This window comes from Triticum urartu, chromosome 2A (genome assembly GCF_056163025.1).
Source record: "Triticum urartu cultivar PI428250 chromosome 2A, HENAU_Tu73, whole genome shotgun sequence".
NCBI lineage: Eukaryota > Viridiplantae > Streptophyta > Magnoliopsida > Poales > Poaceae > Triticum > Triticum urartu.
In genome coordinates, this window is record NC_141874.1 from 411,483,461 (window position 1) to 411,555,549 (window position 72,089).

General features: G+C 44.1%; 3 protein-coding genes across 3 annotated transcripts; all 3 read right to left on the reverse strand.

The window, feature by feature from the left end:
* Positions 1-14,694: 14,694 nt before the first annotated feature.
* Positions 14,695-15,485, reverse strand: LOC147985293 (dirigent protein 22-like). Its single transcript, XM_087539866.1, has one exon. The coding sequence runs from the start codon at positions 15,309-15,311 to the stop codon at positions 14,817-14,819; it is 495 nt and encodes a 164-aa protein (XP_087395992.1). The 5' UTR covers positions 15,312-15,485; the 3' UTR covers positions 14,695-14,816.
* Positions 15,486-15,639: 154 nt separating this feature from the next.
* LOC125541589 (dirigent protein 1-like) lies at positions 15,640-16,546 on the reverse strand. Its single transcript, XM_087539864.1, has one exon. The coding sequence runs from the start codon at positions 16,341-16,343 to the stop codon at positions 15,768-15,770; it is 576 nt and encodes a 191-aa protein (XP_087395990.1). The 5' UTR covers positions 16,344-16,546; the 3' UTR covers positions 15,640-15,767.
* A 2,274-nt stretch (positions 16,547-18,820) lies between these two features.
* Positions 18,821-24,856, reverse strand: LOC125537567 (U3 small nucleolar RNA-associated-like protein). The gene is made up of 6 exons (XM_048700885.2): positions 24,269-24,856; positions 21,182-21,838; positions 20,265-20,747; positions 19,780-19,952; positions 19,223-19,406; positions 18,821-19,128 (listed from the first exon to the last, which is right to left on the reverse strand). The coding sequence occupies exons 1-6, from the start codon at positions 24,725-24,727 to the stop codon at positions 19,039-19,041; spliced, it is 2,046 nt and encodes a 681-aa protein (XP_048556842.2). The 5' UTR covers positions 24,728-24,856; the 3' UTR covers positions 18,821-19,038.
* Positions 24,857-72,089: the final 47,233 nt, after the last annotated feature.

A 72,089-nucleotide genomic window follows, 5' to 3' on the forward strand; every position in this document is an offset into this window, starting at 1 on the left:
TCCTCCTTTGTAACCGACCTTGTGTAACCCTAGCCTCCTATGGTGTCTATATAAACTGGAGGGTTTTAGTCCGTAGGACAACATACAATCATACCATAGGCTAGCTTCTAGGGTTTAGCCTCTCTGATCTCGTGGTAGATCAACTCTTGTACTACTCATATTATCAAGAATAAATCAAGCAGGACATAGGGTTTTACCTCCATCAAGAGGGCCCGAACCTGGGTAAAACATTGTGTCCCCTGCCTCCTGTTACCATCCGCCTTAGACGCACAGTTCGGGACCCCCTACCCGAGATCCGCCGGTTTTGACACCGACATTGGTGCTTTCATTGAGAGTTCCTCTGTGTCATCACCGTTAGGCTTGATGGCTCCTTCGATCATCGATAGCGATGTAGTCCAGGGTGAGACTTTTCTCCCCGGACAGATCTTTGTATTCGGCGGCTTCGCACTGTAGGCCAACTCGCTTGGCCATCTAGAGTAGATCGAGAGTTACGCCCCTGGCCACCAGGTCAGGTTTGGAAGCTTAAACTACACGGCCGACATCCGCGGAGACTTGATCTTCGACGGATTCGAGCCCCTGCCAAGTGCACCGCACGGTCACGATGAGCATGATTTAGCTCTACCATCGGACAGTGTTCAGGAGACCGCACCGGCAACCGCTCCGACCCTCAATTCGGAGCCAATTGCGCCATCCATGGACGGGTGGATAGACCCCGCCACGGAGGTCGTATTCTCAGCAGCGATCGAGCCGAGTGTCGACCTTACCCTTCACGGGAGCCGTGACGCCGAACTGCCGGAATCTTCCCCGGCCACGGACTCCGAACCGCCTGTGCCCGCGCCTATCGAATCCGATTGGGCGCCGATCATGGAGTTCACCTCTGCGGATATCTTTCAGCACTCACCCTTCGGCGACATACTGAACTCATTAAGGTCCCTCTCCCTGTCAGGAGAGTCCTGGCCGAACTATGTTCGGCAGGATTGGGATGCGGATGACGAAGAAATTCGCCGCCCACCCACCACCCACTTAGTAGCCACTGTCGACAATTTGACCGACATGCTCGACTTCGACTCCAAAGACATCGACGGTATGGACGACGATGCGGGAGACGAAGAGGAACCACTGCCCACAGGGCACTGGACAGCCACCTCATCGTATGATATATACATGGTGGACACACCCAAAGAAGGCAATGGCGACGAGACAGCGGAGGATGACCCCTCCAAGAAGCAACCCAAGCGCCGACGTCAGCGGCGCCGCTCTAAGTCTCTCCAAGGCAAAAGCGGTGATACCGGCACAGGAGATAATAGCACTCCGGATAGTGCCGAAGATGACAACAATCCCCTCCAGCAAGATTTAGAACAGGAGGATGGAGAAGCCAGCCCTCCCGAGAGAGCGGCAGATGGAGAGGCGGAGGATGATAATTACATGCCTCCCTCCGAAGACGAGGCAAGCCTAGACGACGACGAATTCGTCGTGCCTGAGGATCCCGTCAAACAAGAGCGCTTCAAGCGCCGGCTTATAGCCACGGCAAATAGCCTTAAGAAAAAGCAACAACAGCTTCAAGCTGATCAAGCTTTGCTAGCTGACAGATGGACTGAAGTCCTTGCGGCCGAGGAATATAAACTCGAACGCCCCTCCAAGAGTTACCCAAAGCGCAGGTTGCGACCCCGACTGGAGGAGGAAGCACCAAAACATACATCTCCAGCGTATGACGCGGCTGATCGGCCACCTCGTGGCCGCGACAAAGAGGCATTTCAGCCAAAAGCTCAGCCCGCACCCCGACGCCACTCAAATAAAAATGTCAAGGCATGGGGAAATATGCCAGACCTGCGAGACGTATTGGAGGACAAAGCAAAACACGCAAGATCGATCTACGGATCACGAGGGCGTGCCACTATGCGAGACGATAACCGTCACGCCGGATATAGTAAAAGTAAATCCGGCCGGGTCGAACACAGCGGACAAGACTCATTTGAGCTGCGTCGCGATATAGCCCGGTACAGAGGCGCTGCACACCCCCTATGCTTCACAGACGAAGTAATGGATCACCAAATCCCAGAGGGTTTCAAACCCGTAAATATCGAATCATACGACGGCACAACAGATCCTGCGGTATGGATCGAGGACTTCCTCCTGCACATCCACATGGCCCGCGGTGACGATCTACACACCATCAAATACCACCCACTCAAACTCAAAGGACCATCTCGGTATTGGCTCAACAGCCTGCCAGCAGAATCCATTGGCTGTTGGGAAGATCTGGAAGCCGCATTCCTCGACAACTTCCACGGCACTTATGTGCGACCACCAGATGTCGATGACTTGAGCCACATAATTCAGCAGCCAGAGGAATCGGCCAGGAAATTCTGGACATGGTTCCTGACAAAGAAAAATCAAATCGTCGACTGTCCGGATGCAGAGGCCCTAGCAGCTTTTAAGCACAACATCCGCGATGAGTGGCTCGCCCGGCACATTGGCCAGGAAAAGCCAAAATCTATGGCAGCCCTCACGACACTCATGACCCGCTTTTGCGCGGGAGAAGACAGTTGGCTGGCTCGCAGCAATAACATATCAAAGAACCACGGTACTTCAGGTACCAAGGACAGCAATGGCAGGTCACGTCGCAACAAACATAAGCGCCGCGTCAATAGCGACAATACCGAGGATACGGCAGTCAATGCCGGACTCAGAGGCTCTAAACCCGGTCAGTGGAAAAAGCCATTCAAAAGAAGCACTCTGGGCCCATCCAGTTTGGACCGAATACTCGATCGCTCGTGCCAAATACATGGCACCCCCGACAAGCCAGCCAACCACACCAACAGGGAATGTTGGGTGTTCAAGCAGGCAGGCAAGTTAAATGCCGAAAACAAAAATAAGGGGTCACATAGCGATGACGAGGAGGAGCCCCGGCAGCCGAACACCAGAGGACAGAAGAGGTTCCCCCCACAAGTGAGGACGGTGAACATGATATACGCAACCCACATCCCCAAGGAGCGGAAGCGTGCGTTAAGGGATGTATATGCGTTGGAGCTAGTCGCCCCAAAGTTCAACCCATGGTCCTCCTGCCCGATCACCTTCGATCGCAGGGACCATCCCACTAGTATCCGTCATGGCGGATTCGCCGCACTGGTCCTAGACCCAATCATCGACGGATTTCACCTCACTCGAGTCCTTATGGACAGAGGCAGCAGCCTGAACCTGCTTTATTAGGACACAGTGCGCAAAATGGGTATAGACCCCTCAAGGATCAAACCCACAAAAACGTCCTTCAAAGGCGTCATACCAGGTGTAGAGGCCCATTGCACAGGCTCAGTCACACTGGAAGTGGTCTTCGGATCCCCGGATAACTTCTGAAGCGAGGAGTTAATCTTCGATATAGTCCCGTTCCGCAGTGGCTATCATGCACTGCTCGGGCGAACCGCATTTGCGAGATTCAACACAGTACCACACTATGGATATCTCAAGCTCAAGATGCCAGGACCTCGGGGGGTCATCACAGTCAATGGAAACACAGAGCGCTCTCTCCGCACGGAGGAGCACACTGCGGCCCTCGCAGCAGAAGCGCAAAGTAGCCTCTTAAGGCAATCCACCAGTTCGGCGATTAAAGACTCGGACACCTTCAAGCGCGCCCAGAGTAATCGGCAACAAGACCGCCTGGCACGTTCCGAGCTCGCATAGCAATGCGGCCCCCACTCCAGTCCCAGCCAAACGGCAAAATCCATGCCATGCGTACATAATTACGCATTGAAAATACCATGGGCACAGGGTGGAGGGGGGCATGACTACGGCACGCCCCAAGACGCCGCTCAACCGCACTACGGGCTTCCCGCTTTGTTATTTTTCTCTCTTTCAGGACTTTAATCTCTGGAAACCCTGTCCGGCAGTATAATTGCCGGACACACGATGCAACAACCAAGGAGGCAGAAAGCTACGTCGCACCACGGAACTCCCAGGTGGCTTCTGATAACAAGTGAAATACCTGCTTTAAATACCATTCCTCAGCTTGCCCTTGGAGGGGACATGTCAAATAGTCCTACTTTTTGCTTATCGCACTACTTGTATCATTCTGCTTCGACGCACCTTTTTGAAAAAACAATGCATAGCACTAGACTATTACCGCATTCTCTATTCTTTATTTATATATATATATATGTTCATTCATGACATTCAGCACCTGTACACTCTGGTACGGCCAATACGCCAGGGGCTTAAGCGTACCCCATAATACGGCGTGAGAAGTCCGAACACTTTCAACGATGCGGCACCCCGAACTTATAGCATTATATGCATCAGCTCCGAATCATGTCTTGGGTCAATAGTTGGGTTTTCCCGGCTCCCATGTTTTGGTACCTTACGTACCGCTATATCGGCTAAGGTAGCACTGGGAGAACTACTGCGATTGTGCCCCGGTTCATCTGGGCTAAGCACCTCAGTAGAGAAAGCTAAAACTGACTGTCATGATAAGGCGAGAGCTAGTCACTTTTCGAGAGGTCTCAAGTCCCTAAAGACTTATGCCGCTTAGAGCAAGGAGTCGGCTTTGTCTGGCTTAAGGCGTGTATAGCGCCCCGAATTCGGCCTTCCGAATACTAGGGGCTTCGCCAAAATTTAAAATTGTAGACTTCTATGGCTAAGTGAGAGTAATAAAGCATTATAGTCTGATTGCCTTGTTCGTTGCGCTGATCACCTCCCTCGAAGGACCCAACAATGGGAACAAGAGTGCTCAGATTCATCCCGAACACCCCAGCACTCGTGGCATGGGGGCAGAAGCCGACGACTAGCCATCTCTCAGATTTAATAAACAGTCGCACAGAAGGTAATATTTTAAATTCAAACCAGCGTTGCATAGCGCATATGAACAAGTTTTCATAATACAGGATCACACGAGCGAGTTCATTCAAATATTACATCCTTCGCACACTCGTCTGCCACAAGAGGGGCACCCTTCAGGACACCCTCATAATACATTTCGGGGTGGCGATCCTCCTTGCCCTGCGGAGGCCCCTCCTTCACCAGCTTCTCGGCGTCCATCTTGGCCCAGTGCACCTTTGCACAGGCAAAAGCCCGGTGGGCACCTTCGATACAGACGGACCGCTTGATGACTTCCAGCCGTGGGCAGGCATCCACAAGCCGCCTCACCAGGCCGAAGTAGCTGTTGGGAAGGGAGTCGCCAGGCCACAGCTGGACTATAAGGCCCCTCATGGCCTGTTCGGCCGCCTTGTGCAGCTCGACCAGTTGCTTCAGCTGGTTGCTCATAGGCATCGGGTGTTCGGTCCCAGTATACTGAGACCAGAACAACTTCTCCGTCGAGCTTCCCTCCTCGGACTGGTAATACTTCACGGCATCTGACACGCTGCGGGGCAAATCTGCGAATGCTCCTGGAGAGCTCCGGACTCGGGTAAGTAACAAGTAATTTACTTTCACATGCTTGCTTTGCATATTGAATGCCTTACCCGCCGCTATCTTCCTCATCGCCTCAATTTCCTGGAGGGCCTTTTGGGCTTCAGTCTTGGCATGCTTTGTGCTCTCGAGGGTCGCGGCAAGCTCAGACTCTCGCGTCTTCGAGTCAAGCTCCAAAGTCTCGTGTCTCTTCACGAGAGCCTGGAGCTCTTGCTGCACCTTGCCCACCCGTGCCTCTTGTTTCTCCCGCTCGGTGCCCTCCTTGGCCGCTTTGTTTTCGGCCTCGGACAACGATTGCTTCAGGGTCGCCACTTGCCCACTTCGGTCATGGCACCTGGCACATTCATGATGATCCTGTCAGTTCGCTACCACATTTTCTTTTTTTATATAGACAAGGTATTACTTACCTTTGTTCTCCTCGAGCTGCCTATTGGCAAGGCCGAGCTCTTTCTCGGACCGCTCGAGGTCCTAATTCAGTGCGGCGACCTCTGCAGTTAGTGCGGCAGAGGTCAGCAGCGAAGCCTGCATACGCATATAGACATACTTATATTAGACTCCTGCAGATATTATCGATCCTCTATTCGGCTTTTCTTTGTGAACACCAAACAGAGCATCAGGGGCTACTGTCTATGTGGTACTATTTTTCCTATATTTTAAATACTTACCTCAAAGCCTGTTAGAAGGCTGACACAGGCTTCAGTCAGTCCGCTCTTGGCGGAATGAACCTTCTTGATCACCGCACTCATAATAGTGCGGTGCTCTTCGTTGATGGAAGCGCCGCGAAGCGCTCCCAGCAGGTCATCCGGTGCCTCTGGTTGGACAGAGGTCACCGGCACGGACGGCTTGCCCTTCTTGGAAGGGGGCCGCCTGCCCGAGTCCAGAACCATTGGAGGTTCCGGCGCAGTGTTCGACTGAGGGCCGAACTTGGAGCCCCTGTGAGCCTTACTCCCTTTGCTCCTGGAGTCCGGAAGGTCGCCTTGAGGTGCCTCCGGGACTGTCTCCCCCCATCTCGGTGCCCCTTGAGACAATACCTCGGCATTGTACGTAGGGCAAGCGGTTGGAAGTGTATCACTATCCATGTCCGATGAGTCCAAGGAACCGTCTGACGAGGATACATCGATACGGGCTTGGGGTGGACTGCATAATCATGTTCGACGTTAGGGGAAGCAGTGCAACAAAAGTATGCTATGAGTTACTCTGGTATCCGAATACTTACGACTTTGCCAGGGGCTTGACCCTGAGTAACCACTCGTCTTCGCCGTCGGTGGCGGTGGTGGAACAGTCCGGAAGGAGAGTCCTTCCCTTCTTGGACCCTTCGGCCTCCCCGGTTGGGGCAGCCTTCCTTTTCTTGTCTCCCCCGGTTGGAGGGAGAGAGTCTTCATCTTCCTCCTCCTCGTTTTCACAGGAGGAGTGCGTCTTGGAGTTATCGGACGATGAGTCCGATACCACCTGGCGCCGGGAACTCTTTCGGGTTCCCTTGGCCTTCTTCTTGGTCTTCTCCGGCACCTCATAAGGAGCCGGAGTCCGCATCTCCGTCAGGAGAGCGTCTGCGGGGTCTTCGGGTAGAGGGGCCGGGCAGTTAATCTGCTCCAATGTCTCCACCCAGTCATGTCAAAGGCATGGGAACTTAGACCCCGCACATGGTTAAGCTATGGGAAATAAGTACCCTACGCACAGAGCTTACCGGATTCGCAGGGCGCTTCGTGCTTAGCCCGTGGTCCTTGGTAAGAGAAGGGGGGACCTCGGCGCCCTTGAATAGCACCTTCCAGACGTCCTTATGCATCGTGTCGAAGAGCTCGCGCAGAGTCTGGTGCTGGGCCGGGTCGAACTCCCACAAGTTAAAAGCCCGTTGTTGGCACGGGAGGATCCGGCGGAAGAGCATGACCTGGACTATGTTGACAAGCTTAAGCTTCTTGCTTATCATGTTCTGGATACACTTCTGGAGTCCGTCCAGCTCCACCGATGAGCCCCAAGATAGGCCCTTCTCCTTCCAGGAAGTGAGCCGCGTGGGGATTCCGGATCGAAACTCGGGGGGCCGCCACCCAATTGGCGTCGCGCGGCTCGGTGATGTAGAACCACCCAGATTGCCACCCCTTTATGGTCTCCATGAAGGAGCCCTCGAGACATGTAATGTTGGGCATTTTGCCCACCATGTCTCCGCCGCATTCCGCTTGTTGGCCGCCTACTACCTTCGGCTTGATATTGAAGGTCTTTAGCCATAGGCCGAAGTGGGGCCGGATGCGGAGGAAAGCCTCGCACACGACGATGAACGCCGAGATGTTGAGGATGAAATTCGGGGCCAGATCATGAAAGTCCAGCCCATAATAGAACATAAGGCCGCGGACGAATGGATGGAGGGGAAACCCCAGTCCGCGGACGAAGTGGGGAAGGAAAACCACCCTTTCGTGAGGTTCCGGGGTAGGGACGACCTGCCCCGCGGCTGGCAGCCGGTGCGCGATATCCGCGGCTAAGTATCCGACTCCACGTAGCTTTTTGATGTGTCCCTCCATGACGGAGGAGGCCATCCACTTGCCTCCCGCTCCGGACATGTTTGGAGAGAGTTGAGGAGAAGGATGTGGACTTGGGCGTTGGAGCTCGAGTGCGCGAGAATGGATGAGCAAGGAGGAAGAAGGCGTGGGTAGAAAAAGGTGAAAGCTTATCCCTTTATAAGGGCGGACGAAACTATGCGCCCCCCACCAGCCTGGTAAAACTCGCTTATCCCCCAAGCGCCGTAATTGGTGGCGCGGTTGGGTTACCCATGCCCGTATTGATGGGAATCCCGTAATAAGGGGAACACGATCTCTGCTTTGACAAGACGTGTCAAGAAACCGCCTCGCGTTATGTGCGGGGCTGGTTAAAGAAAAACGGTTCGAATAATTACCGTGCCATGGCGTGATGTCATGCTGCCAAAACGTGTCAGCAGATTAGATTTGTGGAAATATTATTTTCTCTACGGTGGTATGTGGAACTTATTTTGCAGGGTCGGACACTATCCTTATATTCAAACTCTTCTATGGTGTATTCAGAGGAGGAACCCGCCTTGCAATGCTGAAGACAACACTGCGCACCGGACTCATCGTCATTGAAGCCTGGTTCAGGGGCTACTGAGGGAGTCCTGGATTAGGGGGTCTCCGGACAGTCGGACTATATCCTTTGGCCGGACTGTTGGACTATGAAGATACGAGATTGAAGACTTCGTCCCGTGTCCGGATGGGACTCTACTTGGTGTGGAAGGCAAGCTAGGAAATACGGATATGCATATCTCCTCCTTTGTAACCGACCTTGTGTAACCCTAGCCTCCTCCGATGTCTATATAAATGTGACGCCCCAAGACCGGAGCTTCAGATACCTTCCTTGGGTTCCGAGTTTCGTTGGTGTTTTGTTTGGTTCGTTGCATTCGTCATTGCATCATGTGCATTGCATCATGTCATCATGCAACCCGTTTTAAAAACTCAACTAAATAAATGGCATGGATCTTTGATCCACTTAAATCGAGGGAATTCACATGGTGATTCTCTTTAAAACATCCTCTTGATATTTAGAGAGCTATAGTAAATATTCCATTTATTTTGAATTAACCATAACACACTTGCAAATATCCCATGCCTTTTTCCTTCTCAACTCTTGGTCTCTAAATTTGTCATATATCTTTTCTTCATTTTCCGGAGCTCCACCTAATTTCTCAACATTTTTGGGCACTTAGAAAAACCTCGTCCTAGTTCAAACCCATTTGAATTAAATTCAAATGAGTTTGAATTCTTATCGTTCGATCTGGCCTTTTCTAATTTTCACGGACCAAGCTTATTTTTGTGAGTCCAATAAATTTACCCTCATGTTCAAATTCGTTCCCTAAACCCCTCTTCTTTTTTTCCTTTCTCTCTTTTGTTTTCTGTCAAATTAGTTTTATGAGAGAGAGAGAAGAGGCCCAGCAGCCATCCAGCCAGCAGGCCTCCTGGCCTTTTTCCTCTCCCCACCTCCCAAGGCCTAGGCGCATCCCCCTTCTCTACTGGGCCGGCCTCCCAAGGCCCAGCTCTAACCCTAGCGCCACCTAGCCCGATCCCCACGTGCACCTCCCCTCGTTCGCTCGTCCTCCCTCCGCCGCCACACACGCCCCGCACCCGATCCCCATCTCTCTTCCAATCCCAGCGCACTCCTCTCGTCCTCTCCCTTGCACCGTCACCCAGAGAGGGAGAAAGAGGAGCGAGAACCCCATGTCGCCGAGCGCTCGAGGAGAGGAGCTCCTCGAGCACCGACCGCCCTCAGCAACCTCCTCCCCTCTCCTCCCCGCGCCTTCCCGAGCGCCATGGCCGCCGCCCGCTCCATGCAGCCGTTGTTGTCCCGCCGGCGTGCCGAGTCCTGCCTCCTTTCTCCCTCTACATCGCGCCCTCCTCCTCGAAGCTGGCCCCGCCGCCACCGCCCGGGCGAGCGCCGCCCCTGAGCTCCTCGCCAAGGCCAGCGTCGCCAGCACCGTCCTCCACTGCCTCCTCGCCAGGGTCCCTCGCAGGCTCCTCCTCGTTGCCTTGCCTCGTCGCTGGTCCCTGCTCCGGCACCGCGCCACTGCGGCCAGGAGCTCCTCGGCCCAACATGCCCCTGACCCGGCTTCTCCTCGGCTGCCATGGCCTGGACTCCTCTGTGTCCATGGTCCCTCCAGAAGCTCCGGCCCCGACCTCCACCTGTGACAGTTGCTGCTCCTGTGACTTGAGATGCTGCTCCGTGCTTCACCACTACCGTCGACCTCCGAAGAACAGGGTTTTGCCAAGTACCCCTTCGTTTTGACGAGACCAGCAAGTCCGAAGAATGCCAAGTTTGACGACGCTCTCTGCCCGAACGACTACCGCTGACGCGACCTCTCCGTCGTCGTGGGTTTCGTCAAGTTCAACGGTGTACCCCGAAGCCCTCGGATTCGTCAAGTCCGAAGGTGCAAGTACCACTCCGAACCATGTATGACGACCGTCGCCGAAGACCCGTGTAACGCGAACGTCAGGTTCGACTACCGTCGCGTGAACCGCTACTTCCACTATGAACGTGAATGACTACCGTCGCGGAACAACTACTTCCTCTACTTCCCTCGACGAACTCGAACCGTCCCGTTTGCACGCTTTGAAGGTATAACCGCCGAGAACGAACGTCCGAGAATGAATGCTTGTGTCGTATGGGGTGCACCCTTTGTCTGCACCATGTCCGAATTTTCACTCGTTTTCCATGCCACTAACCCATGGGAACCCGATAGTCGGGATCACCCACCATCTTTTGCATGCTCCCGTCACTTTTCCTTTTGCACCAGTATCTCCGTGAGCTATCGGAACCGGAATGTTGCCATGGCACCATTTCCGTTGTCATTGTCGTGGCACCCCTTTCGTTTCCGCCACGATGACAAATGCCTCATATCTTTTCATGTCAACATTTTCTTAAAATTGCATAAACTTGTTCATGTCATCCGCATCATGATAACAACAATTAAAATGTTTAAATTGTTGTTGCACCAAATTGATAAATGCATATGGGGATTTACCGGATTCGTTATTTGTTATGTCCGACCCCATTTAAATTGTTTAGATGGTGTAGTTTTGTTATGCTTCACCTCTTACCATGTTTAACAACATTTAATATTGTTGGGTACATAAATGGGATCGAACTAAATAATTGATGTGGTGTTCCGTCAATATGCAACTCGTTGCATATTGAGCTCCACTTAATTTGTAGGATTGTTTGTGCACTTTGCCATGCCATGCATATTTAAACCGGACATGCATCATACTCGATTGTGCATCATGCCATGATTATGTGATAGTTGTTTACCATGTTGTTTGCTTCTTTCCGGTGTGCTTCTTCGATTGGTTCCGATAACGTTACGTTTGTGAGGATCTGTTCGGCTACGTTCGTTTATCTTCCTCATGGACTCGTTCTTCTTCCTTGCGGGATTTCAGGCAAGATGACCATACCCTCGAAATCACTTCTATATTTGCTTGCTAGTTGCTCGCTCATTTGCTATGCCTATGCTGCGATACCTACCACTTGTTTATCATGTCTCCCATATTGTTGAACCAAGCCTCTAACCCACCTTGTCCTAGCAAACCGTTGTTTGGCTATGTTACCGCTTTGCTCAGCCCCTCTTATAGCGTTGTTAGTTGCAGGTGAAGATTGAAGTTTGTTCCTTGTTGGAACTTGGAGATGTTGTTCCTTGTTGGAACATGTTTACTTGTTGGGATATCACAATATATCTTATTTAATTAATGCATCTATATACTGGGTAAAGGGTGGAAGGCTCGGCCTTATGCCTGGTGTTTTGTTCCACTCTTGCCGCCCTAGTTTCCGTCATATCGGTGTTATGTTCCCGGATTTTGCGTTCCTTACGCGGTTGGGTAATAATGTGAACCCCTTGACAGTTCGCCTTGAATAAAACTCCTCCAGCAATGCCCAACCTTGGTTTTACCATTTGCCACCTAGCCTTTTATTTCCCTTGGGTTCTGCAGACTCAAGGGTCATCATTATTTTAACCCCCCCGGGCCAGTGCTCCTCTGAGTGTTGGTCCAACCTGTCAGCTGCCGGTGGCCACCAGGGGCAACTCTGGGCTGGCCTACCCGTATTGGACAAACTGAGTGTGCCCTGAGAAAGAGATATGTGCAGCTCCTATCGGGGTTTGTCGGCACATTCGGGCGGTGTTGCTGGTTTAGTTTTACCTTGTCGAAATGTCTTGTAACCGGGATTCCGACTCTGATCGGGTCTTCCCGCTAGAAGGAATATCCTTCATTGACCGTGAGAGCTTGTCATGGGCTAAGTTGGGACACCGCTGCAGGGATTTGAACTTTCGAAAGCCGTGCCCGCGGTTATGGGCAGATGGGAATTTGTTAACGTCCGGTTGTAGAAAACCTGAAGTTGACCTTAATTAAAATACATCAACCGCGTGTGTAACCGTGATGGTCTCTTTCCGGCGGAGTCCGGGAAGTGAATACGGTGTTGGAGTTATGCTTGACGTAGATTGTTCTAGGATCACTTCTTGATCATACTTTTATCGACCGTGCTTTGCCTTCTCTTCTCGCTCTTATTTGCGTATGTTAGCCACCATATATGCTAGTCGCTTGCTGCAGCTCCACCTCATACCTTTACCTTACCCATAAGCTTAAATAGTCTTGATCGCGAGGGTGCGAGATTGCTGAGTCCCCGTGACTCACAGATACTTCCAAAACCAGCCTGCAGGTGCCGATGAGTCCGTGCCGATGACGCAACCAAGCTCAGGAGGAGCTCGATGAAGATCTTGTCCTTTGTGTTGTTTCGGTCTAGTTGATCAATAGTGGAGCCCAGTTGGGGTCGATCGGGGGCTTTGTCGCTTTTGGGGTTCTTCTTTTATTTTGGTTCCGTAGTCGGACCTTGATTGTATTTGGATGATGTAATGCTTTATTCATGTAATTGTGTGAAGTGGCGATTGTAAGCCAACTATGTATCTCTTTCCATTATGTATTACATGGGTTGTGTGAAGATTACCTCACTTGCGACATTGCTTTCAATGCGGTTATGCTCTAAGTCGTGCTTCCACACGTGGGAGATATAGCCGCATCGAGGGCGTTACAATAAACCGGAGGGTTTTAGTCCATAGGACAACATACAATCATACCATAGGCTAGCTTCTAGGGTTTAGCCTCTCTGATCTCGTCATAGATCAACTCTTGTACTGCTCATATTATCAAGAATAAATCAAGCAGGACGTAGGGTTTTACCTCCATCAAGAGGGCCCGAACCTGGGTAAAACATTGTGTCCCCTGCCTCATGTTACCATCCGCCTTAGACGCACAGTGCGGGACCCCCTACCCGAGATCCGCCAGTTTTGACACCGACAAAGATCTTTATCGGTCAAACCGCATAACAACATACGTTATTCCCTTTGTCATCGGTATGTTACTTGCCTGAGATTCGATCGTCGGTATTATCATACCTAGTTCAATCTCGTTACCGGCAAGCCTCTTTACTCGTTCCGTAATGCATCATCCCGCAACTAACTCATTAGTCATATTGCTTGCAAGGCTTATAGTTATGTGCATTACCGAGAGGGCCCAGAGATACCTCTTCGATACTCAGAGTGACAAATCCTAATCTCGATCTATGCCAACTCAACAAACACCTTCGGAGATACCTATAGAGCATCTTTATAATCACTCAGTTACGTTGTGACGTTTGATAGCACACAAGGTGTTCCTCCGGTATTAGGGTGTTGCATAATCTCATAGTCAGAGAAATATGTATAAGTCATGAAGAAAGCAATAGCAATAAAACTAAACGATCATTATGCTAAGCTAATGGATGGGTCTTGTCCATCACATCATTCTCTAATGATGTGATCCCGTTTATCAAATGACAACACATGTCTATGGTTAGGAAACTTAACCATCTTTAATTAACGAGCTAGTCAAGTAGAGACATAGTAGGGACACTTTGTTTTGTCTATGTATTCACACATGTACTAAGTTTCCGGTTAATACAATTCTAGCATGAATAATAAACATTTATCATGATATAAGGAAATATAAATAACAACTTTATTATTGCCTCTAGGGCATATTTCCTTCAGCACTCTCGATCCTGGGTGAGAGGGGATAAAGGTCCCCTCTCCGGCAGCTATGATTTGATGGTGGTGATGTGAGTTGGCGGTCCTGGCGAGATCCGGCTTGGTCCTGTGGCTCTGTTTCTCATATTTCCGGTGGTGATTCTTCTTGGGCTTTCCTTGTGGTGAGGTGGCCATGCTTGGTGTTGCACGTCATTGGTTGGGCCTCTTGTATCCTTCCGTACTCTCTCTGAGCTTCTCCACCTAACCGACGGTGCGATGCCCTCTGATCCAGGGTGAGAAGATAGTAATCTTCTTTGGTGGTGGAGGCGGATGGCATTTTGACACTGTCAATGGATGCGAACAATGGCTGGTACGTCCTCCAGCGGCTCCTTCACCTTTTCCTGCTATGGAGCGTTGATGGTCAAGACTTCAAAGATGTAGCTTTATGCTAGTTTTCTAGTTTGTTGCTCTCCTTCTGCTCCTTGTATCCGTTTGGGGTTGCATCCCATTCTTCTCTTTCTTTTTTCTATGTTGTTTGTTTGATATTGTTGGTTGTATATATTAATTCAAAGTCGGGTTAGGTTTAAGAATTTTTTAGGGCTGGGCCGATTCCTTTCCTCTAAAAAGAAAAAAAAAAGGGGGGGGGGGGGGGGGGGGGGGGGGGGGGGACGTCCAACAATTGTTTAATCCAATCCCAAAAGTAGGACCTCTCCATTCACTATAATTTGAGGCTTGAGCGATAAAATGGCCCTGCCTCTTTCATCATAAACCGAACATGCATGCATGATATCGCCGGTTCTCTCAAACTATTCGAGGAATTAATCCAAGCTAACGATTTCCATCAAGTATTACACGCGTCCATTAGTATTTTTAGCGTGGCTCAGAAACGAGGGATTCGTCGGCGTCGCCTCCCCGTATCAGGCTCTGGCTCGCTGTCATCGCCGGGGATGGTGGCGTTGACGTTGAGCTCGTAGACGGTGAACTTCTTCTCCTCCCTTGCCGTGGTGCAGTTGACGTAGCCGGACGCCAGCCGGAACTCCCCGGTGCCGCCGACCACCGCCAGCTCCCTCTCCTTCTTGGACGCGTCGTGCCGGCCCTCCACGACGATGGTGCTCCCGTCGTACTCCCCGCCAGTGAGCAGCATCACCATGTTCACCAGGTACACCGGGTGCCGCATGGACGCCAGCATGGCGGTGCCCTCCGCGCGGCCCACCTGCTTGGACGAGGAGCTCCGGTTCTGGGTGAGGGATTCGTCGAACGCGTACGTCTCGCCGAAGTAGTGCTCCGGCGGCAAGGACGGATTCATCGGGCCGGCACCCTTGACGATGAGCACCACCCTCTGGCCCGGCGGGCCGAAGACGTTGTGCATGTACATGCGTAGGAGAATCTAGCGCGCGTCGTCGGCGATGGATGCGGCGGCGAGGGCTAGAACGACGGCGGCGGCAAGGAGCAGGCGGTGCCTGGCCATTGGCGTGTGATTTGAGAGCAGCTAGGCTAGGAAGCTGAAATGACAAGTTGTGGTTAGGCTGCTCGCTGCTCATAGGTGGGAGTGCAGCACAAAGAAGTCCAAGAAGCTGAGATGGAAGTTTAATTCTACTACAGTAGTATGTTCAGGTTCTTGACGCGTAACAAAAAAGTACTACGTAGTAGCGAGTTAATCACGTACTACGCGAGGTGCGCAAGTTTTTAACCCAGCCTCGGCCTGAAAGCTACGCACCGCATCGTCTTCTCTCCCAAATCGATTGATCCTAAAACCGGCAAAACCAGTACAGTATTTATTTTTGTGGTAGAGATGTTGAGTTTTACAAGTGGCGACAATGGCAGACTTGTTCTAGGAATCAGCGGACAAACCGGCCGACATGTTCCTGATGCCCTCGGCGGCGGCCGGCCAGCCCCATCCATGACGACGACCAGCAGCAGCGCCGTTCGGTACCGTCGCGTGCACGTCCAGCTCCAGCACCATGTACACCGCTGACACGTCCTCGGCCGACCTCCACACCACGTGCCCGGTGGCCCGCCGGAGCTGCCCCGTCCCGCCGACCACCGCGAGCTCCCTCACCTCCTGGGAGATGTCGTCGCGGCCGGCGATGACAAGGGTGCTCCCGTTGTACGGCCCCTCGGTGATCACCACCGTCACGCTCACCGCCAGCACGGGGGCGTCCATGGCGGCCAGCACGTACGTGCCCTGTGCCCGGCCGACGGCCTTCGACGTCAGGCTAGGGCCCTCCGTCAGGAGGTCGTCGATCACCGCCGTGTCGCCGAAGTAGCTCCCCGGCATGGACGGGTGCGGCGGGCCCTGGCCCCTGACGACCCGCACCGCTGTCTGCCCCGGCCCGCCGATGATGTCGTGCATGTAGAAGTGTAGGTGCACGAGGCGGCAACGGGCGGCGGAGGACGGCACGGCCATGAGTTGAACGACGGCAACCTAGAGGAGTAGGAGCAGGCGGGGCCTTGCAGTGGAAGTAGCCATTGTTGTGATGGGTTGGAGAAAGCCGAGATCGCACGAAAAAGCGTTGCAGAGGCCGGTATTCAGGTCGCTCTGAATCCAACCCGTCCAACTAGCTCGAGGATGCGTGCCGTAAGATGTTTTGCGATTTACTGCCTCGCCTGAATGGCTGTATATCATCGTATTTAAAAGAAAGCCCATGTGTGGTGGGACATGTTGCAAAAGCAGTATTTAGTGCGAATATGGCTATGCTTAACCGATTGCGCGCACAACTCAAATCTGATCCATGCATCGTCATGCACATCACATCAGGGTAGTACACATGCTGTCACATATGCATCTCCAATCTCTCTCTTCTCTATTCTCTTTCTCAAACAAATCCATCACTTTTATTTCACCTTTTCTAACTTAAATTATTTATATCGTTTTAACCAATATTCCAATTTCAAAACAAATTATTTCTGTATAATCATGACGCAACGACCTTTAGAATAAGATTAATATTGAATATATTTCAACTACTTTGAATTTTTAAATGAGTGAAATCTGTAATCGAAACGAGTGAAATGAATGAAATTTGTAATTGAAACGAGTGAAATCAGTTATTGAAATTAGTGAATTAGTGAATCAATTTTTGAAATGAGTGAAATCTGTTATTTGAAACGAGTGAAATGAGTAAAATGAGATGAAATCAATTTTTTAAATGACTGAAATCTATTATTGAAACGAGTGAAATGTGTTACATATACTATTGAAACAAGTGAAATGAGTGAATAATGTTATCAAAACAAGTGAAATGAGTGAAATCTGCTTTTGAAAAGAGTGAAATATGTTATTGAAACGTGTGAAATGTGTTACTAAAAAATTTAAACTAGCAAAAATATATCCAAAAATGATCTTGGTCTAAAGGTCCTTTTGTCAGGAGTTCAAATATATAAAAAGTTTTGAAATCAAAATATTAGTTTAAAAGATGTAAATGATTTAAGTTAGGAAAGGTGAAATAAAAAGGATAGATTTGTTTGGGGGAGAGAGGAGAGAAGAGAGATGCACATGCCGATGTGACATCATGTGTACCAGCTGATGTGATGTGCATGGTGATGTATGGTGGAGACTTGGATTGTGCGTGCAATGAGTTAGACAAAGTCCAGGTCCGTCTGAAGGAGGCACCCGGTGCAACATCCCTTTTGGCAGTGCATCAATTTAGTAATTATTTTTTTAAAATAAGTACGTAATAAATTGCTACCAAATTTATGGTTACTTCAGGAAAATCAAAGAAATGTGCTGATGGTATAGATACATAACATGGCCCAGAAAAAAACCAAAGGTACCCGATGTAATACCCCCTTAGCATTGCGTCAGTTTGGAAACTTTTTGTTAAAAAGAGTACTCCCCTGTCCTATAATACGAGACATTCTTACATCCAAAATACTCACATGTTAAATGTAATAACGTTTTATATTATAAGATAGAGGGAGTAGTTAATTGCATACTACTAGCATGATTAGTTTGGGAAAATGAAAGAAACATGCAAATTGTAAGGCATTTGGACGACGAGATCTGTGGGAGGTTGCCTTTTTGGAAAACAATACATAAAAAAATCATGTTTTAAATTTTCAAAAGAATTCTCAAAAATCATACGCATTCGTATGGATGTATTCTACATGTGTAAAGTTTGACGACAAAATACAATATGATGAGAGCTACACAAAAAACACAAGTTCATGAACTCTTAATAAGGAACAATGAACTCTTAATAAGGAACAATGCGTATACGGTTCACTATTTTCAAAATTATGATTGTTTCTTTTTTGTGTATCTCTCACCATAATGTATATCATCTTTAAAAAAGCGTTGCAGAGGCCGGTATTCAGGTCGCTCGCTCGAGATCGCAGGCTTAATTGCGGAGTAGTTGTGGAGTCCTAGCTCGTAGGGTCAGAAGAATTGAATACGAACAGAACAAAGGATGAACCATCCCTGTCTGACGAAAAAAATGAATACGAACAGGACTAGCAGCTGCTTCAGTATCCAGCCTCTTTCAGAGTAAAATATGAGCACCAAAAATGCACACAAGAACAAAGCAATTTGTTTGTTCGATATATGCTTTCTCACCGAGACCAAGAGCGACCCATTGAGCCTGGCCGTCAGCGTCAGCTGAAAACTACTCCCTCCGTTCCAAAATAGATGACCCAACTTTATACTAACTTTAGTTAGATGACTCAACTTTGTACTTTGTACTAAAGTTAGTATAAAGTTGAGTCATCTATTTTGAAAGAGGGGCTAGTCTCTAATACCAGCAGCTTGGAGCACTGCAATTTAGCCGATGCTAATCCTCTGTTCTAGCTGAGACTAACAGCACAGATTCCTAGCGCTATAACAGAAACTGCCCTTATCACGCAAATGGAAGCCCTCGCAACAATTTGTAGTAGATAAACAGGTGGTGGATATGTATCTGCAGCCTCTGCTGCTGATAGATTGACTGTTTTCGCAAATACAAGCTATTCCAGTTTACTCGGAACATCCCACGAGCACATAAAATTCTTCGGACCGACAAAAAAAGAAAAGCCAAAACTTATGTCAAGTCTGACTTACATATGCCTATAGCAACAGACAAATCAATACAATCAAAAATGGTATTACATGGTACACATGAGGATTGCTAACTACGGGGAATGTCGAGCACGGTGGAGTCATTGAGCACCTTGCGGGCGCGCCAGTAGATAGCATTTGATGTTTCTGATGTTCCCGCCTGTTTACATAATACAAATGTCTCAACCAGTAAGCAATTGATTTTGATGCAGGTAAACGAGGAAAAGAGTCTAATTGCCAATATGTAACCATACCGTCAACTCCATATTGTAGTACTTCCTCCATAGTTCCCTTTCTTGTGGATAGAGGCTGATTGCTGAATCATAGAGCTTGCGCGCGTTTACAAGGCCATCATTGTTTCCGATTGATGCAAGGCTAGCTTCCAGCTCTATGCAGAACTGGAAGAACTTAAGACTGGGGCGCGGTAAAGCCAAAAATCTGCATGGACACGTGAGTGTCAGAAACATGCCCCCTCAATGTCACATACAACCCACTAACCGATCTTAGGTCTCCCAACAACGAAATATCGACTAAACTCGTCTCTGTTAGACCTTCAATGCATGAGTTCATTGTAATGAAAGGGGACAATGAAGACTGATAATATATCTGAACTAAGTACAAGAAATATTTCTGAAGGAACCTCTCTGCGCTTATGACTATATAAAACCGTTAATTCATAGCATGTTAGGCTCAATGTCAAAACACTGAGAAATTGCTAGAAATGCTCTGCTCATTTCACTCATGTAAATGAGCAAGGCAACTCAACATCAGCATTGCAAATGGTATCACTGAAGGACCATTAATTTCATACCTCTTATACATTTTCCTAGCTTGCTTAATACCATCTTTCTGCAAAACCCATCCGACAAAAGCTGAAGAGACGGAAGCTCCACAATCACTCCCACCAGCTGAACTTAATGATAGCGTTGCACATTTCACCAGCTTTTCGAAATATATCTTTTCATGAGAAAACAATTTCATCGCCTGCAATGCAATTACAAGCAATTTCATCACATTTACAGACAAGTAGTCTAATCAGTATAACAATATGTAAGATATTGACATAGAAAGTAAAACGCATATCAACGAGACAAATGAAATAGAAGACAAAGAGCATATGCCATACTAAAGTTGATATAAAAGTAATAAATCCATAACCATAATCACACATCCACACTAGAACAGAGGAGCAAAAGTTAATTTTTTTGGTAGGATAGGTCCAGAGACAACGGAATAAATTTCTGGAAACTAGAGAGCCATGATCATTAGGAAAGCACAAGATAAGGCTAGACATACCGTATGCCAGAGTCCCTCAGCCTTGGTTATGGATAACTTCGGAAGTACAATATTAAATAAATCAAACAGAGAACTTAGATTCTCCTCACTAAAGGAAGCACTGCCGGTAGCAGTAGCAAGTGACTTTATCTCTATAGAAGCTCTCAAGTTCCACAGATTTGCAGCCTGTGAAAGAGGACCACTGCAGAGCTTTTCTGCAAGATTCTTAGCTTCCTCCAATCTTTCAGGTGCTTCCTCTGATCTTCCAAGTTTCAAACAAAGTGAGACATACTGGCAGGCAAGATCCTCGGAGAGACATCCACACGATTCAGCATTTTCAAAAACTTTCAGTATAGCTGAAGTGAATTCTGAAGCATCAAAATCAGCATCATGGAATAATGAGATGGAGTCCTCTCTGTCGGAGAATACAACACCCAACCAGAAGTTTGCATACAGGGAGTACATTTTGGAAGTAGGCAACTTTCTGACAGCTTCATCATACACCTAGAATCAAAGACACGTATTAAGAACATTCAAAATATTGTGTTCAATGAGCAATCAGTGACACTGATATATTGGGAAAAAATACTGTGAGATGGTGTATCAAAATCAGCGCTGTTTGTGCTGAGTTTAAGGTGCTACCAGCTATAGGGTAAGCAATCTACTGTATGGACAAGTCCAGCTGAAATATCAAATTTTGAGCAACACTTTTTATGACAAGCATATAGTGATACTACTTACCATGAACATCAACTTAGCACTAATCAAGTCATGGGCAAAACTACCATCCAGAAAGCATTTCATTACAGGAACAGATGACCAAGGCACATTAATCAACAAGTATGTGCCTTTTTCATCCGAAGGAATTCAAAAAGATTTACTTGCATTGATAATTTGTGATGGAGAATAAGTAATAAAGTGACGGCACAATTTTTCACCTGAATTGATTTGTTAAGCTTATCCAATACAGCTTCCTTTCTATTCAAAGTACTGGAATTAGTGGAGTCACTAAGCTGAAGCCTAGCGAGCCAATCCCAGTAGTCCTCATTATGAGAGAAATCTTTCTTCAGGTCATCCATGACCTCTAACCTCAGCTCTTCAGAATGTGCCAGCTCAACACTATTTAATATATCCAAAATTTTCTTCCTCAAGGTTAAGCTTGACGGAAGAGCTTCCATAGCACCATGATAAATTGTTCGGATGATTAACACTCCTTGCTGCCAAAATAGATCTTCCTTGTCCTCCAAAGCAACATCCTCCAAGCCAGACTCCTTGGGACTGTCACCTTGTTCATCAAGTGACATGAACAATTCTTTGTTCTCCTCTTTCCATTGACCCGAATCATCACTACTTTTTTGCAGTGTCTTCACATCCTCCCCAAGAGCTACCTTTCGAGCCTTAAGCTTGTTAAGGTAGGTAAGCTCCATACGAAGATATTCAATCCACATATCTTCAGATTCTGGACAAGATCTGAGACCACTCTGCATAAGTGCACGTGCTGCAGCAACATTCAAGTTCTGATCAAATTCCCACGCTGCTGCATACATCCAAAGCCCAGGAACGTTGGGATGGTAACGAATGGCTTGCGCCATAACCTGCAAATAAAACAACAAACATGAGAATACTAACATTAATACTAAGTCAGTCCCGCATTTAACAGTTTTATATCTTGCGCTGGACAAATTCACTTATCTTATCAACAGTCACCAACCCAAAATGCAACTATAAGCAGGTACAAAAGAACAAGAAAATCTCCTAACCTTTATGGTTTTGATAGACTCTAACCTAAATCTTATTGTAGATTCCACACTCAACAAACGACTGGCATATAAAGAACATGAAAACCACAGCCTTTTGTCAATTAATGGCGCAAAATACACATCACATTTCTTAATCAAATACATACCCCTACATGGTGACCTCATAGCGCCACAAAACTTCTTATAAGATTACATGATAATCCGAAATGAAACACGCCACAATCATTTCCACTACAGCTTTCTTGTCTTATCCCTCCAGAAATCCTCAAACTGATGCGGCAATACCTAATAGGTGATTATTGACCAAATCTGGATCCATGAACAATTGCTGCACCTATCAATGTGAAGTATTCATCCCATTACTACCACATCTATCCCTGTATTCGCCCCAGCAACCACCGCCAAGATAGCTGCCAGCACTACCACTGCCCCATGGTCCACCTCCATAATCCATAGCTAGTGGTACAGGGGTTTAACTTTTGGCTCAAGATATCCCTACGCCTATTCTACGAAAACCTTCACCCAAATTCAACTTTCTCAAAAACTTCTTGAAAATATGCACATTACTGCTGAGATTCGGAACCCCAGATGGCACCCTTGTAACCCCACCTTGTTTGGGAGGCAAATCAGGGTACTCATCATTAACCAAGAAACAATTATTGGGCAGCAACAACTGTTTACCAGCTTGTAGAGGGCAAACTTTCAGCATATGCCACAGTTGAATTCCCAGTCTAATGTATAGCAATTGGACGCATAAGGCAATTTACCTGGCATAAATATTCACCCAAAATTGCAACCCGCATCCTACTTGGCACTAAATTTCTAAGCTCACCAATCCAGAGTGCTCAGAAGGCCATCTCAACTTTCCGAAGTTTCCAAGCATAAACAATGTTTGTGCCCTCCCAAAATCACATAGTTTCAAGCATGGAAAAAATAGCAGGCTGTAGCACCTGTATAGCATTTTAGACGAGCTCCCGCTACGGCGATGCGGTTTCTACTGCTACTGCAGCTGCGCCCACTGAAGCACCTCTAACCTCTGCTAAATACCATAGCAGTTAGAGGAGCTTAGCGCCGCTATTCCAAATTTGCCAGTCAGAGTGCTAGAGAAGAAGCCCGCGTCAGTTTCCATCATGCAGCAGCCCAAAACCCAGTCCATAAACCAGCACCAATGATTAGAAAGCCTAGACTAGCCATTCTCCTCTCTTCTCCACCCAAAAGACTGCAGAGTCTGAGGCGACTGCATACTGCGGCTGCTTCAGTGAACACCATATTTATGGGTTTACGAATTTACATCTCTATAAATATACTTAGCTCCCTGGTAGTCTGGTGCATCGTGGATGGATTAGACGAGTGGGTCCCAGTAAGAGTGTGTTTGTTGTTTTTAGCAGCTTAGATCAAGATATTGGGAAGGCTTTTGGTAGGCTGCATCCCTCAAACAGGTCCACGTGGTGCAAAAAAAACACGTTCGATACCATACACGGGGCCTGGCTCGCACGCTCACAAACGTTAAAGCAGCCCAGAACCTGGCTCGCTAGGAACGCTCGAATCAACCGTTTCCAGCGAGCTAGGCTGAGTCGAGCGCAAAAGGGGACACGGCATACATTGCGGTGCAGGGAGGAATAGGCGCGGAGCTGGCGGAAGACCAAAAGCTGCCGACGCGGGATGGCACGAAATCTAGCATCAACCCCTCCTCCCCCACACACATTTACTCGCTCACCTCTAGCGCTAGGGAAAACCCAACCTCAGTTCTTGGCACCAGCGGCAGCGGCGGCGAATCAGATCAGCGGAAGTGATGGCGAAGGCGGTGACTTCAATCTTCGGCAGCAGGACCTTCTTCTCCCTGTCGTCTTCGACTCCGTCTCGTCCTCCTCGTTTCATCTAAATGTGCTGAAATTCCTCATTTCCAGACCATATATGACATGTTTTTTCTACAATCCACTGGATAGTTTAGATTCCCCTAGCCTGCTATAGCTATTATAGCTTCAGGGGAAGGCCGCCGTTAAACTATTTAGCACGCTACTTAAAAACCTTGAACTTTTCAAGTCAAGAACAAGAGCAACTCAGCAGCGATGAAAATCAAGCATTACGAACCCCAATCATAACCCCTCACTGTATGTGCCCACGCTGCAGCCCTAAATATTACAATTTCCCACAGATTAGTTGCTGCACGAAGAGCTCTACATAGAAAAGCTGACAACTTTGATCCTCCTCGACACAACTACCATTTGATGCCGTATTGTGGACAGGTAAGTATTTGATGCCTACCTGCTTCATCCGGCCGTGGCCCTTCTGGCGGCAGAACTCGAGGTAGCGGAACCAGAGGTCGAGGTCGCCCTTGAACCTGACGGTGGCCATCCTGTAGACGTCCAGGACGCGGAGGACTCCGGAGAAGTCGGAGATGGACTTGGCCCACTTCTTCTTCCTCTTCTTCCTCTTTTTGCCATCCTCGTTCGTGTCGTTATCCTCGTCGGAGTGGGTAGGGTTAGGCGTGGCGCGTATGATGGCGCGCTTGCGCAGGTCCCGGAGCGCGTCGACGCGGAGCAGGTAGGCGATGTAGTCGAGGAAGTCGGCCTTGCGCGGGGAGTGACGGCGGAGGCGGAACTCGAAGTCGCGGCGGCGGCGCACGACCTCGGCGAGCTCGGCGCGGGTGAAGAGGCCCCGGCGCTCGAGGTCGTCGAGCTCATCGGACATCCGCTCGAGGCGGTACTGCACCGTGTCCGCCATCTCGGCGCCGGCGCGGTCGAGATGATGCTAGGGTTTAGGGTTTTGGTTGCGGCGTGGAGGAGGGGAGGGGAGGGGAGAGCTGCCACGGCAACGAGGAGAGGGTAGAGAAAAGAGTGAGGGGGTGGTCGCGCCGTCGCTGTGGGAGAGGGGGATGGTGTGCGTTGAGCGGGCTGCTGGGCTGACGCAACGCAAGTTGGGTCAAACTTCGGGCCCTTAGTGGGTTATTATATGCTATATCGGGCTGGCCACTTGAGGCCATTTCTTGTTCTAAAATTTGTCTCAAAAAAATCTTGTTCTTTTTTTAGGAAAAAATATCTTGTTCTAAAATAAATGGGCTGTAGGATTTTTTTTTTTGAAGGCTGTAGGATTTTTGCACTCGGCTGTCAGGCCATACATCTTCTATCTTTTATCGTTCCAGCCTATTGGTGTTAGCTTTTGATGATTGAATGAACCTCGAAAAGGGAGAAAAGGCCTCTGAAATTATCATTTTAGGTCGCTCACGCTTCACCTTCCCCGTTGAGTCTTTGTATTGCCGCTGATCTCTCTTCCGCTGCCACGTCCAATGCTCTCCCGGTCACAAGTGCACAGTGAACGACAACATTCATCATCAATAATTACATCGCCCTGCATTACCTACAATGCCCCTCATGCCTTGATGCTTCATTGCCCTCAACGCCTTCGTGTCAGGTTGAGTTTTTAAGGGTCAACAAATGCTTTGCATGTGCACAATTATTAGTCTATAAAGAACATCGAGTTGTGTTTGAGCATGGGAGCTATTGTCTCGCTTACGAGATGTAGCTCGGACATGTATGTATAGAGGTTAATGTGAGATGTAACTCCAGCTCGTCTACAACGTTGTGGCAGCTGGGTTGGCCTAAAAAGTATTGTTGCTTCATTCGCTTCCTTTAAATCCTCGTTTGCTTTGTCTAGAGCGAGCAACTGAAGCAACGACCTGGGCAGTCATCCGAGCAAGTGACTAGAGCAAGCAACTGAAGCAATGACCTAATTTCAAATGCATGGACGACATATGCGAGGTGTAATAGGAATCAGTATGAGTGATATATATATAGCTCTGGCAATGTTGCTCCGGCTCATCTCTAGCGTGAGATGTTGTGTCGTCTGAATGGGTTGGCGAGTGAAATGGTTCATGGGAAGGTTCTAAACATAGGTGATAGGTTCGTGGAACCTTTCATCGGTTTTGGATGGTTTTAGAGAGGTTCTATTTCTTTTACCTTTTTATTTGTCTCTTTACGACGTTCATCATGCTTTCTTTCGAGTTTTGTTTTTTTTGAATTTCCATTTCTCACATTTTTTTCTGTATTCAAATATATGTTGATTTTTCTTAATATACATTTTTCATATAAAAGCTTTACATTATTATGATACACGTTCAACATTTTCCGAATACATGAGGATTTTTTTTTCTCAAATACATGCTTCAAAAAATAGTACATGGTTAACATTTTTTTCAAATACATGTTGAATATCCTTTGAATATATGTAAAACATTTTTTTGATACACCTAAACATTTTTTTTAAATGTGTGATGAAAGTTTATTCAACTACATGTTAAAAAATCATATACACATGACACTTTTGATTGCCACGCATAAAAAGTTTTTCAAGATGAACAATTTTCAAAATATATGTTCGAACATTTTATTGAATACAAGTTAAAACAATCATATACATGTTCAATTTTTTAACAACATAGAATATCATAAAATTATATGAACATTTTTCTGCACTAGATAAAAAAATTAAAATGTCATGAATAAAGTTTTTCAAATGCGTGAACCTTTTTAAAATTATGTGAATTTTTAAAATCATATATGAAAATAAAAATGTCATGGTCATTTTCATTGAGATGTGTGAATAGTTTTCTAATGTCAACAGTGGCGGAGCTTCATGGGGGGCAACCTGAGCAATGCCCCCCCCCCAAGGCCGCCCCGGCTCATAAGAACCGAAAAGTAATGTTCACACTTTTGTATCCAAGACCTGACACCTTCAAATATTGGAAAAGAAACTCTAGGAGGTTGATGTATCTGCTGCCAATATTAATACCCGAGGGTCAACCGCTATGGCGAATAGATTCGGGAATCGAGCGGCCAGGGGGGAGTCCCCTACCCAACGATCGAACCAAAACAGGGTCGAGGACCCGGAGCCAACCGAGATGGACGTGCAAATGCGTAGCACGGGTAGGAGCTAGATCACGGCCTGCCAGAACTGGGAGCCACCAGATCGCTGTCAGAAAGCTAGCGGTTGGCCCCGAAGGTACTTATTGTGGATTATGGTAAGCCATAGTCCTCCCTCCCCATTGGCGATGCGCCATAGCCATCGGGTCAGGAGAGCAATGTTCATGCGCTGAGAAGACAAGATCCCAAGACCACCCTGGTCCTTGGGTTTGCAAATGTCTGGCCAGCTCATCATATGGTTTTTCTGCTTATCCCCCTCGCCTGCCCAGAAAAACCTGGACTGGTATTTGGCGATCTCCTGATGGAGTGTCCCATGGAGGCTGTAGAAGCTCATGAGAAACCAGGGTAGGCTGGCAAGCGAGGAGTTAATGAGGATCACCCGGGCCGCCTTCGAGAGCCACCTCCCCTTCCAGGGCTCTACCGGGTGCTGCATCTGGGTCACGGTCACGCGAAGGTTGATAACCCACAAGTATAGGGGATCGCAACAGTTTTCGAGGATAGAGTATTCAACCCAAATTTATTGATTCGACACAAGGGGAGCCAAAGAATATTCTCAAGTATTAGCAGCTGAGTTATCAATTCAACCACACCTGAAAACTTAATATCTGCAGCAAAGTATTTAGTAGCAAAGTAATATGATAGTAGTGGTAACGGTAGCAAAAGTAATATTTTTGGTTTTATAGTGATTGTAACAGTAGCAACGAAAAAGTAAATAAGCGAAGAACAATATATGAAAAGCTCGTAGGCAATGGATCGGTGATGGATGATTATGTCGGATGCGATTCCTCATGCAATAGTTATAACCTAGGGTGACACAGAACTAACTCCAGTTCATCAATGTAATGTAGGCATGTATTCCGAATATAGTTATACGTGCTCTAGTTCATCAATGTAATGTAGGCGTATTCTAATGTAAGCAATTCAGTTGACAAACTGAAAGTGATAAAGAAAAACTTTTACAAACTCTGTTTGCTCTTGTTGTTGTAAATATGTAAAGTCGGCATTCAAGTTTTCAGCAAAGATTATGAACTCACCATATTCACAATAACGTTTAGGTCTCATGTTTACTCATATCAATGGCATAATCAACTAGCGAGCAATAATAATAAATCTCGGATGACAACACTTTCTCAAAACAATCATAATATGATATAACAAGATGGTATCTCGCTAGCCCTTTCTGAGACCGCAAAACATAAATGCAGAGCACCTTTAAAGATCAAGGGCTGACTGGAAATTCTAATTCATGGTAAAAGAGATCCAGTCACAGTCATACTCAATGTAAACTAATAGTAATGCATGCACATGACAGCGGTGCTCTTCAACTGGTGCTTTTTAATAAGAGGATGGTGACTCAACAAAAAGGTAAATAGATAGGCCCTTCTCAAAGGGAAGCAGGGATTTGCAGAGGTGTCAGAGCTCGAGTTTTGAAACAGATATAAATAATTTTTTGAGTGGTATACTTTCATTGTCAACATAACAACCAAGAGATCTCAATATCTTCCATGCTACACACATTATAGGCGGTTCCCAAACAGAATGGTAAAGTTTATACCCCCCCCCCATCACCAAAAAACATCAATCCGTGGCTTGTCCGAAACAATGGGTGCCTCCAACTAACAACAATCCCGAGGGAGTTTTGTTTGCAATTATTTTAATTTAAGCATGAGACTGGGCATCCCGGTTACTAGCCATTTTCTCGTGAATGATGAGCAGATTCTACTCATCGTGAGAATAACCCACCTATCATGGAAGATATAGACAGCCCTAGTTGATACATGAGCTATTCGAGCATACAAAACAGTGTTTATTTGAAGGTTTAGAGTTTGGCACATACAAATTTACTTGGAACGACAGGTAGATACCGTATATAGGAAGGTATGGTGGAGTCATATGGAATAACTTTGGGGTTTATGGAGTTGGATGCACAAGCAGTATTCCCGCTTAGTACAAGTGAAGGCTAGAAAGAGACTGGGAAACGACCAGCTAGAGAGCGACAACAGTCATGAACATGCATTAAAATTAATCAACACTGAATGCAAGCATGAGTAGGATATAATTCACCATGAACAGAAATATCGTGGAGGCTATGTTGATTTGTTTCAACTACATGCGTGAACAAGTGCCAAGTCAAGCCACTCAAACCATTCAAATGAGGATACCACCCTATTGTTGGGGAACGTAGTAATTTCAAAAATTTCCTACGCACACGCAAGATCATGGTGATGCATAGCAACGAGAGGGGAGAGTGTTGTCTACGTACCCTCGTAGACCGATAGCAGAAGCGTTATGACAACGCGGTTGATGTAGTCGTACGTCTTCATGGCCCGACCGATCAAGCACCGAAACTACGACACCTCCGAGTTCTAGCACACGTTCAGCTCGACGACGATCCCCGGACTCCGATCCAGCAAAGTGTCGGGGAAGAGTTCCGTCAGCACGATGGCGTGGTAACGATCTTGATGTTCTACCGTCGCAGGGCTTCGCCTAACCACCGCTACAATATTATCGAGGATTATGGTGGAAGGGGGCACCGCACACGGCTAAGAAAACGATCACGTGGATCAACTTGTGTGTCTAGGGGTGCCCCTGCCACCCTATATAAAGGAGAAAGGGGAGGAGGCCGGCCGGCCCTATGGCGCGCCAAGGAGGAGTCCTCCTCCTAGTAGGAGTAGGACTCCTACTAGGAGGGGGAAGGAAGTGGGGAGGGAGAAGGAAAGGGGGGCGCCGCCCCCCCTCTCCTAGTCCAATTAGGACCAGGGGAGAGGAGGCGCGCGGCCCACCCTGGCTACCCCTCTCTCTCTCCACTAAGGCCCATATGGCCCATTACTTCTCCCGGGGGGGTTCCGGTAACCCTCCAGCTCTCCGGATTTCTCCGAAATCACCCGGAACACTTCCGGTGTCCGAATATAGCCGTCCAATATATCAATCTTTATGTCTCGACCATTTCGAGACTCCTCGTTATGTCCGTGATCACATCCGGGACTCCGAACTAACTTCGGTACATCAAAACTCATAAACTCATAATATAACTGTCATCGAAACCTTAAGCGTGCGGACCCTGCGGGTTCGAGAACAATGTAGACATGACCGAGACACGTCTCCGGTCAATAACCAATAGCGGAACCTGGATGCTCATATTGGCTGCCACATATTCTACGAAGATCTTTATCGGTCAGACCGCATAACAACATACGTTGTTCCCTTTGTTATCGGTATGTTACTTGCCCGAGATTCGATCGTCGGTATCTCAATACCTAGTTCAATCTCGTTACCGGCAAGTCTCTTTACTCGTTCCGTAATACATCATCTCGCAACTAACTCATTAGTTGCAATGCTTGCAAGGCTTATGTGATGTGCATTACCGAGAGGGCCCAGAGATACCTCTCCGACAATCGGAGTGACAAATCCTAATCTCGAAATACGCCAACCCAACATTTACCTTTGGAGACACCTGTAGAGCTCCTTTATAATCACCCAGTTACGTTGTGACGGTTGGTAGCACACAAAGTGTTCCTCCGGCAAACGGGAGTTGCATAATCTCATAGTCATAGGAACATGTATAAGTCATGAAGAAAGCAATAGCAACATACTAAACGATCGGGTGCTAAGCTAATGGAATGGGTCATGTCAATCACATCATTCTCCTAATAATGTGATCTCGTTAATCAAATGACAACACATGTCTATGGTTAGGAAACATATCCATCTTTGATTAACGAGCTAGTCAAGTAGAGGCATACTAGTGACGTTTAGTTTGTCTATGTATTCACACAAGTATTATGTTTCCGGATAATACAATTCTAGCATGAATAATAAACATTTATCATGATATAAGGAAATAAAATAATAACATTATTATTGCCTCTAGGGCATATTTCCTTCAGTCTCCCACTTGCACTAGAGTCAATAATCTAGTTCACATCGCCATGTGATTCAACACTAATAGTTCACATCACCATGTGATTAACACCCATAGTTCACATTGTCATGTGACCTATACCCAAAGGGTTTACTAGAGTCAGTAATCTAGTTCACGTCGTTTATGTGATTAACACCCAAAGAGTACTAAGGTGTGATCATGTTTTGCTTGTGAGATAATTTTAGTCAACGGGTCTGTCACATACAGATCCGTAAGTATTTTGCAAATTTCTATGTCAACAATGCTCTGCGCGGAGCTACTCTAGCTAATTGCTCCCACTTTCAATATGCATCCAGATTGAGACTTAGAATCATCTGGATCAGTGTCAAAGTTTGCATCGACGTAACCCTTTACGACGAACCTTCTGTCACCTCCATAATCAAGAAACATATCCTTATTCCACTAAGGATAATTTTGACCAATGTCCAGTGATCTACTCCTAGATCACTATTGTACTCCCTTGCCAAAAACAGTGTAGGGTATACAATAGGTACACAGCACGGCATACTTTATAGAACCTATGATTGAGGCATAGGGAATGACTTTCACTCTCTTTCTATCTTCTGCCGTGGTCGGGCTTTGAGTCTTACTCAATTTCACACCTTGTTACACAGGCAAGAACTCTTTCTTTGACTGTTCCATTTTGAACTACTTCAAAATCTTGTCAAGGTATGTACTCATTGAAAAAACTTATCAAGCGTCTTGATCTATCTCTATAGATCTTGATGCTCAATATGTAAGCATCTTCACTGAGGTCTTTCTTTGAAAAACTCTTATTCAAGTATCCCTTTATGCTATCCAGAAATTCTATATCATTTCCGATTAGTAATATGTCATCTACATATAATATCAGAAATGCTACAGAGCTCCCACTCACTTTCTTGTAAATACAGGCTTCTCCAAAAGTCTGTACAAAACCAAATGCTTTGATCACACTATCAAAGCGTTTATTCCAACTCCGAGAGGCTTGCACCAATCCATAGATGGATCGCTGGAGCTTGCACATTTTGTTAGCACCTTTAGGATTGACAAAACCTTCTGGTTGCATCATATACAACTCTTCTTTAATAAATCCATTAAGGAATGGAGTTTTGTTTATCCATTTGCCAGATTTCATAAAATGCGGCAATTGCTAACATGATTCAGATAGACTTAAGCATAGATACGAGTGAGAAACTCTCATCGTAGTCAACACCTTGAACTTGTCGAAAACCTTTTTGCGACAATTCTAGCTTTGTAGATAGTAACACTACTATCAGCGTCTGTCTTCCTCTTGAAGATCCATTTAATCTCAATGGCTTGCCGAACATCGGGCAAGTCAACCAAAGTCCATATTTTGTTCTCATACATGGATCCTATCTCAGATTTCATGGCCTTAAACCATTTTGCGGAATCTGGGCTCATCATCGCTTCCTCATAGTTCGTAGGTTCGTCATGGTCAAGTAACATGACCTCCAAAACAAGATTACCGTACCACTCTGGTGCGGATCTCACTCTGGTTTACCTACGAGGTTCGGTAGTAACTTGATCTGAAGTTACATGATCATCATCATTAGCTTCCTCACTAATTGGTGTAGTAGTCACAGGAACAGATTTCTGTGATGAACTACTTTCCAATAAGGGAGCAGGTACAGTTACCTCATCAAGTTCTACTTTCCTCCTACTCACTTCTTTCGAGAGAAACTCCTTCTCTAGAAAGTTTCCGAATTTAGCAACAAAGGTCTTGCCTTCGGATCTGTGATAGAAGGTGTATCCAATAGTTTCCTTTGGATATCCTATGAAGACACATTTTTCCGATTTGGGTTTGAGCTTATCAGGTTGAAACTTTTTCACATAAGCATTGCAACCTCAAACTTTAAGAAACGACAGCTTAGGTTTCTTGCTAAACCATAGTTCATACGGTGTCATCTCAACGGATTTAGATGGTGCCCTATTTAACGTGAATGTAGCTGTCTCTAATGCATAACCCCAAAACGATAGTGGTAGATCGGTAAGAGACATCATAGATCGCACCATATCTAATAAAGTACGGTTATGACGTTCGGACACATCATTACACTGTGGTGTTCCAGGTGGCGTGAGTAGTGAAACTATTTCACATTGTTTTTTAAATGAAGGCCAAACTCGTAACTCAAATATTCGTCTCCGCGATCAAATCGTAGAAACTTCATTTTCTTGTCATGATGATTTTCCACTTCACTCTGAAATTCTTTGAACTTTTCAAATGTTTCAGACTTATGTTTCATCAAGTAGATATACTCATATCTGCTCAAATCATCTGTGAAGATCAAAAAATAATGATACCTGCCTCGAGCCTCAATATTCATCGGACCACATACATCAGTATGTATGATTTCCAACAAATCTGTTTCTCGCTCCATTGTTCCAGAGAACGGAGTCTTAGTCATCTTGCCCATGAGGCATGGTTCGCAAGAATCAACTGATTCATAATCAAGTAATTCCAAAAGCCCATCAGCATGGAGTTTCTTCATGCGCTTTACACCAATATGACCTAAACGGCAGTGCCACAAATAAGTTGCACTATCATTATTTAACTTTGCACATTTTGGTTTCAATATTATGATTATGTGTATCACTACGATCGAGATCCAATGAACTATTTTCATTGGGTGTGTAACCATTTATTCATGTAAACAGAACAACAATTTATTCTCTTACTTAAATGAATAACCGTATTACAATAAACATGATCAAATCATATTCATGCTCAACGCATACACCAAATAACACTTATTTAGGTTCAACACTAATCCCGAAAGTATAGGGAGTGTGTGATGATGATCATATCAATCTTGGAACCACTTCCAACACACATCGTCACTTCACCCTTAACTAGTCTCTGTTTATTCTGCAACTCCTGTTTCGAGTTACTAATCTTAGCAACTGAACTAGTATCAAATATTGAGGGGTTGCTATAAACACTAGTAAAGTACACATCAATAACATGTATATCAAATATACTTATGTTCACTTTGCCATCCTTCTTATCCGCCAATCACTTGGGGTAGTTCCGCTTCCAGTGACCAGTCCCTTTGCAGTAGAAGCACTTAGTCTTAGGCTTAGGACCAGACTTGGGCTTCTTCACTTGAGCAGCAACTTGATTGCTGTTCTTCTTGAAGTTCCCCTTCTTCCCTCTGCCCTTTTCTTGAAACTAGTGGTCTTGTCTACCATCAACACTTGATATTTTTCTCGATTTCTACCTTTGTCAATTTCAGCATTACGAAGAGCTTGGGAATCGTTTCCGTTATCCCTTGCATATCATAGTTCATCACGAAGTTCTACTAACTTGGTGATGGTGACTAGAGAATTCTGTTAATCACTATTTTATCTGGAAGATTAACTCCCACTTGATTCAAGCAATTGTAGTACCCAGACAATCTGAGCACATGCTCACTAGTTGAGCGATTCTCCTCCATCTTTTAGCTATAGAACTTGTTGGAGACTTCATATCTCTCAACTCGGGTATTTGCTTGAAATATTAACTTCAACTCCTGGAACATCTCATATGGTCCATGACGTTCAAAACGTCTTTGAAGTCCCGATTCTAAGCCGTTAAGCATGGTGCACTAAACTATCAAGTAGTCATCATATTGAGCTAGCCAAACGTTCATAACGTCTGCATCTGCTCCTGCAATAGGTCTGTCACCTAGCGGTGCATCAAGGATATAATTCTTCTATGCAGCAATGAGGATAAACCTCAGATTACGGATCCAATCCGCATCATTGCTACTAACATCTTTCAACACAATTTTCTCTAGGAACATATCAAAATAAACATATGAAAGCAACAACGCGAGCTATTGATCTACAACATAGATATGCTAATACTACCAGGACTAAGTTCATGATAAATTAAAGTTCAATTAATCATATTACTTAAGAACTCCCACTTAGATAGACATCCCTCTAATCCTCTAAGTGATCACGTGATCCAAATCAACTAAACCATGTCCGATCATCACGTGAGATGGAGTAGTTTCAATGGTGAACATCACTATGTTGATCATATCTACTATATGATTCACGCTCGACCTTTCGGTCTCCGTGTTCCGAGGCCATATCTGTATATGCTTGGCTCGTCAAGTATAACCTGAGTATTCCGCGTGTGCAACTATTTTGCACCCGTTGTATTTGAACGTAGAACCTATCACACCCGATCATCACGTGGTGTCTCAGCACGAAGAACTTTCGCAACGGTGCATACTCAGGGAGAACACTTCTTGATAATTAGTGAGAGATCATCTTAAAATGCTAATGTCAAACAAAGCAAAAATAAGATGTATAAAAGATAAACATCATATGCAATCAAAATATGTGACATGATATGGCCATCATCATCTTGCGCCTTTGATCTCTATCTCCAAAGTACTATCATGATCTATATCGTCACTGGCATGACACCATGATCTCCATCATCTTGATCTATATCAATGTGTCGTCACATGGTTGTCTCACCAACAATTGCTCTTGCAACTATTGCTATCGCATAGCGATAAAGTAAAGCAATTATTTGGCGCTTGCATCTTATGCAATAGAGAGATAACCATAAGGCTTTTGCCAGTTGCCGATAACTTCAACAAAACATGATCATCTCATACAACAACTTATATCTCATCACGTCTTGACCATATCACATCACAACATGCCCTGCAAAAACAAGTTAGACGTCCTCTACTTTGTTGTCGCAAGTTTTACGTGGCTGCTACAGGCTTAAGCAAGAACCAATCTTACCTACGCATCAAAAACCACAATGATAGTTTGTCAAGTTGGTGCTGTTTTAACCTTCGCAAGGGCCGGGCGTAGCCACACTCGGTTCAACTAAAGTTGGAGAAACTGACACCCGCCAGCCACCTGTGTGCAAAGCACGTCGGTAGAACCAGTCTCGCGTAAGTGTACGCGTAATGTCGGCCCGGGCCGCTTCATCCAACAATACCGCCAAGCCAAAGTATGACATGCTGGTAAGCAGTATGACTTATATCGCCCACAACTCACTTGTGTTCTACTCATGCACAACATCAACACATAAAACCTAGGCTCGGATGCCACTGTTGGGGAACGTAGTAATTTCAAAAATTTCCTACGCACACGCAAGATCATGGTGATGCATAGCAACGAGAGGGGAGAGTGTTGTCTACGTACCCTCGTAGACCGATAGCGGAAGCGTTATGACAACGCGGTTGATGTAGTCGTACGTCTTCACGGCCCGACCGATCAAGCACCGAAACTACGGCACCTCCGAGTTCTAGCACACGTTCAGCTCGATGACGATCCCCGGACTCCGATCCAGCAAAGTGTCGGGGAAGAGTTCCGTCAGCACGATGGCGTGGTAACGATCTTGATGTTCTACCGTCGCAGGGCTTCGCCTAACCACCGCTACAATATTATCGAGGATTATGATGGAAGGGGGCACCGCACACGGCTAAGAAAACGATCACGTGGATCAACTTGTGTGTCTAGGGGTGCCCCCTGCCCCCATATATAAAGGAGCAAGGGGAGGATGGCGTCCGGCCCTATGGCGCGCCAAGGAGGAGTCCTACTCCTACTAGGAGGGGGAAGGAAGTGGGGAGGGAGAAGGAAAGGGGGGTGCCGCCCCCCTCTCCTAGTCCAATTCAGACCAGGGGGAGGAGGCGCGCGGCCCACCCTGGCTGCCCCTCTCTCTCTCCACTAAGGCCCATATGGCCCATTACTTCTCCCGGGGGGGTTCCGGTAACCCTCCGGCTCTCCGGATTTCTCCGAAATCACCCGGAACACTTCCGGTGTTCGAATATAGCCGTCCAATATATCAATCTTTATGTCTCGACCATTTCGAGACTCCTCGTTATGTCCGTGATCACATCCGGGACTCCGAACTAACTTCGGTACATCAAAACTCATAAACTCATAATATAAATGTCATCGAAATCTTAAGCGTGCGGACCCTACGGGTTCGAGAACAATGTAGACATGACTGAGACACGTCTCCGGTCAATAACCAATAGCGGAACCTGGATGCTCATATTGGTTGCCACATATTCTACGAAGATCTTTATCGGTCAGACCGCATAACAACATACGTTGTTCCCTTTGTCATCGGTATGTTACTTGCCCGAGATTCGATCGTCGGTATCTCAATACCTAGTTCAATCTCGTTACCGGCAAGTCTCTTTACTCGTTCCGTAATACATCATCTCGTAACTAACTCATTAGTTGCAATGCTTGCAAGGCTTATTTGATGTGCATTACCGAGAGGGCCCAGAGATACCTCTCCGACAATCGGAATGACAAATCCTAATCTCGAAATACGCCAACCCAACATTTACCTTTGGAGACACCTGTAGAGCTCCTTTATAATTGAAGGAAATATGCCCTAGAGGCAATAATAAAGTTATTATTTATTTCCTTATATCATGATAAATGTTTATTATTCATGCTAGAATTGTATTAACCAGAAACATAATACATGTGTGAATACATAGACAAACAGAGTGTCACTAGTATGCCTCTACTTGACTAGCTCGTTAATCAAAGATGGTTATGTTTCCTAACCATAAACAAAAGAGTTGTTATTTGATTAACGGGATCACATCATTAAGTGAATGATCTGATTGACATGACCCATTCCATTAGCTTAGCACCCGATCGTTTAGTATGTTGCTATTGCTTTCTTCATGACTTATACATGTTCCTATGACTATGAGATTACGCAACTCCCGTTTGCCGGAGGAACACTTTGTGTGCTACCAAATGTCACAATGTAACTGGGTGATTATGAAGGAGCTCTACAGGTGTCTCCAAAGGTACATGTTGGGTTGACGTATTTCGAGATTAGGATTTGTCACTCCGATTGTCAGAGAGGTATCTCTGGGCCCTCTCGGTAATGCACATCACTCAAGCCTTGCAAGCATTGCAACTAATGAGTTAGTTGCGGGATGATGTATTACAGAACGAGTAAAGAGACTTGACGGTAACGAGATTGAACTAGGTATTGGAATACCGACGATCGAATCTCGGGCAAGTAACATACCGATGACAAAGGGAACAACGTATGTTGTTATGCGGTCTGACCGATAAAGATCTTCGTAGAATATGTAGGAGCCAATATGAGCATCCAGGTTCCGCTATTGGTTATTGACCGGAGACATGTCTCGGTCATGTCTACATTGTTCTCGAACCCGTAGGGTCCGCACGCTTAAGGTTACGATGACAGTTATATTATGAGTTTATGCATTTTGATGTACCAAAGTTTGTTCGGAGTCCCGGATGTGATCATGGACATGACGAGGAGTCTCGAAATGGTCGAGACATAAAGATTGATATATTGGAAGCCTATGTTTGGATACCGGAAGTGTTCCGGGTGAAATCGGGATTTTACCGGAGTACCGGGAGGTTACCGGAACCCCCCGGGAGCTAAATGGGCCATGATGGGCCTTAGTGGAAAAGAGAAGAGGCAGCCCTTCATGGGCCGCGCGCCCCTCCCCTTTTCCCCCCTCCGCGAATCCTATTCCAACTAGGATTGGGGGGGGGGAATCCTACTCCCAGAGGGAGTAGGACTCTCCTGGCGCGCCCTCCTTGGCCGGCCGCCTCCCCCCTTTAGTCCTTTATATACGGAGGCAGGGGCACCCCAGAGACACACAAGTTGATCCACGTGATCTTATTCTTAGCCGTGTGCGGTGCCCCCTTCCACCATAGTCCTCGATAATATTGTAGCGGAGTTTAGGCGAAGCCCTGCTGTAGTAGTACATCAAGATCGTCACCACGCCGTCGTGCTGACGGAACTCTTCCCCGACACTTTGCTGGATCGGAGTCTGGGGATCGTCATCGAGCTGAACGTGTGCTAGAACTCGGAGGTGCCGTAGTTTCGGTGCTTGATCGGTCGGGCCGTGAAGACGTACGACTACATCAACCAAACGCTTCCGTTGCGATCTATAAGGTACATAGATCATACTCTCCCCTCTCGTTGCTATGCATCACTATGATCTTGCGTGAGCGTAGGAAAATTTTGAAATTACTACGAAACCCTTTAGTGGCATCCGAGCCTAGGTTTTATATGTTGATGTTATATGCACGAGTAGAACACAAATGAGTTGTGGGCGATATAAGTCATACTGCTTACCAGCATGTCATACTTTGGTTCGGCGGTGTTGTTGGACGAAGCGGCCCGGACCGACATTACGTGTATGCTTACGCGAGACCGGTTCTCCCGACGTGCTTTGCACATAGGTGGCTTGCGGGTGATAGTTTCTCCAACTTTAGTTGAATCGAGTGTGGCTACGCCCGGTCCTTGCGAAGGTTAAAACAGCACCAACTTGACAAACTATCGTTGTGGTTTTGATGCGTAGGTAAGATTGGTTCTTGCTTAAGCCCGTAGCAGCCACGTAAAAACTTGCAACAACAAACTAGAAGACGTCTAACTTGTTTTTGCAGGGCATGTTGTGATGTGATATGGTCAAGACATGATGCTAAATTTTATTGTGTGAGATGATCATGTTTTGTAACCGAGTTATCGGCAACTGGCAGGAGCCATATGGTTGTCGCTTTATTGTATGCAATGAAATTGCGCTGTAATGCTTTACTTTATCACTAAACGGTAGCGATAGTCGTGGAAGCACAAGCTCGGCAAGACGGCAACGATGCTACGATGGAGATCAAGGTGTCGCGCCGGTGACGATGGTGATCACAACGGTGCTTCGGAGATGGAGATCACAAGCACAAGATGATGATGGCCATATCATATCACTTATATTGATTGCATGTGATGTTTATCTTTTATGCATCTTATCTTGCTTTGATTGACGGTAGCATTATAAGATGATCTCTCACTAAATTATCAAGTAGTGTTCTCCCTGAGTATGCACCGTTGCGAAAGTTCTTCGTGCTGAGACACCACGTGATGATCGGGTGTGATAGGCTCTACGTTCAAATACAACGGGTGCAAAACAGTTGCACACGCGGAATACTCAGGTTATACTTGACGAGCCAAGCATATACAGATATGGCCTCGGAACACGGAGACCGAAAGGTCGAGCGTGAATCATATAGTAGATATGATCAACATAGTGATGTTCACCAATGAAACTACTCCATCTCACGTGATGATCGGACATGGTTTAGTTGATTTGGATCACGTGATCACTTGGAGGATTAGAGGGATGTCTATCTAAGTGGGAGTTCTTAAGTAATATGATTAAACTGAACTTAAATTTATCATGAACTTAGTCCTAGTAGTATTTTGCAAATCATGTTGTAGATCAATAGCTCGCGTTGTTGCTTCCCTGTGTTTATTTTGATATGTTCCTAGAGAAAATTGTGTTGAAAGATGTTAGTAGCAATGATGCGGATTGGATCCGTGATCTGAGGTTTATCCTCATTGCTGCACAGAAGAATTATGTCCTTGATGCACCACTAGGTGACGGACCTATTGCAGGAGCAGATGCAGACGTTATGAACGTTTGGCTAGCTCAATATGATGACTACTTGATAGTTTAGTGCACCATGCTTAATGGCTTAGAATCGGGACTTCAAAGACGTTTTGAACGTCATGGAGCATATGAGATGTTCCAGGAGTTGAGGTTAATATTTCAAGCAAATACCCGAGTTGAGAGATATGTAGTCTCCAACAAGTTCTATAGCTAAAAGATGGAGGAGAATCGCTCAACTAGTGAGCATGTGCCCAGATTGTCTGAGACAACAATCGCTTGAATCAAGTGGGAGTTAATCTTCCAGATAAGATAGTGATTGACAGAATTCTCTAGTCACCATCACCAAGTTAGTAGAACTTCGTGATGAACTATGATATGCAAGGGATAACGGAAACGATTCCCAAGCTCTTCGTAATGCGGAAATTGACGAAGGTAGAAATCGAGAAAAACATCAAGTGTTGATGGTAGACAAGACCACTAGTTTCAAGAAAAGGGCAGAGGGAAGAAGGGGAACTTCAAGAAGAACAGCAAGCAAGTTGCTGCTCAAGTGAAGAAGCCCAAGTTTGGTCCTAAGCCTGAGACTAAGTGTTTCTACTGCAAAGGGACTGGTCACTGGAAGCGGAACTACCCCAAGTGATTGGCAGATAAGAAGGATGGCAAAGTGAACATAAGTATATTTGATATACATGTTATTGATGTGTACTTTACTAGTGTTTATAGCAACCCCTCAGTATTTGATACTAGTTCAGTTGCTAAGATTAGTAACTCGAAACGGGAGTTGCAGAATAAACAAAGACTAGTTAAGGATGAAGTGACGATGTGTGTTGGAAGTGGTTCCAAGATTGATATGATCATCATCGCACACTCCCTATACTTTCGGGATTAGTGTTGAACCTGAATAAGTGTTATTTGGTGTTTGCGTTGAGCATGAATATGATTTGATCATGTTTATTGTAATACGGTTATTCATTTAAGTAAGAGAATAAATTGTTGTTCTGTTTACATGAATAAAACCTTATATGGTTACACACCCAATGAAAATAATTCATTGGATCTCGATCGTAGTGATACACATAATCATAATATTGAAACCAAAAGATGCAAAGTTAATAATGATAGTGCAACTTATTTGTAGCACTTCCTTTTAGGTCATATTGGTGTAAAGCGCATGAAGAAACTCCATGTTGATGGGATTTTGGGAATCACTTGATGCTTGCGAACCATGCCTTATGGGCAAGATGACTAAGACTCCGTTCTCTGGAGCGAGCAACCGACTTATTGGAAATAATACATACTGATGTATGCAGTCCGATGAGTGTTAAGGCTCATGGCAAGTATCGTTATTTTCTGAACTTCACAGATGATTTGAGGAGATATGGGTATATCTACTTGATGAAACATAAGTCTGAAACATTTGAAAAGTTCAAAGAATTTCAGAGTGAAGTGGAAAATCATCGTGACAAGAAAATAAAGTTTCTACGATCTGATCACGGAGACAAATATTTGAGTTACGAGTTTGGTCTTCAATTAAAACAATGTGAAATAGTTTTACTACTCACGCCACCTGGAACACCACAACATAATGGTGTGTCCGAACATTATAACCGTATTTTATTAGATATGGTGCAATCTATGATGTCTCTTTTCGATCTACCACTATCGTTTTGGGGTTATGCATTAAAGACAGCTGCATTCACGTTTAAAAGGGCACCATCTAAGTCCGTTGAGACGACACAATCTGAACTGTGGTTTGGCAAGAAACCAAAGTTGTCGTTTCTTGAAGTTTGGGATTGTGATGCTTATATGAAAAAGTTTCATCCTGATAAGCTCAAACCCAAATCGGAGAAATATGTCTTCATAGGATACCCAAAGGAGACTGTTGGGTACACCTTCTATCACAAATCCAAAGGCAAGACTTTTGTTGCTAAATTCGGAGTTTTTCTAGAGAAGGAGTTTCTCTCGAAAGAAGTGAGTGGGAGGAAAGTAGAACTTGATGTGGTAACTATACCTGCTCCCTTATTGGAAAGTAGTTCATCACAGAAATCTGTTCCTGTGACTACTACACCAATTAGTGAGGAAGCTAATGATGATGATCATGTAACTTCAAATCAAGTTACTACCGAATCTCATAGGTAAACCAGAGTGAGATCCGCACCAGAGTGGTACGGTAATCCTGTTCTGGAAGTCATGTTACTAGACCATGACGAACTTGCGAACTATGAGGAAGCGATGATGAGCCCAGATTCCGCGAAATGGTTTGAGGCCATGAAATCTAAGATATGATCCATGTATGAGAACAAAGTATGGACTTTGATGGATTTGCCCGATGATCGGCAAGCCATAGAAAATAAATGGATCTTCAAATGGAAGACGGACGCTGATAGTAGTGTTACTATCTACAAAGCTAGAATTGTCGCAAAAGGTTTTCGACAAGTTCAAGGTGTTGACTACGATGAGATTTTCTCACTCGTATCTATGCTTAAGTCTGTCCGAATCATGTTAGCAATTGCCGCATTTTATGAAATCTGGCAAATGGATAAACAAAACTGCATTCCTTGATGGATTTACTAAAGAAGAGTTGTATACGATGCAACTAGAAGGTTTTGTCGATCCTAAAGGTGTTAACAAAATATGCAAGCTCCAGCGATCCATCTATGGACTGGTGCAAGAATCTCGGAGTTGGAATATACGCTTTGATAAGTTGATCAAAGCATATAGTTTTATACAGACTTGCGGTGAAGGCTGTATTTACAAGAAAGTGAGTGGGAGCACTACATCATTTCTGATAAGTATATGTGTATGACATATTGTTGATCGGAAATAATGTAGAATTATTCTGCAAAGCATAAAGGAGTGTTTGAAAGGATTTTTTCAAAGAAAGACCTCGGTAAAGCTGCTTACATATTGAGTATCAAGATCTATAGAGATAGATCAAGACGCTTGATAAGTTTTTTTTCAATGAGTACATACCTTGACAAGATTTTGAAGTAGTTCAAAATGGAACAGTCAAAGAAAAAGTTTCTTGCCTGTGTTACAAGGTGTGAAGTTGAGTAAGACTCAAAGCCCGACCACGGCAGAAGATAGAAAGAGAAAGAAAGTCATTCCTTATGCCTCAGTCATAGGTTCTATAAAGTATGCCATGTTGTGTACCAGATCTATTGTATACCATACACTGTGTTAAGAGAGGGAGTACAATAGTGATCTAAGAGTAGATCAATGGACAGCGGTCAAAATTATCCTTACTGGAATAAGGATATGTTTCTCGATTACGGAGGTGACAAAAGGTTCGTCGTAAAGGGTTATATCGATGCAAGCTTTGACACTGATCCAGATGACTCTAAGTCTCAATCTGGATACATATTGAAAGTGGGAGCAATTAGCTAGAGTAGCTCCTTGCAGAGCATTGTTGACATAGAAATTTGCAAAATACATGCGGATCTGAATGTGGCAGACCCGTTGACTAAACTTCTCTCACAAGCAAAACATGATCACTTTTTGGGTCTTAATCACATAGCGATGTGAACTAGATTATTGAATCTAGTAAACCCTTTGGGTGTTAGTCACATGGAGATGTGAACCAATCACATAAAGATGTGAACTATTGATGTTAAATCACATGGCGATGTGATCTAGATTATTGACTCTAGTGCAAGTGGGAGACTGAAGGAAATATGCCCTAGAGGCAATAATAAAGTTATTATTTATTTCCTTATATCATGATAAATGTTTATTATTCATGCTAGAATTGTATTAACCGGAAACATAATACATGTGTGAATACATAGACAAACAGAGTGTCACTAGTATGCCTCTACTTGACTAGCTCGTTAATCAAAGATGGTTATGTTTCCTAACCATAAACAAAAGAGTTGTTATTTGATTAACGGGATCACATCATTAAGTGAATGATCTGATTGACATGACCCATTCCATTAGCTTAGCACCCGATCGTTTAGTATGTTGCTATTGCTTTCTTCATGACTTATACATGTTCCTATGACTATGAGATTACGCAACTCCCGTTTGCCGGAGGAACACTTTGTGTGCTACCAAATGTCACAACGTAACTGGGTGATTATGAAGGAGCTCTACAGGTGTCTCCAAAGGTACATGTTGGGTTGGCGTATTTCGAGATTAGGATTTGTCACTCCGATTGTCAGAGAGGTATCTCTGGGCCCTCTCGGTAATGCACATCACTCAAGCCTTGCAAGCATTGCAACTAATGAGTTAGTTGCGGGATGATGTATTACAGAACGAGTAAAGAGACTTGACGGTAACGAGATTGAACTAGGTATTGGAATACCGACGATCGAATCTCGGGCAAGTAACATACCGATGACAAAGGGAACAACGTATGTTGTTATGCGGTCTGACCGATAAAGATCTTCGTAGAATATGTAGGAGCCAATATGAGCATCCAGGTTCCGCTATTGGTTATTGACCGGAGACATGTCTCGGTCATGTCTACATTGTTCTCGAACCCGTAGGGTCCGCACGCTTAAGGTTACGATGACAGTTATATTATGAGTTTATGCATTTTGATGTACCAAAGTTTGTTCGGAGTCCCGGATGTGATCACGGACATGACGAGGAGTCTCGAAATGGTCGAGACATAAAGATTTATATATTGGAAGCCTATGTTTGGATACCGGAAGTGTTCCGGGTGAAATCGGGATTTTACCGGAGTACCGGGAGGTTACCGGAACCCCCCGGGAGCTAAATGGGCCATGATGGGCCTTAGTGGAAAAGAGAAGAGGCAGCCCTTCATGGGCCACGCGCCCCTCCCCTCCCTTGGTCCGAATAGGACAAGGAGAGGGGGCTGGCCCCTCTCTCTCTTTTCCCCCCTCCGCGAATCCTATTCCAACTAGGATTTGGGGGGGGGGGAATCCTACTCCCAGAGGGAGTAGGACTCTCCTGGCGCGCCCTCCTTGGCCGGCCGCCTCCCCCCTTTAGTCCTTTATATACTGAGGCAGGGGCACCCCAGAGACACACAAGTTGATCCACGTGATCTTATTCTTAGCCGTGTGCGGTGCCCCCTTCCACCATAGTCCTCGATAATATTGTAGCGGAGTTTAGGCGAAGCCCTGCTGCAGTAGTACATCAAGATCGTCACCACGCCGTCGTGCTGACGGAACTCTTCCCCGACACTTTGCTGGATCGGAGTCCGGGGATCATCATCGAGCTGAACGTGTGCTAGAACTCGGAGGTGCCGTAGTTTCGGTGCTTGATCGTTCGGGCCGTGAAGACGTACGACTACATCAACCAAACGCTTCCGTTGCGATCTATAAGGTACATAGATCATACTCTCCCCTCTCGTTGCTATGCATCACTATGATCTTGCGTGAGCGTAGGAAAATTTTGAAATTACTACGAAACCCTTCAATAATCACCCAGTTACGTTGTGACGTTTGGTAGCACACAAAGTGTTCCTCCGGCAAACGGGAGTTGCATAATCTCATAGTCATAGGAACATGTATAAGTCATGAAGAAAGCAATAGCAACATACTAAACGATCGGGTGCTAAGCTAATGGAATGGGTCATGTCAATCACATCATTCTCCTAATAATGTGATCTCGTTAATCAAATGACAACACATGTCTATGGTTAGGAAACATATCCATCTTTGATTAACGAGCTAGTCAAGTAGAGGCATACTAGTGACGTTTAGTTTGTCTATGTATTCACACAAGTATTATATTTCCAGATAATACAATTCTAGCATGAATAATAAACATTTATCATGATATAAGGAAATAAAATAATAACATTATTATTGCCTCTAGGGCATATTTCCTTCACCTATCATACCACATCACAACCATTTTAATAGTATGTTGGCACGCAAGGTAAACCATTATAAACTCCTAGAAAATTAAGCATGGCATGAGCAACTATAATCTCTAGTTGTCATTGCAAACATGTTTCATTCATAATAGGCTGAATCAGGAACGATGAACTAATCATATTTACAAAAACAAGAGAGGTCGAGTTCATACCAGCTTTCCTCATCTCAATCAGTTCATCATATATCGTCATTATTGCCTTTCATTTGCACGACCGAATAGTGTGGATAATAATAATAGTGCACGTGCATTGGACTAAGCTGGAATCTGCAAGCATTCAATACAAGAGAGAAGACAAGGTAATATGGACTCTTTGTTAGATCAACAATAATGCATAAAAGAGCCACTCAACATTTTCATTATGGTCTTCTCCTCTCGACCCCCGAAGAAAAGAAAAGAAACAAAACTATTTACACGGGAAAGCTCCCAACAAGCAAAAGAAGAACGAGAAATCTTTTTGGGTTTTCTTTTAATTTACTACTACAGGCATGGAAAGTAAACTAGCTAAAAGCTACAACTATTTTTTGGTTTTTCTTAATGTTTTTTAAACACACAAGAAGAAAGCTTAAAAAGAAAATGAACTAGCATGGATGATACAATGAAAAAGTATGAGCACCGACAACTAGCATGAGTGTGTGAACATAAATGTAATGTCAGTGAGAAATACGTACTCCCCCAAGCGTATGCTTTTAGCCTAAGTTGGTCTATGCCCATGGATCAAAGTTGTAGCTGGGGTCGTATTGAGAAGGGTCCTCAGATTGCCACTGGTTGGCGATCTCCTCCGGATCCCACTGATAAACAAACTAACAGTGAGGATCAGATAGTGGCTCCGGCTCTGGAGCTGAAGTCTGGCTCTGGTATGCCTGAACGGCCTTCGACAAAACAAGGTACGTGCCTGAAAATATGTTGAACAATGAGGGAGCAGGCAAGGTAATAGTCTCAAAGTGTTTCTTATCAAATATCAGTCTATAGTTAAGCATCTTCTTCTTATGCTTAACATAAAATCATGTGCTACCATGCTCTTATAATCTAGCAAAATATGAGGCAACATCTTTTCCTCTTTCTCATAATGCCTAATAGGTATGTTAAAGTGTGCAGCAAGGCGCGAGGCGAAGATGCCTCCTAAGATGGGACACTTTGTATGGTTCAGATTTAACCGTTTAGCAACAATAGGGCCTAAACTGAAAGTGGTATCACGAAACAAAGCATGGCGCAAAATAACAATATCAGGGGCACTAAGATTTCCGCGGTTCCCGCGACCAATTAAGCATCTACTAGCAAATATTGCAAAGTAACGTAGAACAGAAAAATGTATGCTAGTGATTCTTGCATCGGAAACTTTCCTCGTTTCCCCTACAGCAATTGTATCAATAAATCCCTCCACATCATTACGATGTGGTTCCTCTATGCTGCCCTCAAAGGACATCCTACAAACCTGGCAAAAATCATAAAGCGACATCTCCTTATGCTCATCATATAAATAAACTTCCACCGAAGGTGGTGATCTCCTAGCATGAAAATGAAAATTTTGCACAAAAATATTGGTGAGTAAGAGATACTATTCGCACTGGTCATGGAGGAAGTCGGTGAGGCCTGCATTCTCAGCCAAATAATAAAAATCTTCATGAATCCCGACTTCTCTCAAGAACTCATCACAAGGCCATTCACACGGCCGAACCTCCGCAGCACGAGGGAGATTATACTTGGGCTTCTTGTTCTCTTCACTTTGCTTATCCTTAGAGCTTCGGCTCGATGAGCCCCTCAAAAGTCTCTTCATCTTTTTCGAAGAACCATCCCCCAAAGTAGTTTTGTGAATGGAGCTTTGAGCAAGGAGATCGAAAATGGCAACAAGATGAGCAAGAACTCGGGTTTGAGCTGGTGGGTGATTTTTTCTGGAGCAAGACGAAGTGTGTGGGTGCAAGGATAAGTGGAGGGGACCCACGTGGGGTCCATGACACAGGGGGCGCGCCCACAGAAAACAGGCAAAAAATACTATTTTTGCTTTATTTAATATAAATAACAGAAAGTAAAAAGGAGGGTACAGAAGGTTGTGCTTTCTAACTTCATCCATCTCATGCTCATCAAAAGGAATCTACTAACAAGGTTGATCAGGTCTTGTTAACAAACTCATTTTGAATAACATGAAACCGGAGAAATTTCGAATAACACTAGGTTATACGGGGATATGCACATCCCCAACAATAAGAATATCATATTTCTTCTTGACAGTAGGAAGAGACCATTCAAAACCTCCAATAGTGATTGTTGAAAATTTTCCAATAGAATTGATACTATGGACTTGAGGTTGTTTCCTCGGAAAGTGTACCGTATGCTCATTACCATTAACATGAAAAGAGACATTGCCTTTGTTGCAATCAATAATAGCCCCTACAGTATTCAAAAAGGGTCTACCAAGGATAATCGACATACTATCGTCCTCGGGAATATCAAGAATAACAAAGTTCGTTAAAATAGTAACGTTTGCAACCACAATAGGCACATCCTCACAAATACCGACAGGTATAGCAATTGATTTATCAGCCATTTGCAAAGATGTTTCGGTAGGTGTCAACTTATTCAAATCAAGTCTACGATATAAAGAGAGAGGCATAACACTAACACCGGCTCCAAGATCACATAAAGCAGTTTTAACATAGTTTCTTTTAATGGAGCATGGTATAGTTGGTACTCTTGGATCTCCAAGTTTCTTTGGTATTCCACCCTTAAAAGTGTAATTAGCAAGCATGGTAGAAATTTCAGCTTCCGATATCTTTCTTTTATTAGTAACAATATCTTTCATGTACTTAGCATAAGGATTCATTTTAAGCATATCAGTCAAACGCATGCGCAAAAAGATAGGTCTAATCATTTCAGCAAAGCGCTCAAAATCCTCATCATCCTTTTTCTTGGATTGTTTAGGAGGAAAAGGCATGGGTTTCCAAACCCATGGTTCTCTTTCTTTACCGTGCTTCCTAGCAACAAAGTCTCTCTGATCATAACGTTGATTCTTTGATTGTGGGTTATCAAGATCAACAGCAGGTTCAATCTCTACATCATTATCATTGCTAGGTTGAGCATCAACATGAACATCATCATTAACATTATCACTAGGTTCATGTTCATTACCAGATTGTGTTTCAGCATCAGAAATAGAAATATCATTGGGATTCTCAGGTGTGTCACCAACAGGTTCACTAGAAGCATGCAAGGTCCTATCATTTTTCTTCTTCTTCTTCTTAGAAGAACTAGGTGCATCAACATTAATTCTCTGAGAATCTTGCTCAATTCTCTTAGGGTGGCCCTCAGGATACAAAGGTTCCCGAGTCATTTTACCCCCTCTAGTCATAACTCTAACAACATTATCATTTTCTTATTATTTAATTCATTGAGCAAATCATTCTGAGCTTTAAGTACTTGTTCTACTTGAGTGGTAACCATAGAAGCATGTTTACCAATAAGTTTAAGCTCACCTTTAACTCTAGACATATAATCACTCAAGTGTACAAGCATATCAACATTGCGTTTCAATTGTTTACCAACATAAGCATTGAAGTTTTCTTGTTTAACAATAAAATTATCAAACTCATCTAAGCACTGGCTAGCAGACTTATAACGAGGAACGAGGAATATCACCTTCATCAAATCTATAGAGAGAATTTACCTTTACTACCTGTGTCGGGTTATCAAGACCATGTATCTCTTCAATAGGTGGTAAATTCTTAACATCTTCAGCTTTAATACCTTTTTCTTTCATAGATTTCTTTGCCTCTTGCATATCTTGAGGACTGAGAAATAGAATACCCCTTTTTCTTCGAAGTTGGCTTAGGAGTTGGTTCAGGAAGTGTCCAATCATTTTCATTGCTCAACATATTATTCAATAACAATTTAGCTTGATCAACATTTATTTCCCTGAAAACACAACCAGCACAACTATACAGGTGGTCTCTGGAAGCATCGGTTAGTCCATTATAAAAGATATCAAGTATTTCATTTTTCTTGAGAGGATGATCAGGCACAGCATTAAGTAATTGGAGAAGCCTCCCCCAAGCTTGTGGGAGACCCTCTTCTTCAATTTGCCCAAAATTATATATTTCCCGTAAGGCAGCTTGTTTCTTATGCGTCGGGAAATATTTAGCAGAGAAGTAATAAATCATATCCCGGGGACTACACACACAACTAGGATCAAGAGAATTAAACCATGTTTTAGCATCACCCTTTAATGAGAACGGAAACAACTTAAGGATAAAGTAATAGCGAGTTTTCTCATCATTAGTGAACAGGGTGGCTATATCATTTAATTTAGTAAGATGTGCCACAACAGTTTCAGATTCGTAGCCATAAAAAGGACCAGATTCAACCAAAGTAATTAACTCATGATCGACATAGAAACCATAATCCGTATCAGTAATAAAGATAGGTGAAGTAGCAAAAGCAGGGTCATATTTCATTCTAGCATCCAAAGACTTTTCTTTAAGCTTAGCTAATAATTTCTTAAGATCAGATCTATCATTGCAAGCTAAGAAGTCTCTAGCAGTTTCTTCATCCATAACATAACCCTCAGGCACAACAGGCAATTCATATCTAGGGGGAGAATCTTCATCATCACTTTCATCAATATTATCAGTTTCAATAATTTCATTCTCTCTAACCCTAGCCAGTTGTTCATCAAGAAATTCACCTAATGGCACAGTATTATCAAGCATAGAAGTAGTTTCATCATAAGTATCATGCAAACCAGAAGTGGCATCATCAATAACATGCGACATATCAGAATGAATAGCAGGTGTAGGTGTCGCAAGTTTACTCAAAATAGAAGGTGAATCAAGTGCACAGCTAGATGGCAGTTCCTTACCTCCCCTCGTAGTTGAGGGAAAAAATCTTGGTTCTTTTATCTTTCAAGTTCTTCATAGTGATCAGCAGATATAAATCCCAAGTGACTCAAAGAATAGAGCTATGCTCCCCAGCAACGGCGCCAGAAAATAGTCTTTATAACCCACAAATATAGGGGATCGCAACAGTTTTCGAGGGTAGTAGTCAACCCAAATTTATTGATTCGACACAAGGGGAGCCAAAGAATATTCTCAAGTATTAGCAGCTGAGTTGTCAATTCAACCACACCTGGAAAGTTAATATGTGCAGCAAAGTATTTAGTAGCAACGTAATATGATAGTAGTGGTAACGGTAGCAAAAGTAATATTTTTGGTTTTATAGTGATTATAACAGTAGCAACGGAAAAGTAAATAAGCGAAGAACAATATATGAAAGCTCGTAGGCAACGGATCGGTGATGGATGATTATGTCGGATGCGATTCCTCATGCAATAATTATAACCTAGGGTGACACAGAACTAGCTCCAGTTCATTAATGTAATGTAGGCATGTATTCCGAATATAGTCATACGTGCTTATGGAAAAGAACTTGCATGACATCTTTTGTCCTACCCTCCCATGGCAGCGGGGTCCTATTGGAAACTAAGGGATATTAAGGCCTCCTTTTAATAGGGTACCGTACCAAAGCATTAACACATAGTGAATACATGAACTCCTCAAACTACGGTCATCACCGGTAAGTATCTCGATTATTGTCACTTCGGGGTTAACGGATCATAACACATAATAGATGACTATAGACTTGCAAGATAGGATCAAGAACTCACATATATTCATGAAAACATAGTAGGTTCAGATCTGAAATCATGGCACTCGTGCCCTAGTGACAAGCATTAAGCATAGCAAAGTCATAGCAACATCAATGTCAGAACATAATGGATACTAGGGATCAAAACCTAACAAAACTAACTCGATTACATGATAAATCTCATCCAACCCATCACCGTCCAGCAAGCCTACGATGGAATTACTCACGCACGGCGGTGAGCATCATGAAATTGGTGATTGAGGAAGGTTGATGATGACGATGGTGATGGATTCCTCTCTCCGGAGCCCCGAACGGACTCCAGATTAGCCCTCCCGAGAGAGATTAGGGCTTGGCGGCGGCTCTGTATCGTAAAACGCGATGAATCCTTCTCTCTGGGTTTTTTCTCCCCGGACACGAATATATAGAGTTGGAGTTGAGGTCGGAGGAGCACCAGGGGGCCCATGAGGCAAGGGGCGCGCCCAGGGGGTAGGCGCGCCCCCACCCTCGTGGACAGGGTTTGGGCCCCCTGGCCTTGATTATTTCACCAGTATTTTTTATATATTCCAAAAATAATCTCCGTTGATTTTTAGGTCATTCCAAGAACTTTTATTTCTGCACAAAAATAACACCATGGCAATTCTGCTGAAAACAGCATCAGTCCGGGTTAGTTCCATTCAAATCATGCAAGTTAGAGTCCAAAACAAGGGCAAAAGTGTTTGGAAAAGTAGATACGTTGGAGACGTATCAAAGGTCGGCCACGGTGACGCACGAGTCACTAATGGGTATACCCAAATAGGTCATGGGGAAAGAACCCAGCCGACAGTTCAGTTGGTCGGCCATAGCTTGGGCCTCGTGTGGGGGGTAGCCAAGAATCATCACTTCACTCTTATCGAAGTTGATTGACATCTGTTGGAAGCATGGGAGGAGGAACTTCAGGTTGGCAATGTTGGATGCGGAGCCCTCCACCATTATGATGGTATCGTCTGCATATTGTAGGAGGGAGACCCCTCCCCCTCCTACCAGTTGAGGAACTACGACGTGAATATGGCCGGAAGATTTGGCCTTATCTAGGATGACAGCAAGGGCGTCGACCACCATGTTGAACAGAAACGGGGAGAACGGGTCGCCCTGGCGGACCCCATAGAGAGTGGGAAAGTAAGGCTCGATCTCACCGTTGATGTTCACGGCAGTCCGACCGCAGGAGACGAGTTGCATATATAACTCTGGTCACCCACCGGTCATCGAAGCCCTTGCGGAGCAAGACTTCCCGAAGGAAGGGCCAGTGAACCGTATCATAGGCTTTATGGAAGTCGAGCTTCAGGAAGACCGCTCGATGGTGCTTGGACCGGACTTCGTGAAGAACCTCGTGGAAGACTAACACCCCATCCAGGATGAACCGCCCTTGAATGAAGGCGGACTGGTTGGGGTGGGTAACGGTGTCAGCTAGAAGGGTCACCCTATTGGCGTACCCTTTGGCCAAGATCCGGAATATCACATCGATCACAGTGATAGGCCGAAACTGGCGGATGTCAGAAGCGCCCGGAACTTTGGGGATGAGTGTGATGACCCCATAGTTTAGGTGCCCAAGGTCCATGGCCCCTGAATATAATTCATCGAAGAGGGCCATGACTTCCGGTTTTATGGTCTGCCAGAACGTTTTGAAAAACATGACTGGCAGTCCATCCGAACCCGGGGCTGAGGAGGGGTTCATACCATTTATGGCTGCGAGGACCTCATCCTTAGAGAAAGGCACCACCAGGGCGGCATTCGCCTCGTCAGACACTAACTGGTTAGCCGACCAAGTGTCGGAGGCCAGTGCGGCCCCACCCCGAGGGGTGGGAGAAGATAGGGCTTTATAAAAGCCATCTACGTGGACTTGGATGTCCGCAGGACGGACGAGCTGGGTATCTCCATCCCATAAGCAATGGATGGAATTCCGTTGCCGCCGCCCATTAGCGATCACCTGGAAGTAAGCCGTATTAGCGTCTCCACGGAGCACCCACCATTGGGTGCCGCAGATCCTCCAGTATGCTTCTTCATCTGTGTAGATGGTCGAAAGCTGATCCTCGAGATCTAATAACCCACAAGTATAGGGGATCACAACAGTTTTCGAGGGTAGAGTATTCAACCCAAATTTATTGATTCGACACAAGGGAAGCCAAAGAATATTCTCAAGTATTAACAGTTGAGTTCTCAATTCAACCGCATCTGAAAGACTTAATATCTACAGCAAAGTATTTAGTAGCAAAGTAATATGGAAGTAGCGGTAACGGTTGCAAAAGTAACAGTAGTAGTTTTTGTAGTGATTGTAACAGTGGCAACAGAAAAGTAACTAAGCAAAGATCAATATGTGAAAAGCTCGTAGGTAATGGATCAGTGATGGATAATTATGTCAGATGCGATTCCTCATGCAACAGTTATAACATAGGGTGACACAGAACTAGCTTCAGTTCATCAATGTAATGTAGGCATGTATTCCGAATATAGTCATACGTGCTTATGGAAAAGAACTTGCATGGCATCTTTTGTCCTACCCTCCCGTAGCAGCGGGGTCCTATTGGAAACTAAGGGATATTAAGGCCTCCTTTTAATATAGTACCGGAACAAAGCATTAACACTTGGTGAATACATGAACTCCTCAAACTACGGTCATCACCGGGAGTGGTCCCAATTATTATCACTTCGGGGTTATCGGATCATAACACATAGTAGGTGACTATTGACTTGCAAAATAGTATCAAGAACTCACATATATTCATGAAAACATAATAGGTTCAGATCTGAAATCATGGCACTCGGGCCCTAGTTACAAGCATTAAGCATACAAAGTCATAGTAACATCAATCTTAGAACATAATGGATACTAGGGATCAAACCCTAACAAAACTAACTCGATTACATGGTAAATCTCATCCAACCCATCATCGTCCAGCAAGCCTACGATGGAATTACTCACGCACGGTGGTGAGCATCATGAAATTGGTGATGGAGGAAGGTTGATGATGACGACAGATTCCCCTCTCCGAAGCCCCGAACGGACTCCAGATCAGCCCTCCCGATGAAGATTAGGGCTTGGCGCTGGCTCCGTATCATAAAATGCGATGAATCTTTCTCTCTGGTTTTTTTCTCCCTGAACGTGAATATATAGAGTTGGAGTTGACGTCGGTGGAGCCTCAGGGGGCCCACGAGGCAGGTGGCGTGCCCTGCACCCTCGTGGATATGGTGTGGGCCCCCTGGTGTTGATTCTTTCGCCGGTATTTTTTATAAATTCCAAAACGTGTCTCCGTAAATTTCCAGGTCATTTCGAGAACTTTTATTTCTGCACAAGAATAACACCATGGCAATTCTGTTGAAAAAAACATCGGTCCAGGTTTGTTCCATTCAAATCATGCAAGTTAGAGTCCAAAACAAGGTAAAAAGTGTTTGGAAAAGTAGATACGATGGAGACGTATCAACTCCCCCAAGCTTAAACCTTTGCTTGTCCTCAAGCAATTCAGTTAACAAACTGAAAGTGATAAAGAAAAACTTTTACAAACTCTGTTTGATCTTGTTGTTGCAAATATGTAAAGCCAGCATTCAAGTTTTCAGCAAAGATTATGAACTAACTATATTCACAATAACATTTAGGTTTCATGTTTACTCATATCAATGGCATAATCGTCTAGCGAGCAATAATAATAAATCTCGGATGACAAAACTTTCTCAAAATCATAATATGATATAACAAGATGGTATCTCGCTAGCCCTTTCTGAGACCGCAAAACATATATGCAGAGCACCTCTGAAGATCAAGGACTGACTAAACATTGTAATTCATGGTAAAAGAGATCCAGTCACAGTCATACTCAATGTAAATTAATAGTAATGCATGCACATGACAGCGGTGCTCTTCAACTGGTGCTTTTTAATAAGAGGATGATGACTCAACATAAAAGTAAATAGACAGGCCCTTCTCAAAGGGAAGCAGGGATTTGCAGAGGTGCCAGAGCTCGAGTTTTGGAACAGATATAAATAATATTTTGAGTAAGGATGGCAATTTTATCCACGGATCTGGATATCCATGGATACCCGACCCGGTTGGGCAAGGGTATGGAGAACATTTTCGCCCATGGGTCCATGGATATGGATACCCATGAACAGCCAGGTTGGGCATGGTTATAGTTTGTGCTCCATGGATATCCAATGGATACCCATATGACATGTGGGGCCATATGCCAGTGATAGTAGAAAGAGCGAATCAATGGGAAGTGGCAGGAAATATGCAACTTGTTCCATGAGCTATATGCTGGAGAATCAACCTCTGGTATGTCACACTTAAGGACTCATTGTATTACTTGTTGCCTACTTATGCATGTAGCTTATGTTGTCATTTGTGAGTGAATGATGATGAGTTAATTTGCTCTTTGGGAAGGCTTCATGCTGACTTTTCTATGCCCATGGAGCTCCATGGGTATGTGGGTATCCAGTGGGTTTGGACATGGGCACAAGTTTTGCCCATGGATAATTTGATGGATGGGCATAGGGTAGGAAGATGGGTCATGGGTTCGATTTTGACCAGCTCCACCCGCCCCAAACCCGACCCATTGCCATCCCTAATTTTGAGTGGTATACTTTCATTATTAACATAACAACCAAGAGATCTCGATATCTTCCATGCTACACACATTATAGGCGGTTCCCAAACAGAATGGTAAAGTTTATACCCCCCACCACCAAAAAACATCAATCCATGGCTTGTCCGAAACAATGGGTGCCTCCAACTAACAACAATCCTGGGGGAGTTTTGTTTGCAACTATTTTAATTTAAGCATGGGACTGGGCATCCCGGTTACGAGCCATTTTCTCGTGAATGATGAGCGGATTCTACTCATCGTGAGAATAACCCACCTAGCATGGAAGATATAGACAAGCCTAGTTGATACATGAGCTATTCGAGCATACAAAACAGAATTTCATTTGAAGGTTTAGCGTTTGGCACATACAAATTTACTTGGAATGGCAGGTAGATACCACTTATAGGAAGGTATGGTGGACTCATTGATAACCCACAAGTATAGGGGATCGCAACAGTTTTCGATAAGTAAGAGTGTCGAACCCAACGAGGAGCTAAAGGTAGAACAAATATTCCCTCAAGTTCTATTGACCACCGATACAACTCTACGCACGCTTGACGTCCGCTTTACCTAGAACAAGTATGAAACTAGAAGTACTTTGTAGGTGTTTTCAAAAAGGCTTGCAAGAAGGTAAAGAGCACGAAAATAAAACTAGGGGCTGTTAAGGTAAAGAAGCAACTAAAGTAAATATAGCGAGTGTGGAAAAGTGGTGGTAGGAGTTGCGAAATTGCCCCTTAGCAATTGACTACTTTACTAGACCGATAGCAAGTATTATGTGGGAGAGGCCACTGCTAGCATGCCACCCCTTACTTGGAATTCTATGCAGTTATGATTGGAACTATTAGCAAGCATCCACAACTACTAATGTTCATTAAGGTAAAACCCAACCATAGCATTAAGATATATTGGTCCCCCTTCAATCCCGTATGCATCAATTTCTATGCTAGGTTGAAGCTTCTGTCACTCTTGCCCTCCAATACATAGTCCTATCAACATACAACTAACCCTATGGTGTGATCCATGCGCCGCGCTCATATGATGGGCACCAAAGGACAGCAACATAACCACAAGCAAATTAAATCAATCATAGCAATTCATCAACCACCGATAGGACAACGAAAATCTACTCAGACATCATAGGATGGCAACACATCATTGGATAATAATATGAAGCATAAAACACCATGTTCAAGTAGAGGGTACATTGGGTTACGGGAGAGTGGACCACTGTAGATAGAGGGGGAAGGTGATGGAGATGTTGGTGAAGATGGCGGAGGTGTTGGTGAATTTCGCGGTGATGATGATGGCCACGACGGCGTTTCGGCGCCACCGGAGGAGAGGGGGGAGGGGGCCCCTTCTTCCTCTTCTTCCTTGTCCTCCTCCCTAGATGGGAGAAGGGTTTCCCCTCTGGTCCTTGGCCTCCATGGCATGGGAGGGGCGAGAGCCCCTCCGAGATTGGATCTATCTCTCTGTTTCTCTCTGGTTCTGCGTTCTCTTCTGGCCCTGTTTCACCGTTTCGTATATATATGGAGATCTGTAACTCCGATTGGCCTGAAACCTTCGCCGTGATTTTTTCCCGAATATTAGCTTTCTTGCGGCAAAAGAAGAGCGTCAACCGCCTTACGGTGGGCTCACGAGGGTAGGGGCACGCCCTAGGGGGGGGGCGCCCCCTGCCTCATGACCACCTCGGGCATTGGTTCGCGTTGATTTTCCTTCCGAATTTTCCATATTTTCCAAAAATAAGCTCCGTCCATTTTTTTTTCCCGTTTGGACTCCGTTTGATATGGATATTCTGCGAAACCAAAAACATGCAATAGACAGGAACTGGCACTGGGCACTGGATCAATATGTTAGTCCCAAAAATAATATAAAAAGTTGCCAAAAACTATATGAAAGTTGAATAATATTGGCATGGAACAATCAAAAATTATAGATACGATGGAGACGTATCAGCATCCCCGAGCTTAATTCCTGCTTGTCCTCGAGTAGGTAAATGATAAAAAAGATAATTTTTGATGTGGAATGCTACCTAGCATAATCTTGATCACATATCTAATCATGGCATGAATATTAAGACACGAGTGATTCAAAGCAATAATCTATCTTTTGACATAAAAACAATAATACTTCAAGCCTACTAATAAAGCAATCATGTCTTTTCTAAATAACAAGGCCAAAGAAAGTTATCCCTACAAAATCATATAGTCTGGCTATGCTCCATCTTCACCACACAAAATATTCAAATCATGCACAACCCCGATGACAAGCCAAGCAATTGTTTCATACTTTTGACGTTCTCAAACCTTTTCAACTTTCACGCAATACATGAGCGTGAGCCATGGACATAGCACTATAGGTGGAATAGAATATGATGATGGAGGTTATGTGGAGAAGACAAAAAAGGAGAAAGTCTCACATCAACTAGGCGTATCAACGGGCTATGAAGATGCCCATTAATAGATATCAATGTGAGGAGTAGGGATTGCCATGCAACGGATGCACTAGAGCTATAAGTATATGAAAGCTCAAACTGAAACTAAGTGGGTGTGCATCCAACTTGCTTGCTCATGAAGACCTATGGCTTTTGAGGAAGCCCATCGTTGGAATATACAAGCCAAGTTATATAATGAAAATTGCCACTAGTATATGAAAGTGATAACTCAAGAGACTCTCTCTATGAAGAACATGGTGCTACTTTGAAGCACAAGTGTGGTAAAAAGGATAGTAACATTGCCCCTTCTCTCTTTTTCTCTCATTTTTTTGTTTTCTTTTGTTTTCTTTTTTTGGGCCTTCTCTTTTTTTGCCTTTCTTTTATTATTATTTTTTATTTTTTCGTCCGGAGTCTCATCCCGACTTGTGGGGGAATCATAGTCTCCATCATCCTTTCCTCACTGGGGCAATGCTCTAATAATGATGATCATCACACTTTTATTTACTTACAACTCAATATTACAACTCGATATCTAGAACAAAGATATGACTCTATATGAATGCCTCCGGCGGTGTACCGGGATGTGCAATGATCTAGCGTAGCAATGACATCAAAAAACGGACAAGCCATGAAAACATCATGCTAGCTATCTTACGATCATGCAAAGCAATATGACAATGAATGCTCAAGTCATGTATATGATGATGATGGAAGTTGCATGACAATATATATCAGAATGGCTATGGAAATGCCATGATAGGTAGGTATGGTGGCTGTTTTGAGGAAGGTATATGGTGGGTTTATGGCACCGGCGAAAGTTGTGCGGTACTAGAGAGGCTAGCAATGATGGAAGGGTGAGAGTGCGTATAAATCATGGACTCAACATTAGTCATAAAGAACTCACATACTTATTGCAAAAATCTATTAGTCATCGAAACAAAGTACTACGCGCATGCTCCTAGGGGGATAGATTGGTAGGAAAATACCATCGCTCGTCCCCAACCGCCACTCATAAGGAAGACAATCAATAAATAAATCATGCTCCGACTTCGTTACATAACGGTTCACCATACGTGCATGCTACGGGAATCACAAACCTCAACACAAGTATTTCTACAATCCACAACTACCCACTAGCATGACTCTAATATCACCATCTTTATATCGCAAAACTATTGCGAGGAATCAAACATATCATATTCAGTGATCTACAAGTTTTATGTAGGATTTTATGACTAACCATGTGAATGACCAGTTCCTGTCATCTCTCTAAATAGATATAAGTGAAGCAAGAGAGTTTAATTCTTTCTACAAAAGATATGCCCACGCTCTAACAAATATAAGTGAAGCAAAAGAGCATTCTGCAAATGGCGGTTGTCTAAGTGAAGAGAAAGAGGCAATCCAAACTTTAAATGATATAAGTGAAGCACATGAAGCATTCTATAAAGCCATACTCAAAAGACATAAGTGAAGTGTAAAGAGCATTCTATAAATCAACCAAGGACTATCTCATACCATCATGGTGCATAAAAAGAAAAATAAAAACCTAAATGCAAAAGACGCTCCAAGACTTGCACATATCGCATGAACGAAACGAATCCGAAAACATACCGATACTTGTTGAAGAAAGAGGGGATGCCTTCCCAGCATCCCCAAGCTTAGACGCTTGAGTCTCCTTGAATATTTACTTGGGGTGCCTCGGGCATCCCCAAGCTTGAGCTCTTGCCTCTCTTCCTTCTTCTCACATCGAAACCTTCTCAATCATCGAACACTTCATCCACACAAAACTTCAACAGAAAACTCGGTAAGATTCGTTAGTATAATGAAGCAAATCACTACTCTAAGTACTGTTGCAAACCAATTCATATTTTGTTTTTGCATTGTGTATACTCTAGTATAACTTTTTCATGGCTTAATCCACTGATATAAATTGATAGTTTCATCAAAACAAGAAAACTATGCATCAAAAACAGAATCTGTCTAAAACAGAACAGTCTGTAATAATTTGAACATTCACCACACTTTTATTACTTGAAAAATTCTACCAAAATTAGGAAAAATAAATAATTTGTATATTAAGACAGTGCAAAAAGAATCAGAACCATTCGACGTTCCAGCTAAAAATGTAAAACGCGTACTACAGCCAAAGTTTCTGTCCTCCACCGTACAAACCATCAAGCAAATGCAAACATCCTAAAGGCAAACCTTGGCACATTATTTTTATAATACAATGGAATTGTACAAGGGGATAATTATTTTTATTGAAAAGTTTCTGTAATCAAGATTCACAAAGTTCCCGTGAGCATGAACAAAGTTCAAGGAGCTCTCCCACTTCAACAATGCGTGTCTTTCTCACTTTCACTTTCCTTTTTGAAAAAGTTTTGGGTTCCCCTCTTTATTTTTGTTGTTTTTAAACTATACAAAAGAACTCAACAGAAATAAATGACTCTCTAAAACTTCTGGGTTGTCTCCCTGGCAGCGCTTTCTTTAAAGACATTAAGCTAGGCATATAGTGCTCAAGTAATGGATCCACCCGGATCCCAAGGTATATCAAAGCCAATTTTAATTAACAACGATTTAGCATTTTGTAGTGAGCACAAAGTAACATATATCATGTAACAACGAAGTCTAAATCTCTTCCTATGCATCGGCATGTCATAAAAGAACAATTCATGCACACATAGTAAAGGCCAATGCATAGTATAAACAGTTTCTTGCAATTTTATCATATTGGAAACATAGAGAGGTGGAGATATAGTTCCTTTCTCATAATAATTGCAAGTAGGAGCAGCAAGCACATGCATATTATATTCATCAAAATCATCATGTGCAACGGTAAAAGGCAACCCATCAATATAATCCTTAATAAGTGCAAACTTCTCCGATATAGTGTAGTCGGGAGAATTCAAAAAGATAATAGGACTATCATGTGTGGGTGCAATACAACAATTTCATGTTTAACATAAGGAACTATATCAAGTTCATCTCCATAAGCATAATTCATATTGGCATCTTGGCCATAAGCATAGCAAGCATCATCAAAAAGGGATATTTCAAAAGAATCGACGGGATCATAGCAATTATCATAGCATTCATCCTTCGGTAAGCACGAAGGGAAATTAAACAATGTATGAGTTTAAGAGTTACTCTCATTAGAAGGTGGGCACAGGTGATCAATCCGCTCTTCCTCCTTTTGTTCTTCGCTCTCCTCCTCATCTTTCTCATCCAATGAGCTCACAGTTTCATCAATTTCTTCTTCCATAGACTCCTGCAAAATATTAGTCTCTTCTTGGACAGTGGAGTAGTCCTCAATATATAGTTTAATATAAGCATTAGAAGCATAATTCTCATAACAATATTCAAGTATGGCAAAATTTTCAGATTTGTGAAGAGTATCATCATACTTTTTAATCAAAGAAGCAATTTCAGAAGCACCCTTAAAAGCAACAAATTCTTCAATTTGTTGAACATCATAGTAATTATAAACACCCCTAGCATACGAAGATACGATTCCATTATTACTAAACTCACATTGATAGGGAAGGTGTTTCTTAGGGTTTTTAGAACAGCAAGTAAAATCATATATTTCACATAAATTCCAAGCATAGCATTGCAAACATTGAATTTGACTCCATAATAGTTTCCCTTTTTCAGATATACGGTGTCGCACATAACAAGAATGCTCATCTAAAGATTTGCCCTCAACTAAGCTAGTTGGGGTTTCGGCACGAGCACAAAGGGATCGAAGATGATCCAAGTAAAAAGCTTCAGCAGTGTGATAGATTTTGAGTGGTTCTTCAACCATTGATTCAGTAGGTACAACTAATTTTTTTGGTATTTTGCATTTCCTACCCATAAGTAAAGATAGAAAACAACTAAGAACAGCAAATAAAAATTACTTAGTGATAAAGCAAACAAGCACACACGAGAATATTCACCCCACGCTATTGCTCCCCAGCAACGACGCCAGAAAAAGATCTTGATAACCCACAAGTATAGGGGATCGCAACATTTTTCGATAAGTAAGAGTGTCGAACCCAACGAGGAGCTAAAGGTAGAACAAATATTCCCTCAAGTTCTATCGACCACCGATACAACTCTACGCACGCTTGACGTTGGCTTTACCTAGAACAAGTATGAAACTAGAAGTACTTTGTAGGTGTTTTCAGAAAGGCTTGCAAGAAGGTAAAGAGCACGAAAATAAAACTAGGGGCTGTTAAGGTAAAGAAGCAACTAAAGTAAATACAGCGAGTGTGGAAAATTGGTGGTAGGAGTTGTGAAATTGCCCCTTAGCAATTGACTACTTTACTAGACCGATAGCAAGTATTATGTGGGAGAGGCCACTGCTAGCATGTCATCCCTTACTTGGAATTCTATGCACTTATGAATGGAACTATTAGCAAGCATCTGCAACTACTAATGTTCATTAAGGTAAAACCCAACCATAGCATTAAGATATATTGGTCCCCCTTCAATCCCGTATGCATCAATTTCTATGCTAGATTGAAGCTTCTGTCACTCTTGCCCTCCAATACATAGTTCTATCAACATACAACTAACCCTATGGTGTGATCCACGCGCGTGCTCATATGATGGGCACCAAAGGACAACAACATAACCACAAGCAGATTAAATCAATCATAGCGATTCATCAACCACCGATAGGACAACGAAAATCTACTCAGACATCATAGGATGGCAACACATCATTGGATAATAATATGAAGCATAAAGCACCATGTTCAAGTAGAGGGTATAGCGGGTTGCGGGAGAGTGGACCACTGTAGATAGAGGGGGGAAGGTGATGGAGATGTTGGTGAGGATGGCGGAGGTGTTGGTGAAGATCGCGGTGATGATGATGATGGCCACGGCGGCGTTCCGACGCCACCGGAGGAGAGGGGGAGAGGGGCCCCCTTCTTCCTCTTCTTCCTTGTCCTCCTCCCTAGATGGGAGAAGGGTTTCCCCTCTGGTCCTTGGCCTCCATGGCATGGGAGGGGCGAGAGCCCCTCCGAGATTGGATCTATCTCTCTGTTTCCCTCTGGTTCTGTTTCACCATTTCGTATATATATGGAGATCCGTAACTTCGATTGGCCTGAAACCTTCGCCATGATTTTTTTTCGAATATTAGCTTTCTTGCGGCAAAAGAAGAGCGTCAACTACCTTATGGTGGGCTCACGAGGGTAGGGGCACGCCCTAGGGGGGGGGGGGCGCCCCCTGCCTCGTGACCACCTCGGGCACTGGTTCGCGTTGATTTTCCTTCCGAATTATCCATATTTTCCAAAAATAAGCTCCGTCCGTTTTTATCCCGTTTGGACTCCGTTTGATATGGATATTCTGCGAAACCAAAAACATGCAACAAACAGGAACTGACACTTGGCACTGGATCAATATGTTAGTCCCAAAAATAATATAAAAAGTTGCCAAAAAGTATATGAAAGTTGAATAATATTGGCATGGAACAACCAAAAATTATAGATACGACGGAGACGTATCACTCATATGGAATAACTTTGGGGTTTATGGAGTGGATGCACAAGGAGTATTACTGCTTAGTACAAGTGAATGCTAGAAAAAGACTCGGAAGCGACCAACAAAGAGCGACAACAGTCATGAACATGCATTGAAATTAATCAAGAATGAGTAGGATATAATTCATCATGAGCATAAATATCATGGAGGCTATGTTGATTTTGTTTCAACTACATGCGTGAACATGTGCCAAGTCAAGCCACTCGAATCGTTGAAAGGAGGATACCACCCTATCATACCACATCACAACCATTTTAATAGCATGTTGGCACATGATACATCTCCGTCGTATCTATAATTTTTGATTGTTCCATGCCAATATTCTACAACTTTCATATACTTTTGGCAACTTTTTATACTATTTTTGGGACTAACATATTGATCCAGTGCCCAGTGCCAGTTCCTCTTTGTTGCATGTTTTTTGTTTCGCAGTAAATCCATATCAAACTGAGTCCAAACGGGATAAAAACTGATTGAGATTTTTTTGGGATATATGTGATTTTTGGGAAGAAAAATCAACGCGAGACGATGCCCGAGGGGGCCACGAGGCAGGGGGAGCACCCTGGGCCCTTGTGGCCACACCGTAAGGTAGTTGATGCCCTTCTTTCGCCACAAGAAAGCTAATATCCGGATAGAGATCGTGTTAAAGTTTCAGCCCAATCGGAGTTACGAATCTCCGGGAATATAAGAAACGGTGAAAGGGCAGAATCCCAGAATGCAGAAAGAGAGAGAGAGAGAGACAGATCCAATCTCGGAGGGGCTCTCGCCCCTCCCACGCCATGGAGACCATGGACCAGAGGGGAAACCCTTCTCCCATCTAGGGAGAAGGTCAAGGAATAAGAAGGAGGAGGGGGGCTCTCTCCCCCTCGCTTCCGGTGGCGCCGGAACATCGCCGGGGGCCATCATCATCATCACCGCAATCTACACCAACACCTCCGCCATCTTCACCAACATCTCCATCACCTTCCCCCCTCTATCTAAAGTGGTCCACTCTCCCGCAACCCGATGTACCCTCTACTTGAACATGGTGCTTTATGCTTCATATTATTATCCAATGATGTGTTGCCATCCTATGATGTCTGAGTAGATTTTTGTTGTCCTATCAGTGATTGGTGAATTACTATGATTGATTTAATTTGCTTGTGGTTATGTTGCTGCCCTTTGGTGCCCATCATATGAGCGCGTGCGTGGATCACACCATAGAGTTAGCTGTATGTTGATAGGACTATGTATTGGAGGGCAAGAGTGACAGAAGCTTCAACCTAGCATAGAAATTGATGCATACAAGATTGAAGGGGGACCAATATATCTTAATGCTATGGTTGGGTTTTACCTTAATGAACGTTAGTAGTTGCGGATGCTTGCTAATAGTTCCAATCATAAGTGCATAGAATTCCAAGTCAGGGATGACATGCTAGCAGTGGCCTCTCCCACATAAAACTTGCTATCGGTCTAGTAAAGTAGTCAATTGCTTAGGGAAAAATTTGCAACTCCTACCACCACTTTTCCACACTCGCTATACTAACTTTATTGCTTATTTACCTAAACAGCCCCTACTTTTTATTTACGTGCTCTTTATATTCTTGCAAACCTATCCAAAACCACCTACAAAGTACTTCTAGTTTTATACTTATTCTAGGTAAAGCAAACATTAAGCATGTGTAGAGTTGTATCAGTGGTCGATAGAACTTGAGGGAATATTTGTTCTACCTTTAGCTCCTCGTTGGGTTCGACACTCTTACTTATCGAAAGAGGCTACAATTGATCCCCTATACTTGTGGGTTATCAAGACCTTTTTCTGGCGCCGTTGCCGAGGAGCAATAGTGTGGGGTGAATATTCTCGTGTGTGCTTGTTTGCTTTATCACTAAGTAATTTTTATTTGCTGTTCTAAGTTGTTTTCTATCTTTAGTTGTGGGTAGGAAACGCAAAATACCAAAAAAATTAGTTGTACATGCTACACCAATGGTTGAAGAACCACTCAAAATCTATCACACTCTTGAAGCTTTTTACCTGGATCATCTTCGATCCCTATGTGCTCGTGTTGAAACTCAAACTAGCTTAGTTGAGGGCAAATCTTTAGATGAGCATGCTTGTTATGTCCGACACCGCTTATCTCAAAAAGGGTAACTTCTATTGGATCAAATTCATCGTTTGCAATGCTATGCTTGGAATTTATGTGAAATTTATGATTTTACTTGTTGTTCTGAAGACCCTAAGAAACACCTTCCCTACCAATGTAAGTTTAGTGATAATGGAATCGTATCTTCGTATGCTAAGGGTGTTTATAATTACTATGATGTTCAACAAATTGAAGAATTTGTTGCTTTTAAGGGTGCTTATGAAATTGCTTCTTTGATTGGAAAGTATGATGCTACTCTTCACAAATCTGAAAATTTTGCCATACTTAAATATTGTTATGATAATTATGCTTCTAATGCCTATGTTAAACCATATATTGAAGACTCCTCCGATGTCCAAGAAGAGACTAATATTTTGCAGGAGTCTATGATAGAAGAAATTGATGAAACTGTGAGCTCATTGGATGAAAAAGATGAGGAGGAGAGCGAAGAACAAAAGGAGGAAGAGCGGATTGATCACCTGTGCCCACCTTCTAATGAGAGTAACTATTTATCTCATACATTGTTTAATTTCCCTTCGTGCTTACCGAAGGATGAATGCTATGATGATTGTTATGATCCTGTTGATTCTCTTGAAATATCCCTTTTTGATGATGCTTGCTATGCTTGTGGCCAAGATGCCAATATGAATTATGCTTATGGAGATGAACTTGCTATAGTTCCTTATGTTAAACATGAAATTGTTGCTATTGCACCCACGCGTGATAGTCCTATTATCTTTTTGAATTCTCACAACTACATTATATCAGAGAAGTTTACCTTTATTAAGGATTATATTGATGGGTTGTGTTTTACTACTACACATGATGATTTTTATAGATATAATATGCATGTGCTTGCTGCTCCAACTTGCAATTATTATGAGAGAGGAACTACATCTCCGCCTCTTTATGTTTCTAACACGATAAAATTGCAAGAAACTGTTTATACAATGCATTGGCCTTTACTATGTGTCCATGAATTGTTCTTTTATGACATGCCGATGCATAGGAAGAGAGTTAGACTTCGTCATTGCTTGATATATGTTGCTTTGTGCTCACTACTAAATGTCAAATCATTGCTAATTCAAATTGGCTTTGATATACCTTGGGATCCGGGTGGATCCATTACTTGAGCACTATATGCCTAGCTTAATGGCTTTAAAGAAAGCGCTGCCAGGGAGACAACCCGGAAGTTTTAGAGAGTCATTTATTTCTGCTGTGTGCTTTTATAAGGTTTAAAAATAAAAATAATGTGCCAAGGTTTGCCTTTAGGATGTTTTAGATTGCTTGTTGGTTTGTCTGTAGTGCGTGGTTTTACATTTTTTACTGGAACGTCAAACGGTTCTGAAACTTTTTGCACTGCCTTTCTATACATTTTTTTAATCTTTTTCCTAATTTTGGTGGAATTTTTGGAGTACCAGAGGTATGTTGAATGTTCAGATTATTACAGACTGTTCTGTTTTAGACAGATTCTGTTTTCGATGCATAGTTTGCTTGTTTTGATGAAACTATCAATTTATATCAGTGGATTAAGCCATGGAAAAGTTATATTATAGTAGATATAATGCAAAAACAAAATATGAATTGGTTTGCAATAGTACTTAGAGTAGTGATTTGCTTTATTATACTAACGGATCTTACCGAGTTTTCTGTTGAGTTTTGTGTGGATGAAGTGTTCGAAGATCGAGGAGGTCTCGATGCGAGGAGAATAATGAGAGGCAAGAGCTCAATCTTGGGGATGCCCAAGGCACGCCAAGTAAATATTCAAGGAGACTCAAGCGTCTAAGCTTGGGGATACCTCGGAAGGCATCCCATCTTTCTTCAACAAGTATCGGTATGTTTTTGGATTCGTTTTGTTCATGTGATATGTGCAATCTTGGAGTGTCTTTTGCATTTAGTTTTCATTTTTATGCACTGTAGGATCTAGAAGTAGATGTGTCTAGAGGGGGGGGGGTGATTAGACACTTAGTGCTAAAGTTGCAATTTTTAGGCCTTTTTGGTTTGAGTGGAGTTTTAGGCACAATTTGAACATACACAATACATATCAAGCAAGCATGCAAAGAGTATATGAGCAGCGGAATGTAAAGCATGCAACTTGCAAGAATGTAAGGGGAAGGGTTTGGAGAATTCAAACGCAATTGGAGACACGGATGTTTTTCCCGTGGTTCGGATAGGTGGTGCTATCCTACATCCACGTTGATGGAGACTTCAACCCACGAAGGGTAACGGTTGCGCGAGTCCACGGAGGGCTCCACCCACGAAGGGTAATGGTTGGCGAGTCCACGGAGGGCTCCACCCACGAAGGGTCCACGAAGAAGCAACCACCCACGAAGGGTCCACAAAGAAGCAACCTTGTCTATCCCACCATGGCCATCGCCCACGAAGGACTTGCCTCACTAGGGTAGATCTTCACGAAGTAGGCGATCTCCTTGCCCTTACAAACTCCTTGGTTCAACTCCACAATCTTGTCGGAGGCTCCCAAGTAACACCTAGCCAATCTAGGAGACACCACTCTCCAAGAAGTAACAAATGGTGTGTTGATGATGAACTCCTTGCTCTTGTGCTTCAAATGATAGTCTCCCCAACACTCAACTCTCTCTCATAGGATTTGGATTTTGTGGAAAGAAGATTTGAGTGGAAAGCAACTTGGGGAAGGCTAGAGATCAAGATTCATATGGTAGGAATGGAATATCTTGGTCTCAACACATGAGTAGGTGGTTCTCTCTCAGAACATATGAGTTGGAATTATGTATGTGTTCTGATGGCTCTCTCCATTAATGAAGAGGAGGTGGAGGGGTATATATAGCCTCCACACAAAATCCAACCGTTACACACAGTTTTCCAATCTCGGTGGGACCGAATCAACAAACTCGGTCGGACCGAAAAGGTAAACCTAGTGACCGTTAGAGATTTTCGGTGGGACTGACATGCAACTCGGTAGGACCGATATGGTTAGGGTTTGGGCATAACGTAATTTCGGTGAGACCGATTACACAAACTCGGTGAGACCGAGTTTGGTAATAAGCTAACCAGAGAGTTAGTCAGGTAAACTCGGTGGGACCGATTTGCTCTTTCGGTGAGACCGAAAAGTTACAAAAAGGAAACAAAGAGTTTACACTGCAATCTCGATGGGACCGATTCGCTCTTTCGGTGAGACCGAAAAGTTACGAAAGGGAAACAGAGAGTTTGCAATCCCATCTCGGTGAGACCGAGATCCCTATCGGTAGAACCGAATTGCTAGGGTTTGGCAGTGGCTTATGACAAGTGAAACTCGGTGGCGCCGGATAGAAAGAATCGGTAGGACCGAGTTTGGCTTAGGGTTTAGGTCATATGTGGATATGGGAAAGTAGTTGAGGGTTTTGGAGCATATCACTAAGCACATGAAGCAAAGGGCTCATTAAGCAACACCTCATCCCTCCTTGATAGTATTGGCTTTTCCTAAAGACTCAATGTGATCTTGGATCACTAAAATATAAAATGAAGAGTCTTGAGCTTTTGAGCTTGAGCCAATCCTTTGTCCTTAGCATCTTGAAGGAGTTCCCACAACCTTTAGTCCATGCCACTCCATTGTTGAACTTATCTGAAACATGCTAGATAGAAATGTTAGTCCAACAAGAGATATGTTGTCATCAATTATCAAAACCACCTAGGGAGCACTTGTGCTTTCAATCTCCCTCATTTTGGTAATTGATGGCAACATACATCAAAGCTTTAGATAAAGATATAAAGAACAGCAAGTAAAGCTTTGGAAGGACATGTAACAAGCATAGGCTCCCCCTACATGTATGCACTCATGTAAATATGAAATATAGAGGCATTTGAGAGCATAACCATGACAGAGTAGGCAATGTGTTACATGTATCTTGGCCATATGCATCAGAGCAAAAGATTATCACGGAAAATACCTTCATGCTCATGAGTCCTTCTTGCAAACAGTATGTACATAAGCAAGAACTCCTCATACTCATGATTTTGATGCATATACTTACCTTGTGGTCTTGAGTTGGCTTAGGATGGAATGAACCTGCACAAAGAAAGTTAGATAACACAGGTACATCCACTAGCCAGAGCAAACAAAAGAAACGACAAGAATACCAAGACTGGGATGACATGTAGAGAGTGAGTACAAGGTACCACATTGGATTCAACATGTCCCCAAGAATAAAGATATGCAATGAATTTGACTGATTTCTTTCCCTTAGGTGTCTTGCTCCCCCAGAATCTTACATGGGATATTGGGAGAAGATAAGGAACAACAAATCAGAGCTGAAAGATACAAATGAACATGTCTTTCCCCCTAAAAAGACATGTGACATCTCTCCTCTTGAACATCAAGCATCAAGCATCTGGGATCCTTGAGTATTCTCTCCCCTGGAAGTCTCTCTCTCCCCCTTAATACTTTCTCTCTTGTAGGTTTGGTCCTTGAGACTTTTTCTCTCCCTTGATGTGATCTCTCTCTCCTACAAGCTTTGATGTGATCTCTCTCTCCCCCTTTGACATCAATTTCCAAGAAGGGCTTTCTGGAATCCGTCGTATAGGTTTGGTCCTTGAGACTCAGCACAAAGCAATAGATAAAACTGTGATGCTTGTAGAGGACAAGATTCATTGAGTAGAGCTGGATCAGAAGAAATATAGAACAAGTGGCAAACTATTTTTCCTGTTGCGAAGTCGGTGGCACCGAGTGGTATGTTTCGGTGGCACCAAAAAGATTCGGTTGGATCGAAAATTACAAGTCAGTGAAACCGAGTTCACACAGAGAAAAACACTTGTCACCTCAGCTCACTAGACATGTAGGATCTCACAAAGATTTGCAATGAATTACCTGAAGGATTTGCAAGGAATTAAATGCAAAAAATGCAGAACATAAACAGAAAGAAAAGAGAAGAGACTGAAAAATCTAGATGGAGTTTTTTTTGTTTTTGAAAAAGAGAAAGAAACTAAACATGCATGAGATACACACAAAAAGAACACAAGAGAACTTCATCTAGAGTTGGGCGGTGACATAGTCACCTATGTTAGAGTATATTGACTTAGGAGTCAAGTGAGAACACTTGATCATAGGTCATACTCATCGTTTAAGCTCAAAATGGGGTTACCATTTTTCGTTTAAGCATCTTGATGTATTCACATCTTGTTGAGTTGCTTTGACTCATGTCTTGGAGTAAAGCTTCTCTAAGATGGAATAACATACCTTGGGTGGTGGTGTGGTTCTTGCTCATGTAGTTGAACTTGTGTGGGTGCTCAAGGTTGATGTAGCTCATCAAGAGTTGAGAGTACCACTTGGAGTTTGAGTTCATCTACCTACATGGGTTAGTTCTTGCAAGGAAGAGCACTTGTGCATCCAAAAATGAAAATCATGAAGCTCAATATAGAATTTGTCAAAGGATATGTTTGAATGGTTTTGTGCTTCCTTGTCTTCAACCGCCATTGTGTAGAGACTTGGTGATGTAAAGATTGCTCAAGATGTGAGTGAGTCGCAATCTCATGGAATTAGATTCAACCAAGCACCTACATGGGTTAGACAACATGCAAGGTACAAATATATCCAAGACATAAGATAGTCATCATAAGAGATATATCATGGATTAGTCATAAGCTCATGTCTTGCATGTATCCAATGGAGTTTCTACTCCAAGTTAGAAGCATCAATGA

Bases quoted from the DNA above. Each gene is read 5' to 3' on its own strand.
- LOC125537567 (XM_048700885.2), bottom strand. From the start codon at position 24,727: ATGGCGGACACGGTGCAGTACCGCCTCGAGCGGATGTCCGATGAGCTC. The intron at 19,953-20,264 runs GTATGTCTAGCC...ATTGCATTGCAG, and splicing joins CTGAGGGACTCTGGCATACG to GCGATGAAATTGTTTTCTCA. The intron at 19,407-19,779 runs GTATGAAATTAA...GTGTCCATGCAG, and splicing joins GCTAGGAAAATGTATAAGAG to ATTTTTGGCTTTACCGCGCC.
- LOC147985293 (XM_087539866.1), bottom strand. From the start codon at position 15,311: ATGTACATGCACAACGTCTTCGGCCCGCCGGGCCAGAGGGTGGTGCTC.
- LOC125541589 (XM_087539864.1), bottom strand. From the start codon at position 16,343: ATGGCCGTGCCGTCCTCCGCCGCCCGTTGCCGCCTCGTGCACCTACAC.